The 52,287-nt window shown below is 38.1% G+C and overlaps 1 protein-coding gene across 1 annotated transcript; it reads left to right on the top strand.

Annotated features, from left to right (window-relative positions):
• Positions 1–23,699: 23,699 nt before the first annotated feature.
• LOC115433576 (aquaporin-11-like) lies at positions 23,700–35,064 on the top strand. Its single transcript, XM_030155055.1, has 3 exons — positions 23,700–24,453; positions 30,146–30,262; positions 34,614–35,064. The coding sequence occupies exons 1-3, from the start codon at positions 23,835–23,837 to the stop codon at positions 34,718–34,720; spliced, it is 843 nt and encodes a 280-aa protein (XP_030010915.1). The 5' UTR covers positions 23,700–23,834; the 3' UTR covers positions 34,721–35,064.
• Positions 35,065–52,287: the final 17,223 nt, after the last annotated feature.

Below are 52,287 nucleotides of genomic sequence, written 5' to 3' on the forward strand. Positions count from 1 at the left end.
TTACTGGACTCTAGTGGACTGTAGTGGACTCACATTCATTTGTGTTTGTGTTTGTTTCTTCTGTGTGACATGATGTTCATCGGCTGTTTGTTTGTGGACATGGATATTATTGATTGATTGATTGTTTTGCTCAGTTTGTGTGAGTTGACATTAAATGTGAGTTGAAGTCTTGGACCGACCCGGATCTGAGAGTCCACAGAGTCTGGAGCCCACAGTGACAGTGGAAGGGTTCGGGTTCAGTGTTCATGCTCTTACCTGAACAACTCAGCTCCAGGAATGAAGAGAGACGTGTTTCAGATTCAAAACAGTCCCTCAGTTCAGATTTATCACAGTCTGGTCTGATCCACCAATTATCTATACGTGAATGATTGCGTCTGTCTCTCAGTGAAACTGCAGATCCACAGTCCAGTTCTGCACAGACTCTGTTTCCTAACTTCCTGTTCCAGAATCTCCCATCCACTGGTCTCCAGTTTCCATCCTGTCGTTTCATCTCCAGGTCACCATGACAACGACTGGCTCCTCCCACCAACCTGAAGTGGCCAGACTCTGTAGAAATAAGACAGACCAGTCAGAGTCCAGTCCAGAACCACCCCAGCCCATGTGGACCACATGGACTGGATTCTTGAGCACATGTGGTTTCCATGTGTGAACAGTGTTTTCAGTCCCACTGACAGATTTTGTGTCCAAACGGACTCAGTTCATCCCTCATTCATTCAGTCAGTGAATTGAATGGCTCAGTCTGCTCCTGTTTGTCAGTGTTTCCTTCACTTGTGGATCTTTAAAGCCACACTTGTCCAAATGTCAGGAACAGGAGCTGAGCGTGCTCAGTGGAGCTTCTGTAAACCCATCCTTCCTGAATCCTCTGCATTGGCTCCAGTTTGTTCAGATGAAAACCACCTGAACCAGGATGTTCAGCTTCAGCCCAGTTCACATCCCTCCTTTGTGCATTTCTTACCTGTTGAAGTGCTGTTGTTTTCAGACAGGAGCCCTGCAGGAAAAACACAAAGGACAGCCATGAAAACAGGACAAGACTGGGATTAGAACTCCAACATGTCCACATTAGGAACCAAACAGGAAACTGAGGCTGATCAGGTTGGATCCAAATCTGTCTGAACTGTGTTTGTGCTTTGACTTTGACAAATGGCGTCTAAATACCAAAGCAGCACATGAGACACAGATGAAGGTTCAAATCCAAATCTATGACATGATTGAACAGCAGCAGATGAACCACCACAAGATGAAACTGACACATTGAGTTGGATCAGTATCAGTCAAACTGGAGGAATCATTCATTAATCAGCTGAAATGGACCCAGACTTGATTAAACTGATTATTGTTCAGTTTGTGTTTGATGGTTGAATTCTAAAAACACTGAAGCACAACTGATCTGGACTGATTCAACTCATATATGGATCATTTGGATCATTTGAACCCACATGTTGAGTTGAACAGGTTCTGTCACTGGATTGTGGAACAGCAGTTGATGGACAGACTGTAGAACCAATCACAGAGCTGGAATCAGCAGCTGCTGTGACAAACAGGAAGTGGATCAGTAAAGGTGCTTCAGACTCTTCATGTACTGGTGTGTATTGAGAGGAAACACAACATGGATGTGTTTGATCCTGATCCACAAATCCAACAATTCAGTTCAATTCAATTCAAACAAGTGGTTCCAGGTACAACAAACCCCGCTCCTCACACATATTGTATCTTATTTTGGCATCAGTCAACTCTTTCATCCATATTCAATATTTGTTGAATATAAAAATTATATATGTGCCAAGTTAAAAGTATATTGAAACAAAACTGATGTTTTTATAGACATTTAAAATTTCACCCATTATAAGTAAATGGGAAAAGAAAAAGATTTAAAAATGGAACAAAAAAATTTCAAATACAAACTATCACTGAGATATTTACAGAGTGAAGTCTAAAAGTAATATCTATATCGCTGCAAAGTTTTAAGTAAATTGAGTCAAAATTGACGTTTTTACAGAGATTTGAAATTTCGCCTATTATAAGTAAATGAGAAAAAAAACCTTTGAAAATTAATTTAAAAAATTTGAATTTTGACCGACTTTTCCCAAAATGTAACCACATCTATTCTGGGTCACTGGTTATCTATAAACCCAATTAGATCTGAATTCAACCAATAGTTTTACTGCTGAAGTGTAAACAAACAAACAAACAAACTGAACCAAAAACAGTAGTCCTTGCCTCCCTTTGTGTGTGTGTGTGTGGGGGTAATAATTGTATTCATGTCCTTGGGGTCAGTTCAAAGCAGACTGAGTAGTTCAATATACAAACCATCCAAACACAGAAAAACACAACAGACATATGATCAGAAAGACCTGTTTACATCAACTCACATAAGTGCAGTGCATTTGAGGACACAACACACACACACACATACACACACACACACACACACACACACACACACACACATTTACACACATATACACACACAAACACAGACAGACACACACACACACACACACACCAAGGCAGTAGGTCTGATTCTGACACTGGTGTGGACACTACAGTGCACCAAGGCAGCACTCCTGAAAGGGGATTTTTGTTTACATTTGTGATCATAATTTCACATCATGTCGAACTGATCAAACAAACAAATATAGAAAAAACATTCAGTAACTGACAGGTTTATGAAGAATATGTGAAAATTTAAAGACAAAACAAGAATTTAATGCATTCTGCAAAGTTATTCTAACGACAAACAGATGAATGATGACTGAACTGAACCTGAGAATTTACAGACTCTACTCCTAGAACTCCTCCTCCTCTCTGTCTCCTGACATAAATATGTTCATTCACTTCATATGATCAGATTGTTTATACTCTGTTCATACAGTTCCTGTCTGAACAAAAAAGGCTTTTACTTTCAATTATTACATGGAATTTATTCCCAAAAATATGAATAAAATCACATCTAGAATCTGAGGTTTTATTGTATTTTCCCCACAAATCTTCTTGGAGTTTTTAAACAGTTGCTCTCTTCTACATAAATGCATTAAAATAATCAGTAAAATAACTTTTCAAAGTGTATGTGTTTGTCATTAAATAGTGTCTTTTCTTCAGTATCTGTGTTGAGCCTCTACAGTTCTAGACCCTTGAACTAACTCACACTGGGACTCCTATAGAAGTGTCTTATGACCAGTTTTCTTTTCTTTGACATCCTTTACATCCTAATTACTGAGCACACACACACACACACACACACACACGTCCAAATGTCCATGTAAATGACTCCACTCATATTCAAATCCGTCTAGCTGATGTGACCCAGACAGAACAAATACAAACAGACTGAAAACTGACGTTAGCGCTCCAACTAGCAGGTTCCTTTGACAAGTAGATGGAGTGACAGCGGGGACGGCCAATCACATGTACGTTAGCAAAACCACAGAGCCAATCGGGCAGCGACATTTACGTTAGAGGCGGGACTTCTAGCAGAGACTGACTGTTAACCCTTTGTGTTCCAGAATCATTGTGTGCCAGATGTGTAACCACGGAGATAAACCTGTCAGACAGCGGTGAAGCCTTTCAGCTGTGTGTGTGTCCACCCTCCCTCATACCTTGAATCCAGAAGGACATCCAGATGACCATCAGTGTGTGCTCCATGTCCACTCTCATCTCTTCTCTGTCTCTGCTCTGTCTCTGTGTTTCATCAGGACATCTGTCAGTTCCTACTCATTCTTATCTCCTCATCTCCTCTGCTGTGGTTGGGCTTCTACGTCACACGCCTTCACACATTTGAGCAGAAATATTCCACTGAGTCCAAACCGCTGTTTTCTGGACGCAACCATTCAATCATTTACAAAAAGGTTGAATGTAGAAAATGGAACAGTCTAATGTGGAGTTCTAGTCACATATGAGTGTGGATGGAAACGGAGTGGTTCATTCTAGTTTAGTTTTATTTAGTTTTGACTTTTTTTCTCTAATTCAGTTCATTTTAATAAATTTTTTGAGCAGGTTTGTTAGTTTTTATTAGTTTTCATTTTTTTCTAACTGCTTAGTTTTAGTTTAGTTTTACTTCTTTTTATCTCTTTTCTCTTTTTCTCTGTGGTCGTATTCAAATAAATCCCAGACAGGACTCTGCTGCTTTCTCCCAACTTTAGTCTCCATGTTTCCAGGTAGAGTGGGGACCAGAAGACGACTGGAAACCACAAGTGAACACAAGTGACGGACCCTTAAATATCATATGGTGACCGCACAGAAAACTGAAAGAGCAAAATAAATTGATTTCATATCAATCTGACATGGACAAAGACGAAAACTAAGGGAATTTTATCCACAATTCTTATCCGTTCTAGTTAGTTTTGTAAACACACAAAACAGTTTCAGTCAGTTATGTTTTTTTTTTTTAATTAGTTTTTATTTATTTCAGTTAATGAAAATCTATACATACATACATACATACATACATACATACATACATATATATATATATATATATATATATATATATATATATACATACATATATATATATATATATATATATATATATATATATATATATATATGTACATATATATATATGTGTGTGTGTGTGTGTGTGTGTTTATAACCTTGGCTACTCAGTCCAACTGTGGTCAGTCCAGCTGCAGACTCAACACCCACAATGCACCACTGCACCACGACAGACCACCTGAATCACACTATTACCGTTGGTTTCTTTTGGAGGATCTGTCCATCACAGTTGATTTACTGTTATTTGTTATTTCTATATTGGTTTGTACACTGTGTGCACAATTATTAGACACTGAGCCTATTATTGTTAACGAAAACTAATGAAATGACCAAAACTAGAATTGAAAAAACATTTTCGTTAACTGAAGTAAATAAAAACTAGAATTAAAAGAAAAAAACCATAACTAAGTGAAACTGTATTGTGTGTTTACAAAACTAACAAAAACGGATAAAAATTATGGATAAAATTCCCTTCGTTTTCATCTTTGTCAATGTTGGATTGATATGAAAGTGATTTATTTGGCTCTAGCAGTTTTCTCTGCTGTCACCATATGATATTTAAGGGTCCGTCACTTGTGTTCACTTGTGGTTTCCAGTTGTTTTCTGGTCCCCACTCTACCTGGAAACATGGAGACTGAAGTTGGGAGAAAGCAGCAGAGTCCTGTGTGGGATTTATTTGAATACGACCACAGAGAAGAAGAGAAAAGTGATGACTAAACTACAACCAAACTAAAACTAAACTACAACTAAGCATTTAGAAAATAATGAAAACTAATAAAAAATAGCAAACCTGCTCTAAAAAATTAATTAAAATGAACTGAATTAGAGAAAACAAAGTCCAAACTAAATAAAACTAAACTAGAATGAAAAATCCAAAACTATTAGAACCTTGTTAGGCACATGAGTATTTGGACCATATCATCATATTTATGCAGGTTTGATCCTCCAAACTATATAAATGACATTTGTGTTTGGAATGAGTCATTCCCAGGTGATCTATATTTGTATAAGAGCAGAGAGTACGGCCTCAGATGTTCCCAGCCTATATGAAGGTGTACAGAATTAGAAGGAAGCTTCTGTACTTCAGCTGAAATCGATCCAAAACACAGATTAAGTAACAGTGAAGAGTCAAAAAAACCCAAAAACGTTCAGATGAAAGGATGTGGAAACAGCTCAACCACTGAAGCACGACCACAAGATGATCCTGTTTTAGAGCAAACAGTCGACAGGGTCATAAAATATGTAAAGAGAAGAAAACACACAAATGAACAGAAAAAGATCTGAACAGAATCCAGAGGGAAAGGAGCAGGAACACATGGACCTGCAGAACCACTATGTTCCAGAAGCAGAACTGACCTGGAGGGTCCAGAAGGAGAAGATGTTCAGGCCTCACAGACCAGGTCCAGGTGAGAAAGGCTGGAACAGAGCAGCACAGAACCAGAACCAGAAGAGGAACCATTAGGACTGGACCAAGAACCATCTGAACACACACTGATTCTACCGTTCATTTATTTATTTCCTCTGTTTTAGTGTTTGTTTTATCCTCTCCTGTTTTACCGTACGGTGTCTTTGAGTGGCAAGAAAGGCACCTATAAATAAAAAAGAAATGTATTATTAACCCTGACCCTGTTCCTATCACAGTTTGTTTAAATATGATCTCTTCATGCAGATGTAGTTAACCCATCTCCAACCCTAACCCTAACCCCCCCTCACAGAGCCCCTCAGAGCCCCAGTCCCTCACAGTCCTCCCCCAGGAGGGTTGTGTCTCCTTCTCCACCTAACCCTAACCCTTAACCCCCAGCCTAAACCCAACCTGTCCCTCCTCCTCTAACCTGAACCTTATACAATAAAAGACAATCAAACTAAATTAAGTACAGTCATACAAGAAAATAGGGCTGCACGATTTTGGCAAAAAATAAAATCCAGATTTTTTCCTCTTAAAAACTTGATTTTCGATTTCAATTTTTGGGTATAACTACAAAAGACAACAGACAACCTCAAATCTGTGATGGTATCACATGACGGGCCCACAGAAGTTTTATTTATTTAATTTTTTTCATTAAATCTTTATTGAATGAAGTAGAGTATACAAACAAAGTATACAATAAGAAAATAACATCACAAGTTTGCCAGGAGGGAAATACACTACAATACAATGTCCAAAACAGAGCAAATACTGATGGTTTTTAGGGCCTTTGTTTCCAGATTTATCTAACAGCGTTAAAGAAAGTTCAACATCTTTCAAAAAAAAAACAACTTTTGTTACAGAACTTACATTTGTGAATAAAAAAATTCAGCAAGAAAGACAAATAAATTTACATATATATATATATATATATATATATATATATATTTTTTTTTTTTTTTTTTTCCCCTTTTTGGGGTGTCCACAGAAGTGATACTGCTGTAAGACAGACATCAGTCGTGCGTGCGTGGACCACATAATATGAGTGATCCCCATGTGGTTCTGTTTAAATATGAGTGATCCACATGTGGTTCTATTTAAATATGAGTGATCCACATGTGGTTCTGTTTAAATATGAGTGATCCACATGTGGTTCTATTTAAATATGAGTGATCCACATGTGGTTCTATTTAAATATGAGTGATCCACATGTGGTTCTATTTAAATATGAGTGATCCACATGTGGTTCTATTTAAATATGAGTGATCCCCATGTGGTTCTGTTTAAATATGAGTGATCCCCATGTGGTTCTAGTTAAATATGAGTGATCCCCATGTGGTTCTAGTTAAATATGAGTGATCCACATGTGGTTCTATTTAAATATGAGTGATCCCCATGCAGTTGTATTTCTATTGCAGGATCCATGTGTGAAACCATGGCTTACACTGGTATCACTACTGTGGGTTCATGAACAGATTTAAAGTCCGGTCATTACATGGACTTCTGTGAAAGGCCGCTGTCACAGATAGGAGGAGCCTACAGTAGCCCGCAGGGACCGGGAGGCACGAGAGAGATGAAATCGATTTGACGATTTCCCTTTTTTAAAAATTGTCCTAATTAAAAAATCTGATTTCGATTTAAAATTGAATAATCGTGCTGTCACATCCCTGTCTACTCTGCTCTCTCTCTTTTTCTCTCTTTCTTCTCCGCCACACCTCCTCATCAGTTTATTACCCTCACCTGTGGAGGGTATATATTCACCTCTCTCCTCTCTGTTCTCTGCCAGATTGAATCTACCCCTGTGTGTTACTCTCCAGCGTTTTCTCCTTTCTGCTCTTCTGATCCTGACCCTGTTTGTTCCTGACCTGCCCTGCCTGTCGCCTGGAGATTCACCTGCCTGCCTGTTCGACCACGTCTACCTGTCTGAGCCCCCGGTATCCGACCAGCCCCTGTCTGACCACGTCTCTCCGCCCGATCCCCGGATAACTGACCTGCCATCTGTCCTCCGACCACCTCTCCTGCCTGCTCCCCTCTGGTCTCGTTTGGATCTCCTGGTTTTCTGACCCGTCGCCTGTCTCTGGTTCACCTGTTGTCTGTCCTTTGTCGGTTGCTTGTCTGCTTCATCATAAAGACTGTGCTCACTGAGCACCTTAAACTGCACTTGGGTCCTCCGTTGTACTTGTTACAGGTGCAGCCGTACAAGAAAATAATAATAATAAATAAATAAAGTAAAAACAACATGAAATGCTATCAAGTAAAATATTTTTTTTAAATTAAGTAAAAATAAAACAAGATACAGAAAACTATCTAAAATGAGATTAAATAAAACCAAATTTTAAAAATTCCAAATATACAATGACATAAATCTTAAATAAAAGTAAAATCAGTGTAGAACATAAAGTATCATAATGTAAAATCAAATACACTTAAAAAAATAAGTTTTCTACTAAATTTAATTAATTGTACATATACTATAAAACAAAAAACCTCAATAAAAATTCAATCAAATACAGAAAATTTAAATAAAATGAAATAAAAAAGGCATGTGATATAAAAAGTACTGAAACATTGAACAGTTGATTTCAAAAGTTTCAAAATGGTCAAACTCAGTTCACCCTTAAAGGTTCGAGTGCATTTGAGGTGTGTGTGTGTGTGTGTGCGTGTGTGTTATCATTCTTAGTCAAAATGACTCAAATTTACAGACATTGTGGACGATCAAACAGCTCAAATAATGGACAAAGATAAAAATAATCTATTACCAACAAATATACAGAAATTATTCAGTATTCATGGGGGGCGGGTATAATTTAAGGGGGAAAATTCACTTTAACATTCACTTCATACATACGACTAGGAAAGGTTTTAGTGTTTGAGTCAGCGGGGTGAGACTGTGGAACAGATTCAACATGGAGTTAAAGCAACGACCAAGCACCAAAGAATTTAAAAGAACCAACAAAGACACAATGTCTCAGAGGAACAGGGATGAGGGAGGGGTTGGAGATGACTGGGAGATAGAAGGATGGACAAGAATGTGGATGGAGACGGACAGGTGTGTGTGGATGGAGGAATATGCATTATATTGCCAAAAGTCTTGTCTCCCCCATCCAAATAATCAGACTCAGCTGTTCCAGTCCCTTCCATGTCCACAGGTGTATTAAATCCAGCCCTAGGCATGCAGACTGCTTTTACAAACATTTGGGACAGAATGGGTCTCTCTCAGGAGCTCAGTGAATTCCAGCGTGGAACTGTGATAGGATGCCACCTGTGCAACAAATCCAGTGGTGACATTTCCTGGCTCCTAAATATTCCACAGTCAGCTGTCAACTGGATTATAAGAAAGTGGAAGTGTTTGGGAACGACAGCAACTCAGCCACGCAGTGGTAGGCCACGGAAACGGACAGAGCGGGGTCAGCGGATGCTGAGGCGCAGAGTGCGAAGAGGTGGACGACTGTCTGCAGAGTCAATGGTACAGACCTCCAAACTTCATGTGTCCTTCAGATTAGCTCCAGAACAGTGCGCACAGTGTAATGGGACTAGTACAAAGGCTGAACCCAAATGCAAGACCAGAACGCAGATGACCAATTGAGAGTGTTTATTAAACACAATCACAGTAGTAAAAACACAGCACAAAATAGTTAACACATCTGTGAAGGCGTGTGATACTGGACTCTTCGTCCGGGCTGTGAGCGGGGAATATGGATGGTCAGCACGGCCGAGCCGGAGGATTCCCGTCAACACCCCGACTAGGGCAAAACAGAGGATAGTCAAAAAACAAGCCAGGTCATACACAGGAGGGCAATTCAGGAGGCAACGGGACATGAGGGAAAGGCTACTCACAGTCAGGGTCCAGGCGAGGGTCGAAACACAAGGTAACACGTTGGAGGCTGAGGTAGTCAGGGAATAGGCAGAATCAGAAGTCGAAGTACGAACCAGGTCAGAACCAGACGAGCAGGCAGACGAGGAACAGGCAGAATCGGTGGTCGGAAGGCAAAACGGGTCAAGAACGGGCAGACAGACTGACAGGTATCCAAAACCGCTGGTAAGTGAGCACACAAAGGTAGAACACAAACTAGCAAAGGAACAGGGGAAAACACAGGGTTTAAATACACAAGAGGGAGGGAAGACAATAGGACACAGGTGGAGACAATCAGGGAGGAGTCAGGTAATCAGGAGCAGGTGAAACAATCAAGGAGGGGAAGTAAAGACACCAGACATGACACATGAGGGAAACTTAACAAAATAAAACAGGAAATGACAGAGAAAACAGAAAAGACAGACACAGTCTGGGAGCAGACATGACACACAGAGCTTCATGGAATGGGTTTCCGTGGCCGAGCGGCCGCATCCAAGCCATACATCAGCAAGTGCAATGCACAGCGGTGGATGCAGTGGTGTAAAGCACGCCGCCACTGGACTGTAGAGCAGGGGAGGAGCCTTCTCTGGACTGACCAATCGCACTTCTCCATCTGACGATCTGACGGACAGGTCTGGGTTTGGTGGTCACCATGAGAACGATACTTGTGGGAGCGCATTGTGCCAAGTGTAAAGTTTGGTGGAGGGGGGATTATGGTGTGGGGTTGTTTTTCAGGAGCTGGGCTGGGCCCCTTAGTTCCAGTGAAAGGAACTGGGAATGCTTCAGCAGAACAAGACATGTGGGACAATTCCATGCTCCCAACTTTGTGGGAACAGTTTGGAGCCGGCCCCTTCCTCTTCCAACATGACTGTGCACCAGTGCACAAAGCAAGGTCCATTTGGACATGGAGGACAGAGTCTGGTGTGGATGAACTGGACTGGCCTGCACACAGTCCTGACCTCAACCCCATAGAACACCTTTGGATGAATTAGAGCGCAGACTGAGAGCCAGGCCTTCTGTCCAACATCAGTGTGGGACCTCACAAATGCGCTTCTGGAAGAACGGTCCAAAATTCCCATGAACACACTCCTAAACCTTGTGGACAGCCTTCCCAGAAGAGCTGAAGCTGTTATAGCTGCAAAGGGTGGAGCCACGTCAGATTGAACCCATAGACTAGGAATGGGATGGACCTGACATTCATATGAGAGTCAAGGCAGATGAGTGAATACTTTTGGCAATATATATATATACATATATATATATATATATATATATATATATACACACACACACACACACACATATATATATATATATATATATATATATATATATATATATATATATATATATATATATATATATATATATATAAATTTCACATCATGGTTATTGTGGCCAAAATTTTCACAGTTATCATTATTATCACAGTATTATTAAAATTGTGCTCAAAATGTTCAAAAAGTACTAATACACACACTGAAATAATTTAACCAAGTTGTATTTTACATAAGTAAATAATTGGTACAATGTCCCTTCTGTGTCAGAAACATTCAAATATTAACCCTTAGTGGTCTGAGTCTATTTTGTCTGTTTTTCAGTCCTTCTGATTTGGCCTTTATATACTACAGAAACAAATGTTTACTATACCCATGTTTGGGATCTGTTTTTTCAGCACAACTTCATCTACATCAGGGGTCTCAAACTCAGATCCTCGAGGGCCGGTATCCTGCATGTTTTAGTTGTTTCCCTCTTCCAGCACACCTGACGGTCGTTATCAGGCTTCTGCAGAGCTTGATAATAGGCTTATCATTTGAATCAGGTGTGTTGGAAGAGGGATACATCTAAAACATGCAGGATAGTGGCCCTCGAGGACCGGAGTTTGAGACCCCTGATCTAGATCATCTGCCTATTATTTTTTCACTTTAACCAATCCATAAAAACATAAAAATATATAAAATCCGATTTCAAAAACGTATATAATTTAATGCATAAATAACACACAGATGCTTAACGAACCTTTTCAGAGACTTTAAAAGTGAATGTTGGTTCCAAATATTAGGTACACAAAATTAAAATTGTAATAAATTAAAACTATACTGAAATATTTGACATAAAAGCAGATCTTTACATCGGCGTTTCCTCTTGAAAAGTGCAGTAATCAAACACAGTTATCATGAGAATTAGAATTTAAATGGTAATACTAACCGTCTGAAATTTTACTGCAGTTTATCATTATACCGGTAATCATTACATCCCTAACATATAATATATATCCCTATATATTTATATATAGTGTCAGTGCAGTAGTATGTGTCAGTGTTGAGGCTGACTGTTCTTTTTTTGTTGCTGATCAATATCAGAGGGTTCAGTTTTCTTACTCTTCACTTTTCTGATCCATATCACAGATGGAAAGAACCAAACCACACTGGGTTCCTGTGGGCCCTAGTTGCTGATAGCTGATTGGCTGATGCTGTCGTTGAGCCTCATGATGACTGCATGGACAGAAAAACAGGAAGTATGATGATACCAATCAACTCAGCTCAGGTAATATATGTTTCCGATATATGTGTCCGTGTCTAGATTCAGTTCAGATACTGAGTTTATAATCACCTTAAAGCTTAACCTCCAAAGACCCTCTGTCCACATTTGTAGACAAGAGTTTCACAACTTTAAACAAAAAAAAAGTGAAAACTGAAAAAAAAAACTGTTGCATCCTGATGTTTCCAGTATCGGCACTGATTGAATAAAAAGCCAAAGCTTGTACTTTGCTGACATGTCCTGGGTCTGAGGAGGTTCAGCTGAAGTAAACAGTGTGGAAATGGACTGGAACAATACTGGATGAATCCCAAAACTGTCCCTCTGCTCGTCCTACAGACGCTCCAACACTGGTTGAACACTAAACATATGCAGGAAAATGAGCATTTGCAGTAAAGTGGAGCTGACAGCTGTTTCCTGTGTGAATGTGTCCTCAGTGCATGTCCACATGTCTCAGTTGGACAACTCACTGCTGATGGAGCGAACACTGTCCTCTTCAGTTTAAGGTTCACCTTCAATGTTCATGAGTTCAGTGTGTCCCAGTGTCTGACATTCAGCTGTACACTTACTCATCTAACATTTCCAGTGTTTCACTTTTATATTTTCGACCCAATTCAAACCTCTGAAATCTCAGAAGAAAAACAGTAGAAAATTCAAATCTCTGATCCAAACCTTCAGTTCCACTGATCCAGATCCTCCCTCCATCCATGGAAAAGATGAACATCCTGGTCTGTCCTGAGGACGGCGTCCCAGGGGAAGGCAGCAGTTCTGTCCACAGAAGAAAATCCAGCAAAAACCAGCCTGAACACAAATGGACAGACGATTACTAAGACAGTCCACAGAACAAACATTTACCTTTAACACTGGACAACATTCAGCAGAACTAAGAAAAGAGGACATTTAAGAAGGGCTGTGTTTTCAGGATCCAAATACCTGCACCCATTTAATAGTGTTGAATTTCAGTCCCACTGCTTGAATCCATGTCAGTCATATGTCAACACATCCACAGCAGTAGAACACACGGCGCCGTGTTAGCTTGGAAAGCCTCAATGTTAGCTTAGCTTAGCTTAGCTCCAGCACAACTCAACTCATATGAAACGGTTTTACAGTTTAATATCAGAACAACTTTCATATCCTGACTGGGTTTAGACAGATCCACTTCCATATGACATCTGACATTCTACATTCAGCTAAGAAATGGATGAACTGACAGAAATAATCTAAACTAAACTAAACTAAGATAAACTAAGCTAAACTAAACTAAACTAAGCTAAACTAAGCTAAGCTAAACTAAACTAAAATAAGCTAAGCTAAGCTAAGCTAAACTAAACTAAACTAAGCTAAACTAAACTAAGCTAAGCTAAGCTAAACTAAGCTAAGCTAAACTAAGCTAAGCTAAGCTAAACTAAACTAAGCTAAGCTAAACTAAACTAAGCTAAGCTAAACTAAACTAAACTAAGCTAAGCTAAACTAAACTAAACTAAGCTAAACTAAACTAAACTAAGCTAAGCTAAGCTAATCGGTGCAGCTAACTTACCAGGATAAACAGAGTGGATTTATGAACTTACTGAACAATTGTCAAACTTTTGTCCAGTATAAATCTGTAGTTTTCTGCTCCAACTGCTCACCCAGTTTTGTGATTTCTCTCTTCGTGGGTTTCTTCTTTGTCAGTGTCTGAATTCCAAAAGAAATGCGGCAGAAATCAGACGATTCTGATCCTGGACCTGTGAGGCGTTCAGGGTGCGTAGGAAAACACTGGGCTAGGCGGACTAAGGGGCATTTAGGGAAACTACTGTCTGGAACTGAAGGTTCCACAATGAGCTGGGTTCCATCCACTCAGTAAAATCCTGTTCTATCATGTTCAGTGAAAACAGCTTTTGTTTTTTCTAGAATGGGACAGCAGCCTTTACAGCACTATGAAGGAACCTGAAGTGGTCATGGACATGTGTTCAGTTTTGTAGTGGACAGAGCATTACAGGCCAACTTTTCTGAAACCAAGCTGAAACGTGGACTTCTGTGACCACAGCACATGTTTGGTCTGTTTTGGGTTGATGTGAGATGAACCCAGTCCAGTTGGAGTGCATTTTTCTCTGTAAATCCACTTTGAGGCTTGGTTTCAGTGCTCTGGACTCAGTGCCAGTGGCTCTATGTCCATCCCACTAACAGGAGGATTTTCCATGTGATACTGCCTCAGGTCACTGTCAACGGCCATGAAGGACACACTGTGCTCTCCACCCCTGACCTTTAACCCTTTCATGCAAGAATTATCAGAACCTTAGCTGAGATTTTTATCCTAAGTGTTTTTATTCCTCTTTAGGTGTGAAAAAAACAATCCCATTGAATTTTATTGAATGAACCTATTTTTCATGGGGTTCCAAAAATGTCCACTCAGCTGGACACCATGCATTTAATTTGAAAGCAGAGCAACATGTATTTAAAACTAATCATCAGAAGGTGATTTACTATGTGAACACTATGAAATCAAAGCATTTTTAGTGCTGTTAATCGGATGTTTTCTCATATTTGAACAGACTCTAATACTAGTTATTCCTCACTTCATGGAGATAATATGCAAAAAAAAAAAAAAAGAAAAAGAAAAGTTAATTACAGTCTTATAACAGTTAGCAATTGATTGACAGTCAAACATGTTATTGCAGATCAGGTTTATTAAAAACAGCAAAGTTACAGTAATGGTGTGAATGTCAGTGTATAGGATGGGGTAGAAGTGTCCACTGTGTTGGCTGATCTGGAACTAAAACAACAACAGCCACCAATATACAAGAGAACAGCTGGAGAAGAACTGACCACTGGACTGACCACTGGACTGACCACTATGCATGAAAGGGTTCAATCTTTCTGTTTCCTCCTGACTTTCTGAATCTTGTCTCAAACTGAGGTGGTCATTGGAGTTCATTAGTGCTGCCCCCTGTGGGTCACCTAGTAAACTGCATCTGCCATGACCCTAGGCCACAGGTGTCAAACATGCGGCCCGGGGGCCAAATCCGGCCCTTCAAAGGTTCCGATCCGGCCCTGGCATGATTTTATGGAGTGCAAAAATGACACTGAAGATCTGAACCATCCTTTTAGTTCAGGTTCCACATTCAGACCAATTCAATATCCAGTGGGCAGGACCAGTCAAATATTATCATAAGAACATAGAAATAATGACAACTGCAAATGTTTCTGTTTGTAAATGTAAATCTTTTCATGTGTTTACACTAAAACAAAGTATAATTTCACAAAAAATGTGAATAATCTGAACAAATATGAACAACCTGAAATGTTTTAAGAGAAGTAAGTACAATTTTAATAATATTCCACCTGTTATTAAATGTTTTGTGTTTGTAGATCCACTGTGATCTCTAAGTTCTAATGTACATGTGTAAATGATAAACTGAAGTATAATACAGTGTAAAAAAAAAAAAAAAGGTATAATTCCGGCAGCAGGGGCGCCAAAAAATACTGAAAAATAACGTAAAATAACCATCTCATAAAAATACGGTAATTTTCCTTAATAAAAATACAGTTTTTGCCCTAACTTTACTTGAGATTTTTCTTTTTTTTTTTTTTTTTTTTTTTGACTTTTTAATGTTTAATAAAGAATATTTACATGTATTAAAACAATCAAACTACTTTTATATATATATATATATATATATATATATATATATATATGTATATAATTTTCAGTGAGACTCAGTTGTCCAATCCACTGATAAAAACCGTATTTGGACAGTTTATCAGTGCTTATACATGTTATACATTCACAAAAATACATTTATTCAACATTTTTGTTGTGAAACCTCCTGTAATTACACAAGATATTTGTCAATTAATAAAAAGTCTGGTTCAACTGACAGAACAAATACTTCTTTTATGGTTAATTGTCAGTAATTTCATCTCATTTTATTTATTTATTTATTTATTTTACAGTGTTAAACTTTCAATTAACAGTTTAATCTCATGAATAGAAAACAAATATTTGTGAAATTACAATACATTTGCAAATGTATTTTAACTGTATTTTTCTTTGAAGAAAGAAAAAAATTCCTTTTAAAAAATTGAAATTTTATGGTTATTCAGTTACAGTTTTTTCGTGTTATTTTATATTTGACATGTAAAATCACAGTCTGTTTTTGTCATTTCATTGATATTTTCCTGTATCTTTAAAATACAGGAAAAATCTGTCAAGTAAACTGTGAAAATTCTGTTAAATTACAGATTTTTTTTTTTTTACAGTGTATTGTTAAAATTACACTTTTTTTTTCAGTTTGTTCATGTTATTCACTTCTTTTGAAAGGGTAGTTTGTAGATGTAAACCTTTTCATAATGTAAATTAACTTTTTTTGCTCTAAAACACAGAGAAAATTTTGGAGTTGACATTCTTTATATATTATTGTGTTCTTATTTTACTGGTTGGGCCCACTGCAGATCTAATTTAGCTGAATGTGGAACTGAACTAACATGAGTTTGACAGCCTTGTTATAAACTGGACCAGTACATTTCGGTCGTCCATGTCTGTGGCTAAACCCAGGCAGAGGTCCAATCAGCATTAGAGGAGGAACTACGAGGGCTGTTCAATAAGTTCATGGCCTCACCCAGAAATACTGGTTGTTATAATACAGGATGTTACATTCTTTCGTGATGGGATAGTGATGCTTGAACATCGATGGACCAAGTGCATTGCTGTAAATGGAGATTATGTTGAAAAATAAAATATAAATTATCAGTCTGTGTTGTTCTGTTCTGGGTGAGGCCATGAACTTATTGAACAGCCCGTACTGACCAATTCAAGTTTGATGTTAGCACGGCAAGTTTCAAAACAATTCTGCGGATTAGTCACGTACGTGTTTCGACAAAACTGCAAGTTTGTCAGTTATCGGAGTAGTGTATATCACAACACAGTTAAAAGATTGACACCATTATTATAGAGGTAAAATATCTCAGCAATTAACCCATAAAGACCCAAACATCTACCACTGATCAAAGGCATCGACTGATCTAAACTATTGATCCACTAATCCTATCAATCCATGTCAATAATTGGTGTCAAATACAGTTCTTCATCTTTTCATGGTCATCAGATATGACCATATTTGAACGTTCAGAGGCTCCGTAGTTACCGTGGAAACACCGCCATCTTCTACAACATTGACTCACCAGTAAAACCCATAGAGATGGATCAATGACAGTGGATAAAATGAACAAAAATCCAGAAAAAAACATACAAAATGATATATAATGTGAAATAAGCCAAAAAAAAAAAAAAAAAATGAGTAAAACAAAGTAAAAAATAATAAAGTAAGCAACAAAATGAACAAAAACAGTCAAGATAATGAATAAAAGGAATAAAAACAAATAATAAATCATCAAAATAATAAGTAATATTAACAAAATAAGCCACAAACTGAACAAAATTAGAAAAAAAAACGAAATAGGCAAGAAAATGTTGAAAAATGTTTTTTAAAAAAAATAATGATAATAATTATAAGTAGTCAACAGAATGGTCCAGTACAGCCAAAGTAATCAATAAAATGAACAAAAAAAAAAAAAAGAAAAAATAATCAGAAACAAAAACAAAACAAACCACAAACTGAACAAAATTGAAGAAATATGTTGAAATAATCGGTGTAAAATACAGTTCCTCATCTTTTCATGGTCATCAGATATGACCATATTTGGGTGTTCAGAGGCTCCGTAGTTACCATGGAAACACCGTCATCTTCTACAACATTGATTCACCAGTAAAACCCATGGAGTTGGATCAATGACAGTGGATAAAATGAACAAAAATGAAGAAAAAAACTTACAAAATTATGTATAATGTGAAAAAATAAGCAAAAAACTGAGTAAAACAAAGAAAAAAGAATAAAATAAGCAACAAAATGAACAAAAACAGCCAAAGTAATGAATAAAAGGAATAAAAACAAATAATAAATCAACAAAGCCAGTCAAGCCCATGTAGTTGGATCAGTGACAGTAGATGGACACACTGGGTTTAAGTTCAGTTCATGACAGATTTGCTGAAAAATTTACTTTTTCTGCAGTTTTTTTTTTCTGTTTTGATATAATAACCTTTGACTTTACTTTGAGCTTTAATGAACGTCTTCATGATCAGTCAGTTAAACGTTGGAAAATAGATGATTTTCACTGGAAAAAATGCAAAATTCAGAGGATAATATTAGAATAAATGGTGTTAAATCACTTAGGAAATGTTAAATAGAAAGAACAATTCATTAGGGAACAGCCACAAAAGTCACACTGGGTCCATATGGGTGAAGGGATTTTTTTTAAATTTTTTTTAATTTTTTTTGCATTAACAGAAGTAATACCTTCTTCTTGTTTCTGGTTTACAGCATCACCATACCATGTTGAAGAGGGGAGGGGAGCTGAAGAAAACTTGCCCTGCTTGTAAGGACAAGATTTTTAATGGATTTAAAATGTGTCCTAACTGTTAGGCCCCACAGCCAAAAAATCTTAGATTAAAAAGAAAATTTGAACAAAAAAAGGACACATGGATAGAGAACACTAAAAAAGTCAGGTGACCTCCCACTAACTGGATGATGCAGTCATTTTGGTAACTGGTATTGTGCCATGTCCCCATAGTAGAAATGCTGTTATTAACCCTTTCATGCATAGTGGTCAGTCCAGTGGTCAGTCCAGTGGACAGTTCTTCTCCAGCTGTTCTCTTGTATATTCATGGGTTTTGTTGTTTTAGTTCCAGATCAGCCAACACAGTGGACACTAATGCACCATCCCAAACATTACAGCTGATAACATGACTGTAACTTTGCTGTTCTAGATAAACTTGATCTAACATGTTTGAGTGTAAATCAATTCCTTGTTATTGTTATTAGACTGTAATTAACAACAAAAGTTGTTGTTTTTGCATGTTCTCTCAATGAAGTGAGTAATGACTGGTATTAGAGTAAGTTAAAATGTGAGAAAACATCACATTAGCAGCATTAAAATGTTTTTATTTCATAGTTTTCACAGTAAATACATGTTTTTTTTTTGCTTCAAAAATTAAACACATGGTGTCCAGCTAAGTGGACATTTTTGCAGCACCATGAAAAATAGCTTAATAATAAAAAAAAAATATCGCATTGTTTTTTTAATGCCTAAAGAAGAATAAAATCACTCAAGAAAAAAAAAAAAAAAAAATCTTGATTAAGGTTGTTCTAATTCATGCATGACAGGGTCAGGATGACATAAATTCTGGTGGCATTCAGTGAGTTTGGGGTCTTTGAAATACATGTATTTTTTCAAAAGGCAGGTTAGCACTTCTTAATTGGGGGTTCTTTTCAGTATTACTTAGCGCTGTAAACAAAAAACCCATAAAAAATGTTATAAATAAATAAATAAATAAATAAAATAACCATCTCATAAAAATACAGTAATTTTCCATAATTACCTCCACCAGGAGGATGAAGATGAAGAACTGTAATTTACACCAATTATTTCAACATATTTCTTCAATTTTGTTCAGTTTGTGGTTTATTTTGTTCTTGTTTCTGATTATTTTTTCATTTATTTTTTGTTCATTTTGTTGATTACTTTGGGTGTACTGGTTCATTCTGTTGCCGATATAATTTTTTTTTTTTTTTTTTTTTTTCATTTTTCAACATTTTCTTGACTATTTCTTTTTCTTTCAATGTTGTTCAGTTTGTGGCTTATTTTGTTAATATTACTTATTATTTTTTTGATTTATTATTTGTTTTTATACATTTTATTCATTACTTTGGCTGTTCTTGTTCATTTTGTTGCTTATTTTATTCTTTTTTACTTTGTTTTACTCAGTTTTTTGCTTATTTTTTCACATTATATATAATTTGGTATGTTTTTTTTCTCCATTTGTCTTAATTTTATTCACAGTCATTGATCCAACTCCATGGGTTTTACTGGTGAATCAATGTTGTAGAAGATGACGGTGTTTCCACGGTAACTACTGAGGCTCTGAACGTTCAAATATGGTCATATCTGATGACCATGAAAAGATGAAGAACTGTATTTTACACCAATTATTTCAACATTTTTCTTCAGTGTTGTTCAGTTTGTGGTTTATTTTGTTTTTGTTTCTGATTATTTTTTCTGTCTTTCTTTTTTTTTTTTCATTTTATCGATTACTTACACTAATTATCAACATGGATTGATAGGATTAGTGGATCAGCAGGTTTGAACCATGTTATATCAGATGAGTTACATCAGATTAGATGCTTTTGGTTTCCAGTGTCTGTTTGTGTCTTTGAGGGTTCAAAACCACAGGTTTAATAGTTCAGTTCAGTTTGTGTATGTGCAGAACTGACCCCCCCCCCCCCCCCCCCCCCCCCCCCTTTACTCTTTGAAAAAGTTGCCAAACCACACAAAGACGTCACGGCAGAGAAGCTGAGGCCCCGCCCCTACAGCCCTTCCCAGACCGTGGACCGCCTCCTGAGCCCACCCCCCACGGCAAGTACCACACAGGAAACACACACATCCTGGTGACCCTCCAAAATAAAACTACACAAACGCAAATCCTCTGGAAGACTAGTAATAACAGTAGCTGGAATATTTCACTCTGATTATGAACCTTAACCCTTTCATGCCCAGGGCTCACTCCAGTGGACAGCTGTTCAAAGGTGTTCTTTTGTATATTCAAGGCTTTTCTCATTTTAGTTCCATATCAGCCAACACAGCGGACACTTATGCACCATCCCATAATAATACACTGACATTCAGACCATTACTGTAACTTTGCTGTTCTTGATAAACCTGATCTGTAGAAACATGTTTGAGTGTAAAAAATTGCTAGTTGTAAATAGACTGTAAATAAGAGGTTTTTTTTTTTAAACAATAAGTTCTCTGTTTTTGCATATTGTCTCCACGAAGTGCGTAATAACTAGCATTATAGTATGTTAAAATGTGAGAAAACATCAGATTAGCAGCATTAAAAATGTTTCTATTCCATAGTTTTCACACAGCATATCAGTAAATACATGGGGGTTTTTTTCTTCAAAAATCAAACGTATGGTGTCCAGATGAGTGGACAGTTTTGTAACTAAGGTTCAAAAGGGTAAGGTTCATACAAAAAAAAAGAAAAAGAAAAAAAAATCAGTTGCATTGGGTTTTTTTCATCCGAAAAGAGAATAAAAACACTCAGGAAAAAAATCTTGATTGTGGTTCTAATGATTCATGCATGAAAGGGTTAAATACCCAGAACTATTTTTTATGGAGCCTTACACATGTTTTTTCTCTACACATAAACTTTACTAGATAGATAGATAGATAGATAGATAGATAGATAGATAGATAGATAGATAGATAGATAGATAGATAGATAGATAGATAGATAGATAGATAGATAGATAGATGCTGCTTCTCCAGGAAATGTGCAGGACCATTAGTTTTCAAAGTGTGCTAATCAAACACAGTTCTCATGATAATTAGAATTTAAATGGTAATACTAATCGTCAGGAATTTTACTGCGGTTTATTGTTCTACCGGTAATCGTTACATCCCTACTCATGACATACAGTTCCCATATGAACCCAGACAATATGTGGACCAGGACATAATATAGACAAACAGTCCACTGGAGAGAAAGAAAACAATGAGTGGAGGTTTACAGTGGATTTTATAATGTAATATGAACAGAGTGCAAATTGGAGTTTTTATAGTGAGTGGATGTGTGGATCCAGTCTATTAAAAGTATATATGTATATGAATATATTATTTACAGTGGGTTTTACATTGTAATATGTAACATATCCTTTGCATTTAGCATTTTTCAGTGGAAAACATTCATTTATCTACATTTGTTTTACTATATATTTGTTCATACAAGTTCAGAGTAAATGGTTATTGTATCAAAACAGAGAAAATTAATCATTAACTGAAGGCAACACCAAGCTTCTAGAACCACAGTGATTTGTTAATCTGCATGGGTTTGAATGGTGAGTCAGTGTCATAAATCTTGATGTTTCCATTTTAGTTCAGGGGCCACATTAGGCCAAGTTTGAATTTCTGAAGTGGGGCGGACCAGTTAAATAATCACATTACATTATTTATATATTAATATAAATAATGTGAACTCCAAACTTTCCTCTGTTTCAGAATGACAAAAGTAAAATTATGCGATGAAAATGTTTACATTTACCAACTATCCTTTAAAACAATGTAAATAACGAGCAAACTTAAATTTCTTAAGAAAACTAAGTGCAATTTTAACAATATTATGTCTCAGTTTATCATTTACACATGTAAATTATGAATTACAGATCACAGTGGATCTACAAATACACAAAACATTTAATAACAGACAGAATATTGTTAAACTTGCACTTCAGACATTTTAAAATTGTTCATATTTGTTCAAGTTATTTACATTTTTGTGAAATGATACTTTGTTTTAGTGTAAATACAGTAAAATGACATGAAAAAGGAAAAAGGTGGTCTGCCCTCTCTGGGTCAGTGGAGACTCTTTGCCCCAAGTGGAGGAGTTCCAGTATCTGGGTCTGGTTCACAGTGAAGGAAGGATGGAGTGTCAGATTGACAGGTGGATCGGTGCAGCGTCTGCAGTGATGCAGTCGCTGTACCGGTCTGTCATGGTTCAGAAGGAGCTGAGCCGAGAGGAGAAGCTCTGGATTTACTGTCAGTCTACGTTCCTACCCTCACCTATGGTCATGAGCCTTGGGTCAGGACCCAAAGGACCAGATACAAGCGGTCGAAATGAGTTTCCTCCGCAGGGTGGCTGGGTCCACCCTTAGGGATAGGGGGAGGAGGTCAGTCACCAGGGAGGAGCTCGGAGTAGAGCCGCTGCTCCTCCACATCCAGAGGAACCAGCTGAGGTGGATCACACATCTGGTTCAGATCCTCCTGGACTCCTCCCTGGGGAGGTGTTCTGGGCATGTCCCACTGGGAGGAGACCTAAGGGAAGACCCAGGACACGCTGGAGAGACTATGTCTGTGGGCTGGCCTGGGAACGCCTCAGGGTCCCCCCGGAAGAGCTGGAGGAGGAGTCTGGGGAGAGGGAGGAGTCTGGGGAGAGGGAAGTCTGGGTGGCCATGATTAGACTGTTACCCCCACAACACGGCCCCAGATAAAGCGGAGGATAATGGATGGATGGATAAGAAAATGTTTACATTTACAAACAGAAAATTCGGAGTGGTGCATATTCATAGGTCATTATGGTGGTATTTTACTGATCCGACCCACTGCAGATTAAGTTGGTCTGTGTGTGGAACCTGAACTACAACGGCTAATATCTTCAGTATAACTTTTGCATTTCACACATTCATCCCAGGGCCCAGACTGGACCCTTAGGGGGTCCAGTTTTGGTCCCCGGGCCGCATGTTTGACCCCTGTGCTTTATGGTTTGAGTTTACTGATGATGAAGGGACTGAACGGAGCTTTTATTGTGAAGGGTTTGTCCGTGTTTCCGGGTTGGGGCGCCGTCTTGACGCGGTGGCTGATGGACTTTGTAGTCGTGGAAAATCAAAGTTCAGTCCTGCTCCGGTACTTTGGACTAGTTCGATCCCGGTGTCGGTGTGTGTTCCCGCCGTCCACATGTCCGACCTGTGGGTGTCCGTGACGGTGCTGGGGGCCGTGGTCGCCCTCAGTGAGCTGACCCGGCGGACGGCCGCCCTCCTGCCGCCCGGCCCCGGCCCCGGCCCCGGCCCCGGAGCCTCCTCCTGGCTCTACCTGCTGGAGGCGGCGTCCACCTTCCAGCTGTGCGGGTGCACGCAGGAGCTGAAGCTGCTGGGGGACACGGCCCGGCTGGGGCCGTGCGCGGGCCTGGCCCTCACCTACACCATGACCGTGGTCCACATCTCCACGTTCCGCGGGGCGTCGTGTAACCCGTGCGGGGTTCTGGAGAGGATGTGCCGGCGGAGCGGCGGCGCCGGCCCGGCCCTCCTCCTGTGCGCGTGCCAGTTCGCGGCTGCGGTCGCGGCGCAGTACTTCGCGCGGTTCGTGTGGTCGCTGGGTCTGTCCGACGTCCACCTCCGCCACCGGAGGTTCGGGTACAGGTGCTTCGACCCCCTCGGCGGGACGGTGCCGGAGGCCGCCGCCGTGGAGCTGGCGTGCGCGTTCACGGTGCAGGCTGCGGTCATGCACGTGCACAAACTGGACCAAAGGCTGCGGGTGCACGTCATAGCGGCGGTGATCACCGGACTGGTGTACACAGGTGAGTCCCAACAGGGACCCGGATGGAGGCCTCCACAGCTGCACTGCTCCATCCGGGTCCTCCGGGTCCTGGTTCTCAGCCAGTGGGACAGGCTTATATTCCAGCACAGGCGGAAAGTTTACAGAGAGGATCTGCCTCACAGTTAAATATGCAGAATATTTCATTGGAAAACATGAGAGCAGGGCTGTCCAAGTCATGTTAGTTCAGTTCCACATTCAGCCAAATGAGATCTGAAATGGGCTGAACCAGTAAAATACTAACAGAATATTATAGAAATTAGGTCAACTCCAAACTTTTCTCTGTGCTTTAGAGCGAAAAAAGTTCATTTACATTATAAAAAGGTTTACATCTACAAACTATCTTTTCAAAAGATGTGAATAACATGAACAAACTGAAAAAATCTGTGTAATTTTAGCAATATTCTGCCTCAGTTTATCATTTACACATGTACGTTATATATAAATTACAGATCACAGTGGATCTACAAACACACAAAACATTTAGTAACAGGCAGAATATTGTTAAAATTGTACTTACTTCTCTTAAGACATTTCAGGTTATTCACATTTTTTGCAAAATTATACTTTATTTTTAGTGTAAATGCATGAAAATATTTACATTTACAAAGAGAAACATTTGCAGTTGTCATTATTTCTATGTTATTATGGTAGTATTTGACTGGTCCTGTCCACTTGAGATTGAATTGGTCTGAATGTGGAACCTGAACTAAAAGGATTGTTCATATTTTAGTGTAGTTTTTGCATTTCACAAATTCATCCCAGGGCTGCATGTTTGACACCTGTGCATTGGATGAAACCTCTGGTTACCTCCACCAGGGGGTTTTGTGATCACTTTGCTTTGTTTGTTTGTGTTTGTTTGTTTGTTTGCATCTTTAGTGTAAAACTCTTCCACCCATCTTTCCCAGATCTTCCCCACAGATAGGCCTAGGCCCTGGGACCAATCCAGTCCATTTTGGTCCCAGTAGGACAAAGTTCAAGGTCACAGCAAGGTCACAACATCTACAGTTTTTCCATCTGTCACCATTGAGATATTTTCCAAAATTCATCCAAAATTCCAAACGACTCCGATTCTCCTCCAGTTGGATCCACCTGTAGCTTAGAACTATCTCTTGTATCTGGAACTAAACTGTCCACATCCACTGTGGAATGTGGACTCTGTGGACATTTACACTGAACACTGAAAATCCCATTTCCCACACATTTAAAACTAGAACTCAACTAATATTGATGTGAATTGAATCTAATTGGACAGACACATGACTGGGACCAGATTCAACTGTTTCTGCTGTATGGAACAACCTGGAAACTGTTGGATTTACACAGAAAGAGTGGATCCACACATGCACAGTGTTTGGAGTGCTTTGGTGGAGGTTTGTGTTCTCTGAACACTTGTTAACTGACATTTTCAATGATAGGATAAAGTGTTTAGAGCTGCACCTATCAATTATTTTTGTAATGATTAATCAATCAATTATTTTCTTCGATTTGATTAAACCATTATTTGAATAGATGAAAAAATTGTAAAAATGTGAAAAAGACATGACTGAAAATGACAGTGAAAACAACTTGTCCTTTATCCCAGAATCAGCTGAACATATAATATCCATATAGAAAAAACAACAGTGTAAAAGTATATATAAAGCTCTCTCACTTATATAGCACATTTTCTACACCTTCATGGTGCCCAAAGTGCTTTACAAAGTCTCCCATTCACACACACACACACATACACACACACACACACACACACATACACACACACACACACACACATACACACACACACACACACACACACACACACACACACATACACACACACACACACACACATACACACACACACACACACACATACACACACACACACACACACATACACACACACACACACACACACACACACACACACACACACACACACACACACACACACTCATACACTAGTAGGTGGATCCCAGGCCCTACTGGGAACAATTAGGGGTTCAGTGTCTTGCTCAAGGACACTTCGACATGTAGACAGCTTTTGCCCATGCCTATATTTATTTTTCAGTATTTTGTGTGATATTTTTATACATTCTTTTTTTTTTTTTTTTTTTTTGCACTACTTGTGTAGATGGACTGACGGACTTTGATCCCAAACTGGGAAATTGTAGTGCAGCAGCAGCATGACAGACAGCAAAAATACAGCATGACATCAACATAGAATACAAGAGCAAACACACTATACATAATAAATTATAAATATAAAAAACAAAAATGGTAGAAAAACAGTAAGGTCTGACAATAAACTGTAATGTGCAAAATAAAATAATGTATTTGCTGCTAAACTGATTGTCATTGTTCCTGTGACAGTGACAATACAGATCTATTCTATTCTATTCTATTCTATTCTATTCTATTCTATTCTATTCTATTCTATTCTATTCTATTTTTGTGCTGATAACTCCTGTTGTGTTTCATCTGTTCTGCTGCCTTTGTCTTTCCTCTTTTACCTCATTTACACTGTTTTCATCATCTTTAATTTCATTTAAAACACAAATTCCTGTTGGTTTTCGTCCAACTTTCAGTCAGGAAAAACCAGCCTTTAAACAGGAAAGAAATGCTTTTATGTATCCTGCCCACCTTCACTTGGGAGGCTATTGAAGTAAACAACACCGTCACATCTTGAGATGAACATCAGCCATCAGGCCTTCTGTGTATTTATAGAATAAGAGGGAAACAAATGTCAAGGTAATGTATAAATAGTTGTGAGGGATGACCCATGACCTCAACTCCACCATGAGTATCTGCAGCCATAAACTGCACAGAGAATAGAACAGAATAGAACAGAAGAGAAGAGAAGAGAAGAGAACAGAACAGAACAGAACAGAACAAGCTTCACTGTAATTACAAAACACAACTGTAAAGTGCAACAAAATAAGTTTTTAGGTTCTCTAAAGTGCTCAGAGTAAAATATGCACAATTAAAAGAATAGTCAAGAATAAAAATATAAATATAAAATGAGTCAAGTTTACAGACACACACAAAAGTGAGTCCAGTATCAGTAAAAAAAAATCTGCAGAATGTACAGGAGTCAGTAATAATGTCAAGTATTATCAGGTCTTTTAACTCGCAGTGAGTAGTGCATTGTCCTGAGTATGGCTTCTGTTACTATTTCCAGCAGCAGCAGCAGCAGGAGTGTCTGTGTTTATGTGGTTTGGTTCAGAGCAGCCACAGCTCTGGGACAGAAACTGTTCTTTAACCCTTTAACCCCTGAGCTCTGATTCCAGGTAAAGGTTCACATATGAACCCTTTAACCCAGGGCTGTCAAACTCATTTTAGTTCAGTTCCATATTCGGCCTAATATGATATAAAGTGGGCAGGAACAGTAAAATAATAGGATAAAAACTTTTAAATAATATCAACTCCAAACTTTTCTCTACGTTTTTGAGTGAAAAAAGTAAAATTCGGTAATGAAAATGTTTACATCTATGAACCGTACATGAACATAACATAAAAATATATGAACAACCTGAAAATTCTCAAGAAAAATAAATGCAATTTTAACAATATTGCACCATAGTCTAACATTTATACATGTGCATCACAACGTACAGATCACAGTGGATCTACAAATACACACAACATCTTGGTGAAATTCCACAGACTTCTCTGAAGACATTTCAGGCTGTTCTTATTTGTTCAGGTTATTCACATTTTTGTAAAAGGTTGGTCTGTAAATGTAAACATTTTTGTGTAATTTTACTTTGTTCACACTAAAACAAAGAGAAAAAATATTATTAATCATTATTTATAGGTTATTCTGATAGTATTTTACTGGTCTTACCCACTTTAGATTGAATTGACCTAAAAGGATTTTAACATCCTTGACTGTTCATATCTTCAGTGTAATTTTTGCTTTTCACAAATTCATCCCATGAGCCGGGTTGGATCCTTTAGCGGGCCGGATTTGGATTTGGCCCCCAGGCTGCATGTTTGACACCTGTGCTTTAACCCCTGAGCTCTGGTTCCAGGTAAAGGTTCTGCTGTGAATCTGCGTCTGTTTCAGGTTCATTAAAGCTGCTGTCAGTTTGTGCTTGTGTTCCTTTTCTTCAGTGCTTTTGTTTGACTGTGTGTTTTAGGTCAAAACAGGTGGAAGAACAGAAAAAGACAAAGAGAGGAACTGAAGTTGGACAGGTTTGGACTAAATAAGGCACTAGAATGGACATCAGTAACAGATTTAGGATGTTGAACATCAGCTGTGAACTGGAACACACTGAACAACAACAAGGATTGGAATTTTCTAAATCAGTCCAGCTGTTTTTTGACACCTGGTTGAACTCTATAAAGTAGTTCCACAGTCAAAACTCAGTAAAAACACACAAAAAAAGAAGAAAAATAACCACAACACTGGAAATAACAGTACAGCAAACAAACAAAAACATAAAAACACAAGGAAAACTGTAAAAAAAAAAAAAAAAAGAGCCCAAATTGTCTGTTTTTACAGTGAGTCGGTCTCACTCACTGCTCTGTGGTTTAACCCCCATTTCACAGGTGGTGGGGGGTGTACTGAGCATGCTCAATGTCTATGGAAAGAACAGCATCTATTCTATCAGCGTGTTTTGAAAGTTTTTCTATTGAGCGAACAGTTTAGTTTTAATGAATATTTAAAATAATTCAGACACGTCAGGGGTTAAAGCAGTGTTTTTCAACCTTGGGGTCGGGACCCCACGTGGGGTCACCTGGAATTCAAATGGGGTCACCTGAAATTTCCAGTAATCAATAAAAATAAAACTCACTAATAAAAATATATGGTGAGTTGAGAGAGACAATCAATCCATAACAGACATGACAAACTGTGGGTGTGAAACTGCAGCTCTGTGGTTCTGTTTCTGTGTCACATGTTCACTGTGGTCAGTTTCAGATGCTGCAGCTCTTTCATAATTCATAGTTTCAGTTCTTGTTTGTTCAGTATTAATTGTCCTCCTTGTAAATCACAGCTGGACTGACTGGACAGATCCTGACCAAGGAAAATAAAGTTCTCCCTTTGTGCAGTAATCTACACCTGGATTTACTGCCTCTGTCCACAATAATAGACATTAAACAGACTAAATGTCCTCTAAAACCATTGTTATTATATTATTACCTCCGCCAAGGAGGTTCTGTTTTTGCCAGGGTTTGTTTGTTTGTCTGTCCGTTAGTGTGCAACATAACTCAAAAAGTTATGGACAGATTTAGATGAAATTTTCAGGGTTTGTTGGAAATGGGATAAGGAAGAAATGATTAAATTTTGGTGGTGATCGGGGGTGGGGGGGCCCACGGGGGGGGCCACTGATCAGCCTTAGCGGAGGTCTGCGCTCTCCGAGTGCTTCTAGTTATTATTATTATAGCAAACTATTACATGATCAAAAACAAATTAGTTTTATCAAAAAAAAGTCTCCGTTTTGAATGTCTGGGGTCAGCAGAAATTTGTGATTTTAGAATGGGGTCACAAGACAAAACAGGTTGGGAACCAGTGGGTTAAAGGGTTAACCTGGTTGTGTGGTTGGAGGAGGCTGTGCAGCTGCAGTTCAAACAGGGGATGGTCCTGGGTGCATCTGTGGGGACCCCTCTGTCCCCTCAGTGTTCGGGGGGGGGACTCTGGGGTTTAAGCGGTGCCGTTGACCGGACCTTCTGCTTCTTCTGTGCAGGTGGGGCCGTTTCAGGTGCAGTTTTTAACCCCGTCCTGGCCTTCTCCATCCAGTTCCCCTGCAGCGGACACACCTATCTGGAGTACTGCTTTGTCTACTGGCTGGGACCCCTTCTGGGTAAAGACCACCTGAGGACCTTCTTTTATCTGTCAGCTTTTAGCTAATTAACGACAGATGTTGATATTCATGTTCTGCATCGCAGTGTAGTTCAGAGGCACATACAGTCGCAGAAAAACGTATTAAACCACCCCTTGTTTTCTGCAGTTTCTTGTTCATTTTAATGCCTGGTCCAACTGAAGGTACGTTTGTTTGGACAAATACAGCAAGAACAACAAAAATAGCTCATAGTAGTTTAATTTCACAGCTGATATCTATCCATTTAACATGTTTTCTTGATAAAAACCAAAATCCCTTCAGTTCTTCCATCAGTGTCTGTGTCATTGTTCTTCCAAAAACAGTACTTTTATTCATTCCATGTTTTCTGTTCTGTCTGTTTTAGTCACATGACACACACAGGAGTTAGGACTGGATTACAGAACCATTGTGTTTGATGACTTTTGATGGTCTAATCATTTTTTCTGGTGCTGTATGTTCTGTCAGAGCCCATGGGTCATTCAGTAGACCCCCCAGTCTCTGCGGGTCTCTGCAGATTTATTGCAGAGACTGTGTCCACATGAATGCTGGGTAGACATGTCTGAGTAGAAGTGGGCGCTGAATGACAGGTTTGTCGTTAGCATGTGGGTGTTGATATGAAACTGGACCTAAAAGCAGGACGGAGGGGCTAAAAATTCAGTCCAGATGTAGACGAATGTTAGGAAGCAGGTTTGGTAGCACTTTGGGTCTGTTTTAAAAATGAGTATTTACTGAAATCGAGGTTCGAATAGTTCTGGATTTTTCATTCTAGTTTAGTTTTATTTAGTTTTTACTTTTTTTTCTCTAATTCAGTTTGTTTTAATTTGTTTTTAGAGCAGGTTTGATAGTTTTTATTAGTTTTCATTTTTTTCTAAATGCTTAGTTTTAGTTTAGTTTTAGTTTGTTTTTTTTTTTATCTCTGTGGTCGTATTCAAATAAATCCCAGACAGGACTCTGCTGCTTTCTCCCAACTTTAGTCTCCATGTTTCCAGGTAGAGTGGGGACCAGAAGACGACTGGAAACCACAAGTGACGGACCCTTAAATATCATATGGTGCCAGCAGAGAAAAATGCTCGAGCGAAATGAATCGATTTCGTATCAATCCGATATTGACAAAGATGAAAACGAAGGGAATTTTATGCATAATTTTTATCCGTTTTAGTTAGTTTTGTAAACACACAATACAGTTTCAGTTAGTTATGTTTTTTTTCTTTTAATTATAGTTTTTATTTATTTCAGTTAACGAAAATGTTTTTACAATTCTAGTTTTTGTCATTTCGTTAGTTTTCGTTAACGATAATAACCTTGACTAAGATAAAAGAGAAACTATTTTTCAGATTTAACACGTCTTTATTTGATTCTTGCATACAAAAATCTGCGTGTAACGCAGTAAAAAAGGACACGAAAATTACACACTACTATTTTTTTAAATATCTTTTTGTTCTCTCACAGGTGCATTTTGGGAATTGAAGTAAATATCCAAGGCAGAATGTTTCACAAAAATGACTGCTGTTGCAAAATCACTTGTGATTTGTTTGCGTTGAACCCATGCAGACCCAGTGCTACTTATATGAATATAGCGAAAATGAACTTTTCTCTATATTTAACTTTTCTTAAGTGATTTATCACCATTTATTGTAACATTATCCTCCTTATTTTGCGGTTTTTTTCAGTGTAAATCATACATATTCCTATAATTAATTCACTGATTACATAGATGTTCATTAAAGCTCAGATTTAAGTTGAGGGTAATTATATCAAAAACAGAGAAAACGGAAGAAAAAGTGACTTTTTCAGCAAAGATACCGCTAACTGAATCTAAAAACGACTGTCTCCATCCACTGTCATTGATCCAACTCCATGGGTTTTACTGGTGAATCAATGTTGTAGAAGATGATGGTGTTTCCACAGTAACTATGGAGCGTCTGAATGTCCAAATATGGTCATATCTGATGACCATGAAAAAATGAAGAACTGTATTTTACACCAGTTATTGACATGGATTAATAGGATTAATGGATCAACAGGAATTAAACAGTTTAGATCAGTAGATGGTTTTGGTCACCAGTGGCTGTTTGGGTCTTTATGGGTTTAATGTTCAGGTTCTGCATGTAACACCAGTGGACACGATGGGTTCCACACCAAACCTGGAATAAGATTGAGACTGATGCCAAACCCACATGTGTGGATTAGAAAACCCACTAGGATTCACACATTGAACACAGTGTCTGTATTTAGAGTCTGTAGAAGAGCATTTACACACAGGTTTACACAGCTAATGCACTGACACCTAGGGAGATTTAATGTCCGTATTTGGGTCCTGTTTTTGGACCCAATATTTGATTAAAAATTCATTAATTATGGGATGGATCAGAGCAAGAGTATAATGTTGGGTTTTTTTGTTGTTGTTTTTTTGTGCATTTCTCTGAGGTCATCATTAGGTCCATCCTGGGGTAAATCTGTCCACATTTACCTTTAAATATTGGATCTAAAAAGATGGAAAAGTGACAGATACTAAAATAAACCCAGTTTCATGGATAGACCCAGATGAAAAAAGTGTCTTGCATCCATGTTGTTTTTCCAAAAAGTCCAACATTTTGTGTCACTAGAATTTAACCTTCAAGACTGAATCAAATCACATGAGCTTTGATCAATTTGGCATCATGTTTATTAATGTTAAGTTTGTGACTTTTTATTTGTAATATATTTTTTATTGGTGATGTGACCATGGTGTCTGCAGATCCTTGAAAAGTCTTAAATTTGATTTTCCTGAATTAGGGATTTAATCCATAAAGACCCAAACATCCACCAACAGGGCTGTTGGAAAATATCGGTTCTGCAATATATCGCGATATTTCATTTCACAATATTGTATCGATATTAAAAAGTACTGAATCGATATTTTTAGGTAGTTATTCAAATGCAGATATTGTAGAGGTTTCTTTTTGTTTATTGTTTTTCTTTTGTTTTTCTTTCTTGTTTATATCTTATTTATTATTATTTAAAACTGTTTTATTAATTAATGGTTATTTGAATCATTCTAAAAGCACCTTTGTCTGAGAGGCAGATGGGAGTTCCTGTGGAAACTAGGAGAATTAGAAAAATATTGTGCTACAGGCAAGGCAAGTTTATTTATATAGCACATGTCAGCAACAAGGCAATTCAAGGTGTTTCACACAGGACATTGAAATACAACGACAAGGGAAAAAGAAACACATTTAAAACATTATAAAAGAAACATGTAAAGGGGATTAAAAACAGCAAGTAAGAAAACACATAAAACCCACAAACATACAAACACACACATAAAGTGAGAGTTGCAGTGCAGAGTTTGGAAAGAGAATATAAAATTTAAAAAGTAAAAAGGCTCTTAGTCAGCGGCAGCAGTGAACAGGTGAGTCTGGAACCAGAACCAGAACTCAGTGAACAGGTGAGTCTGGAACCTGGACTGAACAGAACTCAGACTCAGATCTCAGACCTGATATTTTTTGGTAGTTTGTTCCAGATCTACGGAGCATAGAAACTGAATGCTGATTCTCCAGGTTTAGTTCTGATTTTGGAACCCAGAGCAGACCTGCACCAGACTGGATGGGTCTGGATGGGTCAGACTGGTTAAGGTCTCTGATGGATTTTGGGCCCAGACCATTCAGTGCTTTATATGTTAGCAAGAGAATTTGAAAGTCTGTTCTGTAGCATTAGAGTCTGTTCTGATCAAATACAGATGTGTTTAGTATTTATGCAGATTTCTGGTGTAATTCAGTTCTTCCAGGCAATAATCTTTAAAAAAACAAACAAACAAAAAAATCGCCTTTTTACAGTATTATGATATATCGTGATATACCGTATCGTGATCCTAGTATTGTGATTTGTATCGTGTCGTCAGATTCTCACCAATACACAGTCCTATCCACCAACCAGATACTAGAATAACCCAGTTTCATAGAAGCACCCATATCTGTGGTCCATCCTAGTGCTGGTCTTGCTCTGAGCTGACCTTTGTAGACCTGTAGACCGGGTAGACCTGTAGACCGGTGAGACCAGTCAGACCAGTTAGACCTGTAGATCCATTAGACCTTTAGACCTGTAGACCAGTTAGACCAGTCAGACCGGTTGGACCTGTAGACCCGTTAGACCTTTAGACCAGTTAGACCTGTAGACCAGTTAGACCAGTCAGACCGGTTAGACCTGTAGACCCATTAGACCTTTAGACCTGTAGACCGGTTAGACCTTTAGACCAGAAGACCGGTCAGTTTTAGCACACATGGTCCTCTCTACAGCCTCAGTGTATGAATGGCTCTTGGACGTCCACCAGATGAACCTCTCCTGTCTGTCCCAGGTATGGCCAGCTGCATTCTGCTGTTTGAGAAGATCATTCCCTTCCTGTCTGGAAAGAGTACCATCGGTCCGGATGTCCACGCTGTCCACAAACAGAAGACACACTAGAAGAATGGACTGGTGATTTCAACGGTTTTCCTTCCATGAGTTTAGGTGGACCAAACCAGTCTGATGTTTTTTCTGGTTCCTTTTGTCCTGAGCTCTTATGGAGACATCTGAGTTAAAGCTGCAGTTGAACCTGGACATGTGGCGTCTTCAGCAGGTCGTCTCCATGTCCTACAGCTGGGTCTGCAGTCCCTCTGTCACCTGTGGACTACAGGCCGACAGATTAATCGGCCGACAGATTAATCGGGCTGATTATAGCTTATCACCGATTAATCAACTTCAGCCAATATGTAACCGATTTATTAACTTTTTTGCTGCGGAGATTCTGTCACTCACTGCTCCTGTGTGTGTGTGTGTGTGTGTGTGTGTGTGTGTGTGTGTGTGTGTGCTGGCCGGAGAGTTAGAGGAACAGTAAAGCGTGTTAGTTTCACTTTCACTTCTGCTCGGACAATCAGGCTGTCACCCCCCCCGACCCCAGTCCTATGAACTATGCCCCCCCCCCCCACACACACACACACACACACACACCCATGTCCATGCACTTCCTGTCTACCTCACAGTTTCATTCTGCAGGCAGGCCTGGGTGTTAATAGTGTAGGGGAGACTGGGGACAGTTGTTACATGGGTCTGTTGCTCCAATCAGGAACAACTTAGGACTCACCTAATTCACTCTGCACATGCTCAGTTTAGTCCTTAGTCCACATGGGCAGTTGCAGTGCTGTGAGGCAGACACATCCACATTTGTGAGTGAAAACAGAATTATGTAGTAGTAATATTTTTTACTCTAATTATTTTTGTGATTGCATAGTTTGTTTTGTAGTTGGACTCATTAAATGTACAGTAGGTGTCGCTTACATTTTAAAGAATGATTTACCAAACAATTTTTATATAATGGCTTATAAAATATAGACTCACATCTTTTTCAACAGTCTGCTCTGCCCAGCAGAAAAACTCCCACATCTACAACCTGTGGTTCCACGGCTCAGACCGGTCTGATGTCAGACTATTATACACAGGTTCACAGTTAACCTGTGGTTCCACGGCTCAGACCGGTCTGATGTCAGACTATTATACACAGGTTCACAGTTAACCTGTGGTTCCACGGCTCAGACCGGTCTGATGTCAGACTATTATACACAGGTTCACAGTTAACCTGTGGTTCCACGGCTCAGACCGGTCTGATGTCAGACTATTATACACAGGTTCACAGTTAACCTGTGGTTCCACGGCTCAGACCGGTCTGATGTCAGACTATTATACACAGGTTCACAGTTGGGTTAATTATCTGTGTGAGATAAACAAAGATTTATGCAACTGTTAATCCACCTGTTGACAATTATCTAATATAAGATTATTATTATATCCTGTGTAAATCAATGTTCTTATTTCATATATTGGCCAATATAGCGGTTATCAACAATATCAGATATCAGCCGATATATTGAATATTGGCTTTTTTTTAGCCCCCATTATCGGTATCCCATATCGGCTGGGGCTCTACTGTGCACATCACACACCTCACCTACAGCCCAGCAGCACATGGACTGGGTGTACGGGTGTTTGTTCAGACCCTGGGACCAGGGATGGGGGGGGGGGGGGGGGGTCTGACCTACAGATACGTTCAATTCGATATATTAGCATTGATGTTTGATAAATGCATAAAAGAATCAATAACTGCACAGTGTGTTACAGGCACAAGTTCTGCTGAAACCAAACTGATTACAAAAGACAAACGTATGATAAATAAGAGGAAAGCACAGTGTTAGAGAAAAGGAAATGAGAGGTGGATAGTTAGTTAGTCAGATAGTCAGTCAGTCAGTCAGTCAGTCAGTTATTTAGTTAGTTAGTTAGTCAGTCAGTTAGTCAGTCAGCCCCAGAAAGTACAAGTTTTGGCTTTCTTTAATTAAATAATTGACTATATTGGGAACATCATGATGCAACAGTTTTTCAAATGCATTTTAAAACATTTTTATGGAATGTCCTTTTGGGTGGACAGTTTTTTTTTAGTTTTTTTTTTTATAAAGCTGTGAAACTCTTGAAAACCCACTGCTGGGTCTTAGGAGGTTATAATAACGTAACAAACATAGACGCTGTAGATAATGCGGATCCTAAAGAGGATTCAAATATTCTAAATATAGAACAAACTTCAAGTTAAATAGATCTTTTTTTTCCAGCAGCTTTTTCTCAGGTGGTAAAACCAGCACAAAAACTCAGATGAACCCTTTCAGAGCCTCATGTTTCTGTATAAGTACTTGGTGACTCTGTTATACAGATGTCCCTGAACTACTCACATCCACGCCTGGACGTTCAGACTCTGACCTCCATCGCAGTGGGTGGACTTTGACTCAGAATAACAGTGAAGTCACACTTTAAAGCAGTGGTTTTCAACTGGTCTGGGTTCAGGACCCACTATTCTTTTTTTTTTTTTTAATTGATTTATTCCAAATATGGAAATAGTACAAGCTTCCTGATTGCTACTAATTGACTTCATTGCATAACATAATATAGAAATGAAAATTCAAGGAAGCAACAAAATAATACACACAAAAAAGAAAAAGAGAAAAAGTGTCATATTTGAAAAGGAGTGAGACTATCACCCCTCTGACAAGACAAGACCCAAATTAATAACAGTTAAACTTCTCAAATGTATTTAATAGAATAGGGTGTGTTTTGAACCTGAGATAACACAGACTATCACAGTATGAAAACACAGAAGAGAAGTTTAACAACAAACCAAACTGACCAGCAGGTGGAGATGATAAATATGGAAATGTTCCCTTTAACACTAAATTAGGTCCATTTGAACCAAAACCAAAAAGTAAATTCAGTAAAAATTACAGTTCATTCAGTCACTTATAGAAGAATTAAACACTGAGGTTTTTGTCCAGTGGAGATAAAACCAGATCTGATGGAGTCGCTGTCAGAGCTGAGTTTAAACATGATAAGAATATAAACTTTTGGTCCTTCTTTTATGCTGTAAATGTCTGGTGTTAATTATAATTACAGCTCATTACTGCCCCCTACTGCTGGGGAGTCTGAATGGACGGGGCTCAACTCCATAAAAAACAAAAAGTACAGGATTGGTTTATTAACATTATTTTTTACCCAGACAAAAGCCCATGACCCACCAGCTGAGACTCACTGTTTTAAAGAATATTTCCATAGTTTTAATGCTGGGTCATGTGAGGTGCGATGTGGCGTAAAAATGAGTGAAATGCAACAAAGAAAGGACAGAGTGTAAATATTGTTTTGTCTTTCACACTTAAAGCACTTTGTCAGATATTGAAATACTGTTTTTCACCTTCGAGGTGACGAGTAACTGCACAAAGCGACAGAGAAAAGACTTCCTTTAAGGTCAAATAACATTCCCCAAAACATGCCCTATCCTCAGGGTTACTGGTGTCAGTAACGTAGTGTTATGGACTGGGTTGGAATCAGACAGCTGGAGACCAGGGGTGTCAAACATCTGACCCATGGGTCAAAACCGACCCACCGAACCATCCAGTCCAACCTGTGGGGTGAGTTTGCAAAGTGCTAAAATTACTCTGATGATATTAACATTCAACTCCAAATTTTTGACTTAGTTTAATGTGAAAAAAATTTAATTACATTATGAAAATATTTATATTTACCAACTATTCTCCCACAATAAAATGTGAATAATCTGAACAAATATGAGCAACCTGAAATGTGTTAAGAAAAATAAGTGATTTGACCAATATTCTGTCTGTTACTACATGTTTTGTGCATTTCTAGACCCTACAACGGCGTATTAGGGCCACATATGAAAATAAATACGTTGTCACTACAAGAATAAAGTCATTAATTAACGAGAATAAAGTCATAGTTTTAAAAAACTCATTATTTAATGAGAATAAAGTCCTACTTTTATGAGATTAAACTCGTAATACTTTGAAAATTCTACAGTTTCTGGTTTTACAGCGAAGACAACAAGTGAAGCAGCAGCTTTCCCTTCTGTTCAAAAACTCAGAGTATCATCCCTACAGTTTGTTCAGAAACACAAACCCTCTGTGTTTAGTTCTGCTGTTTCCACTGATAGTCCTACAGACGAACGCTGCAGCAGTTTGTCCGAAACAAAAGAGGAAATTTACTGCAAATCAGTTCAGTTCTTACAACAAACCCCAATGTGAGTAAACTCCCTTCACAGTCCTTAAACTAATGTGCTGATGGAGGACAGACTCAGTATTTAACCTTTGTGTCTAAACCCCAAATGAAAGAAGAACTGAACGAAATGTTCCCAGTTCGACATTATTCAATGAGTAGGTACAACTGCTCATTATATTATGACTTCATTCTCGAATATAGCGACTTTATTCTCGTTAAATAATGAGTTTATTCTTGTTAAATAACGCCTTATTCCCATTAAATAATGACTATATTCTCGTTAAATGACTTTTTTAAAACTACGACTGTATTCTCGTTCATTAACGACTATTCCCATTAAATAATGACTTTATTCTTGTAGTGACAAGCGTTTTTAATTTTTTTTTTCTTATGTGGCCCTAATACGCCGTCGTAAGATCCACTGTGATCTGTAAGTTTTATTAATAACTAGAAGCACTCGGAGAGCGCAGACCTCCGCCAAGGCTGATCAGTGGCCCCCCCCGTGGGCCGCCCCACGCCAAGGAGGTTCTGTTTTTGCCAGGGTTTGTTTGTCTGTCTGTCTGTTTGTCTGTCCGTTAGTGTGCAACATAACTCAAAAAGTTATGGACAGATTTGGATGAAATTTTCTGGTCTGCGCCGCTCCCCCCCATGGGCCCCCCCACCCCTGATCACCACCAAAATTTAATCATTTCTTCCTTATCCCATTTCCAACAAACCCTGAAAATTTCATCCAAATCTGTCCATAACTTTTTGAGTTATGTTGCACACTAACGGACAGACAAACAAACAAACCCTGGCAAAAACAGAACCTCCTTGGCGTGGGGGGGCCCACGGGGGGGGCCACTGATCAGCCTTGGCGGAGGTCTGCGCTCTCCGAGTGCTTCTAGTTGCTCAGGTTATTGATATTTCCATAATGTAATTGTACTTTTTTCACACTAAAACAGAAAAGTTTGGAGTATTATTTCTAGGTTATTTTGCCTATTCCACTGGTCTACCAGTTAAATGGTTCCAGAATAAAAGGAGTGAAATTTGACCCAGTGTGAGTCACTGGTACAGACTAATCCAGTCCTAAATGCTGGTTGGCTGAAGTTTCCCTGATACAGACTTGGGTCAAAATGTGAAATTCGAGAATAAATGAGAGAATGGGTGTGACTCCAAAAGAATATTAGTGTCAGATCGACTTCAGACACTGTCTGCACATGACAATAACATTCACTTTACAGGTTCTATCAGTGGAACATTTCCACATGTGTTGGATAAATGGACTCAAACCAACATATCTGTGTTAGAACACACCATCATATACCTGGAAAACAGCAGCAAACCAACACTGTGGTCATTAGTTTTAATCTGATTCAAATGTGGAACATTTAGCACATTTAATGTCTGAAGCAGGTAATTTAAAAAAACTTATAGACCAGTGTAATGTTACTGGTCCGGCCCTGTGCAGACCCCACTGAACTGACCCCCTGCAGACTGTGGCTGCTTTGTCTGTGGGAGCCTCAGTAGTGTGGCTTCATTTGCACAGTTTTAGAAGGGTTGCACATGGGGGGCCGGGGGGGGGGGGGGGGGGGGGGGGGTCTGTTGGAGTTTTTAATGCAAACTGGGTTTGACTGTGAGGCTGAACTGTGAACACAAATCCAGGCTCTGAGCTGAGCTAACGTGAATGACACTTTAAATCACAGGTGTCAAACATGTGGCCCAGGGGCCAAATCCAGCCCACCAAAGGGTCCAATCTGGGCCCTGGGATGAATTTGTCAAATGCAAAAGTTGCACTAAGATATGACCAATCCTTTTAGTTCAGGTTCCACATTCAGACCAGTTCAATCTGCAGTGGGCAGGACCAGTCAAATACTATCATAAGAACAGAGAAATAATGACAACTGCAAATGTTTCTGTTTGTAAATGTAAATATTTTCATGTATTTACACTAAAACAAAGTATAATTTTGCAAAAAATGTGAATAATCTGAACAAATATGAACAACCTCAAATGTCTTAAGAGAAGTAAGTGCAATTTTAACAAGATTCTGTCTGTTATTCAATGTTTTGTGTGTTTGTAGATCCACTGTGATCTGTCAGTTCTAATGAACATGTGGAAATGATAAACTGAGGCAGAATAGTGTTAAAATTACACTGATTTATTCAGTTTGTTCATGTTATTCACATTTTTTGAAAGGATAGTTTGTAGATGTAAACCTTCTCATAATGTAAATTTACTTTTTTTGCTCTAAAACAGAGAAAAGTTTGGAGTTGACATTATTTCTATATTGTTCTGTTCTTATTTCACTGGTCCAGCCCACTGCAGATCAGATTGAACTGAATGTGGAACTGAACTAAAATGAGTTTGACAGCCCTGGTTTAAATCTAGAACTGTAGATTGTACATATTTTAACTTACACCAGCTCCTACACCTCTCTGAGCCATTGAATCAGTAGATGAGGCTACATGTTCTTCTGTCATTGATTTTATTTTAGTATCAAATAAAGAGGCCTTGTTTTAAATATTCATTTAACCCATAAAGACCCAGTGTTATGATATAATTTTTTCTCCATATTAACATTTCCTAAGTGGTTTATCACCATTTATTATTGTATTATCTTCTGCATTTTTGCATTTTTTCAGTGGAAATCATATATTTTCCTATATTTAATTCACTGATCATGTAGATGTTCATAAAAGCTCAGATTAAAGTTGAGGAATATTATATCAGAAACAGAGAAAACTGATGAAAAACTGACTTTTTCAGCAAAGATATCAACTATTCAATATAAAAACAAGCATTTCTATCCACTGTCATTGATCCAACTCCATGGGTTTTACTGCTGAATCGATGTTGTAGAAGATGACAGTGTTTCCACGGTAACTACGGAGCCTCTGAACATGAAAAGATGAATATCTGTATTTTACACCAATTATTTACCTGTATCGATAGGATTAGTGGTACAGAAATAACTGAACATTTTAGATCAGTAGATGCTTTTGGTTACTGGTGGGTGTTTGGGTCTTTATGGGTTAAAATAAAAATAACTTGTTTAATCAGCAGAATATATAAATGGTAAAGGCTGTGACAAAACCAGTTTGACCTCTGCTCTCAGTCAAATGTTTTTTTTCATTATACAGTGTCATGTAATGGATCAATAATAACATTTATTTAGATTAAAGACATTCCTGTAAAAAAAGGTGGTTGTCATTTCTTCCTTCCTGTGTTTTCTATTCCTTTTTTTTTCTTAGTATGCGAACATAAAAACCACTGTAGTCTGTGTTTACACTGTAAAAAAAATCTGTAATTTAACAGAATTTTTAATATTTATTTGACAGATTTTTCCTGTATTTTTAAGATACAGGAAAATATCAGTGAAATGGCAAAAACAGACTGTGATTTTACATGTCAAATATAAAATAACATGAAAAAACTGTAACTGAAAAACCATAAAATTTCCTTTTTTTAAAAAAAAAAGAAATTTTCATTTTTTTAAAGGTTCTTTTTTCACAGAAAAATACAGTTAAAATACATTTGCAAATGTCTTGTAATTTCACAAATATTTCTTTTCTATTTATGAGATTAAACTGTTAATTTAAAGTTTAATACTGTAAAAAAAATAATAAAACAAGATAAAATTATTGACAATTAATTGTAACAGAAGTATTTGTTCTGTCAGTTGAACCAGACTTGTTTGTTAATTGACAAATGTCTTGTGTAATTACAGGAGGTTTCACAACAAAACTGTTGAATAAATGTATTTTTGTGAATGTATAACATGTATAAGCACTGATAAACTGTCCAAATACAGTTTTTATCAGTGGATTGGACAACTGAGTCTGACTGAAAATTATTTATGTATATATTTATAGGGAATTGGATTGTTTTAATACATGTAAATATTCTTTCTTAAATATTAAAAACTCTCATGTAAAGTTAGGGCAAAAAACTGTATTTTAATTCTGGAAAATTACTGTATTTTTATGAGATGGTTATTTTCTGTTATTTTACAGTATTTTTTCAGCATCCCTACTGCTGGAATAATTCCGTTTTTTTTACGTTTTTTTTTTTTTTTTTTTTTTTTACAGTGTAGTCTTAAGTATGTGGATTAGTACAAAAAGAAAACACCTTCACCCCACCCCCCACCCCCACCCCCACTCCACTCCAGAACACTTTGTGCTCTGTCCTGTGTGTGAGCGGTTACACAATGTGACCTTTGACCTGCTGCTGTGTGTCCTATGGTGCCAAATGCCACACAACAGCTCCACTGTTCCTTCAGGAGCACAGATAACATTCTACACATCAGCGAAACCTGAGGCTGGAACAGGAATGCAGTACATGGAGGTAAAAAGAAAAAAGAAGAAAAACAGGTTAATCTGATCAAAAGCCACTGTTACATCATATGTGGTGCCTCAAAAACTGGGTCAGCTTCACCAACAGAGTCTGAGTCTGACATCAGCGCACTGTTCCTGATGTGTTAATGCTAATACTAGGTAGTGTGTGTGTGTGTGTATGTGTGTACAGGTCAAGGTTCTAATAGTTTTGGATTTTTCATTCTAGTTTAGTTTTATTTAGTTTTGACTTTTTTCCTCTAATTCAGTTTGTTTGAATTTGTTTTTAGAGCAGGTTTGATAGTTTTTATTAGTTTGCATTATTTTCTAAATGCTTAGTTTTAGTTTTTTTTATCTCTTTTCTCTTCTTCTCTGTGGTCGTATTCAAATCAATCCCAGACAGGACTCTGCTGCTTTAGTCTCCATGTTTCCAGGTAGAGTGGGGACCAGAAGACGACTGGAAACCACAAGTGACAGACCCTTAAATACAGTGGCGGCTGCTGGTCTTTCAGACGGGGGAAGCTCATTGTCGCTTACAGCAAAAAAAAGAGTCCAGTTCTTTAAACATAAATTCGTCCCTTCGTTCCTTTTTAAGAAAATGCTCAGTGACCTTATCGTATCAACTAAACAAGAAAACGCTGAAATTATGTTAAATTGAAACAAGGAAGTCCAGTGGTTGTGTTTTCTTCCAGGTCAGTAAATGAACAGTTCATTTGGTTTCTGTGATTCCACAGCAGAATGTGTGACGGTATTAAACTGAACTGTGTCAGTGAAGGAGCAGATCTGAAAACAGCTGTCAATCAAACAGGATTCAGCCTTTGGACCCATCCTCCAATCAGCACGTGGAAGCTCAGCATCCGGCCCAGCTGAGCTCCACCCACAGCTCCATTCACCCCCAGAGATGCCGAGCGTCCGGGGGCGGGACAACATGGTGTCATTTATCCAATGATCGTCCAGTTTAGAGTCAGTTTCCAGCAGTTCCACTCAGTCCCATTGAAGTGCATGGACGCTGAGCGTCTACGGACAAATGCACTGAGCAGAGATGGAGGAGAAAACACAGACACGGGAATGGAGGAGAAGTGAACAACATCCAGTCCACTGATCTGGGATCCAACTGATTCTGAACCAACTGGTCTGAGAGATGAACGTGTTCCAACACATTTGGAGTCAATGAAATGAAAACAACTGAACAGATTTGAGCATTTAATGGGAGTCATTTTAGGGGAAGCTGAGCTTCCACTGCAGTCTGACACAAACACCTCTGCTTAAATATCATATGGTGCCAGCAGCTAAAATTGCTCAAGCGAAACAAATCGATTTCGTATCAATCCAACATTGACGAAGACAAAAATGAAGGGAATTTTATCCATAATTTTTATCCGTTTTAGTTAGTTTTGTAAACACACAATACAGTTTCAGTTAGTTATGTTTTTTTTCTTTTAATTATAGCTTTTATTTATTTCAGTTAACGAAAATGTTTTTACAATTCTAGTTTTCATCATTTCGTTAGTTTTTGTTAACGATATTAACCTTGATACAGGTAAAATACACAGATACCATCATAAGGATCCTCACCATGTGTTGTGTAAGAAGCTTGGTTTGATGCCTTCAGGCCAAGGTTTCAAACAGAACAGGCTTATCAGTTTCAAAAAACTACATGTGTGACCTGCAGGATCACAGTACTACCTTTTTAGTTTACGAACAACAGAGAAAAATACCTGTGTGAATATAGAAATAAAAGAGTTCGCAGGATTCCCAAGAAATATATAAAGAAAAAAGAAAAACAAAAAATGAACCTCTGCCATATCTCCATTTGAATAAATATCTAATAATATCGATACAGTATTTTTTAATATCGATACAATATCACGAAGTGAAATATTGCAATATATTGTGGAACCGATATTTTCTAACACCCCTAACGGTTGAGCAGGAGACACAGCACAAAAGGCCTTGGTTGTTATTTGCCTGCAGAAATCAGCCCCTGGAGTACATCTATGGTATGGACCAGGGGGTCAGACTCATTTTAGTTCAGTTCCACATTCAGCTACATTTGATCTGAGGTGGGCTGGACCAGTAAAATAATAACATAATAGTATATAAATGATGTCATATGTACGTAAATAATGTCAACTCCAAACTTCCCTCTATGTTTTAGTGTGAAAAAAAATCTAATTACATGATGAAAATGTTTACATCTACAAACTATCCTTTAAAACAATGTGAGTAACATGAACAAACTGAAAAAAAAAATAAGTGCAATTTTAACAATATTATGCTTCACTTTATCATTTACGGACATAATATTGTTAAAATTGCACTTTCTTCTCTTTAGACATTTCAGTTGTTCATATTTGTTCAGGTTATTCGCAGTTTTTGCAAAATTATACTTTAAGTGTAAATACATGAAAATGTTTACATTTACAAAGAGAAAAATTTGGAGTTGTGAGTATTTATAGATTATTACTATAGTATTTTAGTGATCTGACCCACTTTAGATCATATTGGTCTGAATGTGCAAACTGAACTAAAAGGATTGTTAACATCTTAGTTTAATTTTTGCATTTCACACATTCATCCAAAGGGCCGGACTGGACCCTTTGGTGGGCCGGATTTGGCCCCCAGGCCACATGTTTGACACCTGTGGTCTAGACATTGTGTTTTTGACTGCGTAAACCACAAACCCATGGTGCATCTTGTGGTTATTTTAACCCTTTCATGCATGAATTATGAGAACCTTAATCAAGATTTTTTTTCCTGAGTGTTTTTATTCCTCTTTAGGCATGAAAAAAAACCAATGTGATTGAAAATTTTTTATGAACCGACTTTTTTGATGGAGTCAAAAAAAAAAGTCCATTCAGCTGGACCCCATGCATTTTATTTTATTTATTTTTTTCAATTTAACCTTTATTTAACCAGGTAAGTTAGTTGAGAGCTGATTCTCATTTACTGAAAGAATGGCTGCATGTACAAAATGAAAATGTATTTTTGAAGCAAAGAAATATGCATTTACTGACGTACTGTGTGAAAACTATGAAATAAAAACATTTTCAATGCTGCTAATTTGATGTTTTTTCACATTTTAACATATTGTAATGCTCGTTATTTCTTTCTCAGATAATATGCAACAAAAAACGACTTAAAAAAACTTTTAATTACCGTCTAATAACAATTAGCAACTAGAAGCACTCGGAGAGCGCAGACCTCCGCCAAGGCTGATCAGTGGCCCCCCCCCCGTGGGCCCCCCCACCCCCGATCACCACCAAAATTTAACCATTTCTTCCTTATCCCATTTCCAACAAACCCTGAAAATTTCATCCAAATCTGTCCATAACTTTTTGAGTTATGTTGCACACTAACGGACAGACAAACAGACAAACAAACCCTGGCAAAAACAGAACCTCCTTGGCGGAGGCAATTAATTTTCATTCAAACATGTCAGTGCAGATCAGGTTTATCAAGAAGGGGAAAGTTAATGGTGTGAACTGCAGAGTATGGGATGGTGCAGAAGCGTCCACTGCTGATAAGAACTAAAACAACAAACCCATGAATAAACAAGAGAACAGCTGGAGAAGAACTGACCACTGGACTGACCACTGGACTGACCAGTATGCGTGAAAGGGTTCAAGTCTTCAGTTCAGTCACTTTTCAGTTGTTTAAATGTGATGACAAATAGCTGCTACAAACACAAACGTCCTTCTTTTAGTTTAGAACTGTGTCCACTGCAGAAAACAAAACCAACCCTTCTAGTTTTTATCAGCTGTCAACTTCATTGATTCTGCATGATGTTTTCCTGCTGGTTCTCGTCCTCACCTTCTGCATGTGACTGTGACTCACTGCTCCCTCTAGTGGCCACAGATGTTCACAGTGACACACTGGGCTGTGGATCAGTTCAGTTCATACAGGGGTTGGACAAAATAATGGAAACACCTTCACCTCAAGATGATAATGCCCCAATCCATACAGCTAGAATTGTTAAAGAATGGCATGAGGAACATTCTAATGAAGTTGAGCATCTCGTATGGCCGGCACAGTCCCCAGACCTCAACATTATTGAGCATTTATGGTCAGTTTTAGAGATTCAAGTAAGACGTCGATTTCCACCGCCATCGTCTCTAAAAGAGTTGGAGGGTATTCTAACTGAAGAATGGCTTAAAATTCCTTTGGAAACAATTCACAAGTTGTATGAATCAATACCTCGGAGAATTGAGGCTGTAATTGCCGCAAAAGGCGGACCTACACCATATGAAATTATATTTTGTTGATGTTTTAAGGTGTTTCCATTATTTTGTCCAACCCCTGTATGTCTGCAAAGAAATACACTGTTATATTTGACTAAACATCAGTACAATTTGTTCAGGGTTTCTGCAGGTTGTTAAAAAGCATTAAAAGTCATTAAATAGATTTTGTGGAAATTATGGTCTTAAATGGTATTAAAAAGGATAAGATTGGATGTCCAGAGGCATTAAAAATTAAATACACTTAATGGAAAAAAACCACTGTTATTCACAATTTATTTTGATTATATAAACATTTAAGAATTTTGATCAGAAGTATAGTGTGATGATTGACAGGTGGATTTTATTTAAAAAGCATCTGAAAAAGAAAAATGTAAGGCTGTGTATTATTTGGTATGTATTTCTATGTTTTTACTTTAGACTATTACAGTGTTTCTCAACCTTTTTTGGCTCATGACTCCATTTTAACATCACAAATTTCTGGCGACCCCAAACATTCAAACAGAGAGTTTTTTTTTTTTTTTTGCTAAAACTAATTTGTTTTTGATCATGTAATAGTTTGCTGTACTATGTTGCAAATAAAGGTTAATGTTAGAGGACATTTAGTCTGTATAATGTCTATTATTGTGGACAGAGGCAGTAAATCCAGGTGTAGATTACTGCACAAAGGCTCAGGATCTGTCCAGTCAGTCCAGCTGGGATTTACAAGGAGGACAATTAATACTGAACAAACAAGAACTGAAACTAGGAATTATGAAAGAGCTGCAGCATCTGAAACTGACCACAGTGAACATTTGACACAAACAGAACCACAGAGCTGCAGTTTCACAACCACAGTTCATCATGTCTGTTATGTACTGGGATTGTCTCTCTCAATTCACCAAATATTTTTTTATTAATAAGGTTTTTTTTGTTTGTTTGTTTGTTTTGTTTTTATCAATTACTATAAATTTCAGGTGACCCCATTGGAATTCCAGATGACCCCACGTGGGGTCCCGACCCCAAGGTTGAAAAACACTGGATTATTATTTCAGTTACATCATATTTTTATTTATTAATTTATTTATTTCCTGTGTATTATTTACTTCTGGGGAAGTATTTACATGAGCCTTTTTTGGCTTCTGTCCTCTCCTGCACAATGGTGTTACTTGCATGTAAATTGTTTTTTAAATTTTTCCCTTGCTGTCTATAATGTGCAAATTAATAAAATAAAATAAAAAATAAATAAACCCTTTAACTGGCTATTATTTATGACTGATACATGAAGTCACAACAGCGGATGGTTGGAATATAACGTGCTGTGAGAGTGCTCATGCTGTGGTGAAAGAGCAGAGGGAATATTAGCAAATGTGGGAAAAATGGGAAAATGCAAGTTTCAGCAGAAGTGGAGGAACTGTTCAGAACCTGGTGAAAGCCTGTCGACGGTAAACCCTGTGTATATATAACACCAAGGGTTTTTCTGAACCGGGGAACAGGGGCGCTGTGCCCTCATACTTTCAGCTAGTGCCCCCTTACTGAAATTCCGATTTTTTTTTTTTTTTACCCCGAAGCTCACAGTTCGCTTGTACACTTATAGTTACATGCAACACACTACTTACACAACATGTAATCTTTCCAAAAATGATCTTTTCCCGGTGAAACTAGTAACAACACATGACAATGTGCCTGGTCATCAAAAATGATAGAATTATTCCAAAACTATGGTAAACATAGTAGGCAGACCATCTGATGTTTCAAAATGACACGAACTGGCGTCTTTTCAGACCGCGGTGCCACCATGTTTCCCTTCCTTTCTCGTGACGTAGCTTCCCTCACAAGATTTGAAATGAGGCGAAGGCTGCATATGAGGTCAGCGGACTTTCCAAACCAGAGTTCTCCAGACTAAATGACCTTTCACCCACCGGCACGGGAGCTTTGACAGAGGAAGTTTGCGACTTGTTGTGTTGATACTCGGGTATTTAAATATGTCATCCCGTGGCATGAAACGGAAAAAAGCCAAAGACTGTCTGGGGCAGACGAAAGCATGTTCCAGTCAACCCCTGCACAGAAAAAGAACACATTTTCAACAACATGCCCAATACCCACAATGCAATGCAAAGATAAAAAGGTGTGGTCAGGACTAAAACTTAGTGATTTAATTCCATTCAACTTAAACTTTTTCGTACTTTCAACTATGTCTACAAATTAGTAGAATATACTCAACATTTTATAGTAACATCATAAAACTTAAATCATTTAAGTGCATTGTAATTAAAGCATTTTAGTAAATACAAATTCCGGGTTTACAGTGCGTGAGGAGGGTGAGCTGTGGATAGTGTGTGAACTGTTCTGTTAGATTTAGATCAGAGAAAAATACAGAAGTAGAAAGAGTGTGGAAGAACAGAGGAGGAACACTAGAGTTGATCATTTGTAAACAGAAGCTTGGCCGGTACAGCGGATGTGTCACCTGACTTTTGTCTTCATTTACAACATTATTACACTTCAAACTGAAGAATAAGTTACTCTTTGATTGGTTACTTTAAAAAATTGCAGGAGGTCCAGTAGAGCTGCACTATCCCTCTCAGATAGCCTCAGAATGTTCCATTTTTACCTCAGTTTTTCAAAAGGGAACCCCTACCCCCTTCTACACCATCCCACCCTCTTGGTCGCTTCACTCCCTCGCCTACCTGTGCTCCTTCTTACTCATTTTTTCTAGAAAAACTCCTGAAAACTATATACAAAACTGTATCTGCAGGTGGACATGGGCATTAAATGTGTTTTAAGTGGCATTAAAAAGAGCTTTAAAATTATTATTATTATCATTATTTTTTACAGATGTGTCCATGGTCTCTCGGAGGCAGTTCTTAAGTTTAAAATTTGTTTTGACTTTAAGACCTTGTATCTCAATGATTTAGAAGAACTTAAGTGTACTAAGAGTGATAAATGTTTATTGAGATTACTGTTAGTGGCAAAAAAGACGACTCTGACCAGAAAATGGCTGAAAAGACACATCCCCACAATAAATGACTGGACTGATGGAGTGTAAAATATATATGTCATGGAGAGAATCATGTTTAATTTAAGATGTAAAACTGATATTTTTACTGAAAATTGCTCAGAGTGGCATACTTATATTATAACTGTGAGACCGGACTTTGTATCATTTCAATGGACCCTCAAACGTTACTGTAAAGGACAAATTAATAAGGGTATATGAGTATATTGATGCATGTGTGTGATGTATGTATATGTGGACTAGATGCTGCTCTGATGTTGGACCCCCCCCACCTAGTGTCTGTTTGTTTTGCATTGTTTTGTTAGTGTAAGTATTTGTGTTATGGTTTTCTCAAAAACAAATAAAAAAAAAAAAAAAAAAAAAAAAAAGAGCGTTAAAAAGCATCAAATTCCATTTGCTGATACCTGCAGAAACCCTGTTATTGTAAACACTGATGACACCTTTAGGCCAGTGTTTTTCAACCTTGGGGTCTGGACCCCACGTGGGGTCGCCTGGTATTCAAAGGGGGTCGCCTGAAATTTCTAGTAATTGATAAAAAATTAAAAATTACTAATAAAATGTAAACATATATATCCTACATGTTGCCTAAAATTAACATTTATTTGCAACATATAGCAAACTATTACATGATCAAAAACAAATTAATTTTAGCCAAAAAAAAGTCTCCGTTTTGAATGTCTGGGGTCGGCAGAAATTTGTGAAGTTAAAACGGGGTCAGGAGTAAAAAAAGGTTGGAACCACTGCTGTTGGCTTTTATTTGGAATCATCCGAAAAAAATCCACATAAAACCCCCTTAAGAGGAAACTTTATCCAGAACTTTACAAATGAAAGAAAGTTATGAAATGTGTGTGTAATGGGGTCAGTGTTTGTAACGTGGTTTTTCCTGGTTCCTCTTGTTCATCTGAGAGCTGAGTGGAAAGTTTGGACAGATGTACCGATAAACACGAGCCACTAATGTTTGGACTTGGCCTTATTTGGGTTTTACTAAGTGGAAGGAGTGGACGGGGATCTGCTCCGAGTGTAGACTGGGATTAGAAAAGACTTCCAGGACATAACTCACTGAAGTGTTCAGTTTGTCTGAACAGGGTTAAAGTCCACATGATGAAGTGGACAGGACAGCTTTAGTTCATGGGTTGTTTACGCTCCCAGTAAACCTCATCCATGTGCAGACCTGAGACCCTTCTGATGGACAAGAACCTTCCTTTAGTCCACAGGTATCAAACATGCGGCCCGGGGGCCAAATCCAGCCCGCCAAAGGATCCAATCCGGCCTGCAGGATGAATTAATGTCAAAATCATTTTAACCCTTTCATGCATAGTGGTCAGTCCAGTGGTCAGTCCAGTGGTCAGTTCTTCTCCAGCTGTTCTCTTGTATATTCATGGGTTTTGTTGTTTTAGTTTCATACCAGCCAACACAGTGGACACTAATGCATCATCCCAAACACTGCAATTGATACCATTATTGTAACTTTGCTGTTCTTGATAAACCTGATCTGCACTAATGTATTTCAGTGTAAATCAATTGCTTATTATTCCACTGGGTTACAAAAAAATGTTTTTTGCAAGTTGTCTAGGTTTTTCAACTGAATTAGGACCATTTTGCACCGCTAAATCCAAAAATGACATCTGTTTTTCTCAATCAGGTCAGGTTTTTTTTGCTAATTTGATTTTGAAAAATTTGATCTTCTCACAAAATATAATAATTAATACCAAAATAAGATTGGTAAGCACACTTTATGAAACTTGTGACTTGATTCCTGTTAGGTACAATGGTGTATTCACCGCAGATGTAGCAGAATACGTCAGGCTTATTTTTGCCAGATCTTCTAGTCGAAGCCATTTCATTCACCTGTAATATTAAAAAAAACATTCATCATAAATTGGCAAAAGTAAAATCTTC

The sequence above is a fragment of the Sphaeramia orbicularis genome, chromosome 14 (assembly GCF_902148855.1).
Source record: "Sphaeramia orbicularis chromosome 14, fSphaOr1.1, whole genome shotgun sequence".
NCBI lineage: Eukaryota > Metazoa > Chordata > Actinopteri > Kurtiformes > Apogonidae > Sphaeramia > Sphaeramia orbicularis.

What these genes read in the sequence shown, in the direction of transcription:
- LOC115433576 (XM_030155055.1), top strand. Translation starts at nt 23,835, where the DNA reads ATGTCCGACCTGTGGGTGTCCGTGACGGTGCTGGGGGCCGTGGTCGCC. An exon ending in CACCGGACTGGTGTACACAG is followed by an intron (nt 24,454 to 30,145) that starts GTGAGTCCCAAC and finishes TCTTCTGTGCAG; the next exon opens with GTGGGGCCGTTTCAGGTGCA. An exon ending in CTGGCTGGGACCCCTTCTGG is followed by an intron (nt 30,263 to 34,613) that starts GTAAAGACCACC and finishes TGTCTGTCCCAG; the next exon opens with GTATGGCCAGCTGCATTCTG.